The following is a 72089-nucleotide window of genomic DNA, read 5'->3' as shown; positions in this document are numbered from 1 at the left end:
CAGCTATTTGTTGTTCAGTTTCAGTTTCATCAATATAATTATTATAATCAATAAAATTCTTAATATTTTCTGGTCTTTTATAATGTGCAATAAATATATAAATATCACCATTATCAACAATACGATTACCTTGATCAGGATTAGTTGAAACATAACGAAAATCTACAGCTGATAAATCATTGACATTGATATTTTCCGTTAATTTTGCAAATGTTTTATCTTTTTCTTTTAATTCATTAAATTTGATTTTTAAACTATTTTTGTCATTATCATTATTATTATTATTATTATCATCATCATGATCATCATCACTATTTTCGTGGATCACTTTCTGATTATTAGGCTGTGATGATGTTGATGATACTTTTGTATAATCCACTATTTTCATATTTTCTATTGGTTCATCACATGGTTCAAATTCACATTTAATCATTTTAGATTCATCTAAATTTTGATGATTTTCATCATGATCATGTATAATCACATCATCTTTATCAATAGGTTGTTTTTGTACGGTATCATCTATATTTTGTTGAATCTCTAATGAATAATTATCATTCATTTGTAAATTATTAATACTAGCATTAGTTATATTGTCATTACTTGTTTGTTGTGAATTATCAATAGGTACTTCATTATTCTGATTTAGATTTATAGTTTCTTGCATAGAAATATTATTTTGTGAAAGTTGTTCATTGGATACATTCAAACTAGAATGTGATGAATATACACCTGGTGTTGGTAAAGTTGTATCATCTTCATTTAATATATAATCAGAATGACTTCTAGCTTTATTAATAAGTGTAGTAATATCTTTATAATGGGATTCAGGTAATTTAAAAAAATCATAATAACGACTATGTTGTTCATGATCAACACAGCCTAATATAAGTATTGTAGGATCATTATCAAATACATAATATCGTTCAATATCTTTATATGGATAAAATTTTCTTGGAGGTGGTGGACCAAATTTTGAAGCACGTTTTAATCGTATCCCATCTGGTTCACAGCGTAGTTTACTATGTGCTAATGATTTACGCGATTTAAGTGATAATAACAATGTATGTACTTGATTATGATTGAATTCTTCACCATAAGTGATTAATTTCCGTGCTATTAAATCTGTAGTGGATTCAAAATAACGTAGTCGTTTACGACGTCCGCATGATTTCATTTTATTTGTAGACGGCATTCCATAAAATAAATTATGCGTTAAATCAAATTAATTTTGTACAACAGAAATATTAATGCAAAAACCTATCAAAAAGACAGAGAGAATGAAGAGAGAACACACTTTGGTGATATTTTATCACTGTAGTTTCGTTTAAAACATGAATCTTTATTTGATGCAGACGAGATTTATCGGTGAAGAATTGTTTATTTTAGAGTTTCTATGTATTTAATAACTTTCTATAGATGATACATCAGCTGTGACCACATTTTTATTTTCAATGAATAGCTAATTATATACTATACTAACATTAGATTATTGAGAACGAATCAGGACAGATGAAATAAGACAATTGGTTGTTTTCAATGAAACAAACACCATCAACAAAAAAACGACTACACATTACACTTTGTGTTATCAAAGTATAAATAACCAATAGGAACAAATCTATTAAGTACTGATTCAGATAATGAATCAAATTACAACATTGAGTTTTGAACACCAAAAATCGTGAATTTTTAAACAGTTTCTCAATTTATCTTCCTTTTTTTTATTATTGAAGTAAAATCAATATGTTCTGTGTACTTTATTTTTATTTGCAACCACCGTAGAGTAAAACTTTAAAAAGTCCATTCAATTGAATAGATAAGTAGAGTGCAAACTCTTAACCAATAAAAGCGAAATCAATGAAATTATGTGAGAAATAGAAAATATCCGATCTGAACAACAACAAAAAAAACTTCTATCTTATAAACATCTTATAAAGTGAATGTTTCATTCTGTTTCGTATTTTAAGAGAGATTACATTATCATGAATGTATTTTGTTGTTATACAGATATATTGATAATGAGATAAACATGACTTCATGAATACTTTAACTGGTAGAAATCATTTATCTCATCTTACTAACCATTTGATTCAAAGGGAAACAGGTGTTATGAATAGACTTTATTATGAAATTACTTTATCTTGTTTCAACTTATATTAGACTTGTAATTGAAATATAAACTGTAAAGAATTACACTTTGAAGTTATATTGGATAGTAATTAATTGTGGAATTCAAAATGAGCATTTCATTTTATTTATGATTCGTCAGATGGATGTACCTAAACAGTCGTGTTAAGTTTTACGCAGAGATTCAAACCCAGTGCTTTTTGCCTAAAAACTTCAATATTTTGTTTTAATAGCCACTAGCTTGTGAAGCGTGTATAGAGGCTAGTATCCTCTATATATGACTCCAGTAAGTAGTATCCCGTTAACTGAGTATTTAACGCTGGCTAAATCTCCTAGTAGAATTATGGATTTACTCGAAATTATTCAAAAGCCTGAACATCAGTTATAGAGATAATTTATTGTTAAAGATTGGTAAAATCCGCAAGCGTACACGAAGCACGCACACAGTGAAACCAAGAGTGTGTGTGTGTTGGTGAGTGTTAAAATCCATATATATTTTTGAGTGTTAATCAAGTATGGATAAATTATTGATTGTCTATGTATTACAACCAATGGGAGAATAAATTAATAATTGATATGTGCTCAATCATACACAGAAAATTACATGGTGGATCAAGTGTTTAAATTACAGTGAGCAAATAAATATTACAATAGTTGAATGGGCCTACTACGCGTGAACGAGTCTTAAATTAGAAAATTAGCAATTATCTAATTTCTCTCTAAAATGCTCATGATTTAATGGCAATATCGAGTGTAAGAAGTTGAAGTCCTTGACGTTAAAAGTAGGAAACTGTTATTCCTGTATAGATGAATTAACTTATGGAGTGTTTTATGAATATTCAATTTTCACAGACCAGTGAAGTAATATATGAATCTGTATACTATTTAAGCTCTTTATGAAGAGAATGAATGATAATGAATCTGTTTATTACAGTACTTTTTCAGAGTTATACATGGTAATCATCTATGAGTTTAATGGTTAACTATTGTTTTATGATGATTTGACATAAGAAAAACTGAAAGTTACATAAATGGGACAAAATACATATTCAATGCCCTGTCGTTGTCACTAGTTCTCTTTATGATGGCAGCTTGATTTGAAAAGTGAATAAAAACTTTTCACTCAATAATTTTTTTATTGAAATGCTCATTTGCACACTTTACAAATCGGCTAATTTCGTTTGGTTAATATTTATTCCACGAAACTTAAGTGGATAGTATGTATTTGTCAATCTTTAGACAAATACACAGATGAACATTTATTGATATCTCGTTACTGTTGAGCTATATATAAATTTAAAGTAAAAACAAATTCATGAGAATTCAAGGTAGAACTGACACATCACAAAATACTTTACACAACGAGACGGTAGTCTTGAATTTCAAGTAACAGAATCCAATAGACAGTGAAACTAAAAAGGGAATATAAGTACTTGGGTATGTGGTTTCACAAAGTAGAACAAAATAAATCTATCTATTCTATATGACTTGTACGAAAATGAATACACGGAGGTGGTCGTCACAGGATACTCACATTCAGATAAAGGCCGGTTAAAATTTATTGCCAAATATCGACAACTAGATGTTTAAACTCTTACCAATAATGAGTATGGCTTATGGTTTTTGTCGCCGGTCGGTTGATGTCACTCCAATAATAATATTGATAATAATAATAATATTGACATAATACTGTTAAAAAGAATGTAGATTTCTATCCTCTTTAATTTTTGATAAGAATTTAATTTTATAAATAATTTACATAACCTTTAATATTGACCTTTCTCATGTATGTTGCTCACATAGTACCACTAAAGTCAACGTTATAAAAACATTTGAAGCACATTTATATTTGACATTACATCACGTAGGAAATTATTTAATGAGTGATATTAAAAGGTATATGATCTTATATTACATTTAAAACGCTAAATTAATATTTTCACAGTACTAAACAAGCATCATTTGACCTTTACATAGTTCCTAAGTATCAAAATTTGTCAAAACTTTATTATGTACCAATCTGACTGATAAAGTAATTTAATATAAAGTAAATATGACCAGATGTATTGAAACTACAATATGATTTAAGTAAAGATAAGTAGCGGATAATAGTAGAATTCTGAACTAGTTTTTTGTTCTGTTCCAGATATTTTATCTGGATGTATCAGTACTCCGCTGTTGATGTTCACTCCGAGACTCGAACCTAGTGCCTTTCGCTTCAAATCTCTCGGTGAACATTAACACTGGAATTCCTTGTACATATAGCTGATGAGTTCCGCATAAGACGTAAGATTTGTTGTGATATCTACTGATAGCCACTATCAATCTTAGCTGAAATACGTGTGAATTCATAAAAATATTGTGGCAATCAACTCAAGATGCATGTATACTATCAAAGACTGGTTAAAAGTCATTTCTTAACATCAACAGTGTGGAGATTTAAACACTTACATGTAAGTAAAAATAATGTGGTCAGCAAAAAAATTCGAATATGCACTTGTAATAAATAAAAATACAATAGAAAAAAATATAGTTTTGAGTACAAAATGTATTGGACTTGAACACTTGGAAATGTAATTCCATTTCAGTGTTACCACGTTTAAACTACATCATATTATTGACAAAATGATACTACATTTTCAGTTCACAATTACAAAGTTCAGTTTGTAATGTATTTATTATAGCTTAGTTATGATATTTAATACTTGTATGGTTTATCTTGTGTAGGATGTATAAGATGTTCAGCTTTAAATAAATAGTGTCAAAATAGGTTACTTATGGAATGATGAATATGTTCTTGATTTTCCACGTGTATACTTACTTACTTACGCCTGTTACTCCTCGTGAATGAGCATAGGCCGCTCACCAGCATTCGTCATCCAACCCTGTCCTGAGCAACTCTTTCCAGCTCTTTCCAGTTGTTATTCATCCTTTCCATATCTGCTTCTATTTCCCGAAGTAATGTGTTCCTTGGCCTTCCTATTTTCCGCTTCCCTTCAGAATTCCAAGTTAGAGCTTGCCCCGTGATGCAGTTTGATGATTTGCGTAATGTATGTCCTATCCATTTCCATCGTCTTTTCCTAATTTTCTCTTCAGCTTGAAGCTGGTTTGTTCTCTCCCACAAAAGGCTGTTGCTGATGGTATCCGGCCAATGGATGTTGAGTATCTTGCGTAGACAGGTATTTATAAATACTTGTAACCTCTTGATTGTGGTTGTTGTGGTTCTCCAAGTTTCAGCTTCGTACAGTAGAAGTGCCTTGACATTCGTATTGAAGATTGTGACTTTGATATTTGTTGAAAGTTGTTTTGAGTTCCATATGTTCTTCAATTGAAGGAGTGCGGCCCTTCCTTTGCCAATCCTCGCCTTTACGTCTGCATCTGAACCTCCTTGTTCATCGATTTTGCTTTCCAGGTATGTGAAGGATTCTACATCTTCCAGAGTTTCACCATCAAGAGTGATTGGATTGCTGTTCTCCGTGTTGAATTTGAAGACCCTGGTTTTCCCCTTGTGTATACTGAGGCCTACTGATGCAGAGACTGCTGTTACACTGGCTGTCTTTATTTGCATTTGTCCATGTGTACGCGATAGGAGAGCTAGGTCATCTGCGAAATCCACGTGTATAACAAAATATATATACATATACATATATTTTCTTATTATGTTGAACAAACTGCGGTAATTATGGAAAACATTTAAATAACTTTTAAACATATAATACCTTTAATAATATATTGTACCACGCTGTCTTATTTCTAAAGAAATTGAATAAGAAGTTGAAGATCTTATACTGAAAGTATGTGGTAAAAACAATAAGAACTATAGGATTTACAGAATAAAATGAATTTTTTAAGTTCTGCTTTGAGGCTTTTCACTGATCCGTTGGCATTTTATAAAATGTATGGTCATTAAAAATGAAGGTTTTTGAAACTTTATTTAACGTATTGGATATGAAGTTTTGAAATCGAGTAAAGAATCTGGAAAGTATAATTCATAAATAGTGAGATTACACGATGAAACTGAGATTATTGCTTACATATATAAATATATACATGTGGAAAACCTAGTCATGCAACAAGAGGGAAACAGCCAGAGATAATAATTTTAATAATAATATCAGCAAGTTATCGCATAACTAACTAACTCAGTAAAGGAAAATCAAGGAATCAAAAAGGCACAAGATTAACTAGAACAACTCTTTTCACCAGGAAGTAAGAAATTTCCTTCTCCATAAACAGGTTTGGTTTCTGTTATCTAATATTAACAAAATATGATTAGACAAGTAAACGTGGATGTCTTAGCTACTGTAATCACCATAAATTGGAATGAATTAATTATGTTGCTTTCGTTATTTTTATTCAGCTCAGAATTTTCAGAACCATCGTATTTATGATGGATATTTCTCAATAAGTTTAGAACGAAACGCATTTCTTTTAAAAACAAATCTGATCAGCTATTTTTGAAACAATAAAAAAAATCTCATCATGAAAATACTATTTTCTGTGAACATCATTAGTTACCATATTTAGTCAAAGAAACGAAACCCAATCAATCAGAATTATTGATTATCAATAATTAATCTACTGATTATAGATAAATCCTGTTTAGTGATTCATTTTCTCAAATTAAATGAAAATATTGTCTAATCAATTTGTGAAATAACAATCTTGCTAAACTATTATCTCAATCTATTTTTTTATCAATAAAAACTTGAGAAATTCACCCTAATCCAGTTGGACAATAGTAGGTAGAAACGATGTATTATTTAAATATCTCGGAACTTATCTCTTTATCTTAGTTTTTAAAGAAAAACACTCTGATAAAAGTAATCTGTTCAGCAATGTATTAACAATTTATCAACGATCCTTATTGTTTGTAATAACATCAGATTTGAAATAACAACTTTGAGCAGTTCTATTGAAATGTAATTCTAAATCCTATTTATTTACTAAGTGATTTTGTAAAAGAGTTCTTTGAAAAGATCATCATAATAATGTCCATTTGACCACTAATGAATTCATCAATCTATTCTTTGAAGAGATGAGAAATGAATACATTGAAAATCAAGTACTTGAGGAAAAAAGTATTTAACATTTGAACTTTATTGATTGAATAAAAATGGCAGATACCGACTGTCACTACTTAGTTAAAAAACAAGTTTTGAATATTTACAACTTGGATAAGCGTTAAAAAGATATATTTATTGCAATAACCTTTTACTGTTGTTGAGAATTCTGTAATGCAATAAAATGGTACTATTAGAACGAATACTACTATATTATACTAAACTATACTGTACTATACTATAGTGTATAAGTCATATTCTTAGCTTGATATTTTTCAACCCTTTTAGACAGTTATATTTTCAATAAAATCAAATTCGATCTTTATTTTTGATAGAAATTTTGGATTGATATTTCTTCTTCTTTTTTCACAGTGTTATCTAACAACAACAAACTTCATTTCATTATTTGTAATGTTTTAAGGTTTCAATGTGAATAGGTAAAATATGAGAAAACAAAACAAGTTGACTAGTTTACTAAATAATGGAGAATGCTCTTTTTAATAAAGTAAATAGTACACACAACACGTAGATACACACACGTGCACTACTTTGCACTTTATTATGTCCAGATAAATCAGTATCCATTTGCAGTACTATCTATGTTGATAAAAGTAAAAGTAACTTTAGTACAACAAACTCAGATGATGAAAAAAAATTTTTAACAAAAAAATCTTTTAATAAATTTTAGTTCATTCAATTAGGACAAAGTGATTCACGTGTTACTTAAATTGTAATAGTTTACGTGATTTTATAAGTTGACAGTTTGTGAAAACTGTAATGATAACGAAAACAAAAAACTAGAACTTATTGTTTTCAATTGTTTAATGAATAAATATTATCAATATAGGATTGTAAAGATTTCAATGGTTGAGATCATGTGTCAGTTGAAGCTAGACCATCATGGAAAACCTGGAAGCGCTGGACGGATGTTTCGTCTCTTTAGCAGTGCGGATCCACTATCCCGTCACGTGAGGTTCGAACCCAGGTCCTATCAATCTCACGCGCGAGCGCTTAATCACCAGACCACTGAGAGACATATCCACCATTGTCTTCAGTGAGTTACTATCTCACAACAGACACGGTTGAACTCCACTGGTCGTAATAAGGATAAACGAATGCAAAGTGAATGAACCATGTATAGGGGAGAATAATAATGATGTTTAACCAATAGTAATGATAATAATACAAAGATTTGTGAATTAAGATAACAGAGACAATTACATTTGACTACGAAAGGTCGTAAATACAATAGTTAATTTAGGTCATTTAATATTGAAGATTACTATTGATTAATTAGCCTTGAGGTTGGCCAGCGGAGGAGGAGGAGCTGTTGAATATATTTCTTTTGTACGCATAGCTCAGGTTTCTTCATCCGAATGGTTACTGCTTCAGATGAAACAGCTTCAACCCTTAACTTGGCCATATTTCGGATTATTAATTTAGATATATTATTATAGAACTTGAAGAGAATTGATCAAAAAGAATATTCTTTGTTCATATATTAGTCTTTTAATATGATGGGAACCTTTAGACGGTTAAAAAATGTTATTAATCCTCATAGCAACAATATAATTTATATTATTCAAAGTACTCATCGATTAAAACAAAAATTACTAAAGGTAATTGAAAATTGAATAAATAGTATTATATCGTATGGAAAAAATAATAACAATAAATTATATACATAAAATGAATATTTAACATCAGAAGGGGTTTTTGTGAATTTGATAGTAATTTTAAAAGTTGAGATCATAAGTCGATTGAAACTAGACCACCATGGAAAACCTGGAAGCACTGAAGTATAAAACGGTCATCCAATGCTTCAAAGTTTTCCATGGTGGTCTAGCTTCAATTGACTTATGATCTCAACTATTAGAATATTTAATTATTAAATAAAAGTGTTAAACTTTCCCTAAGATTTGTTTGTTTGTGTGCCTAATTATATTTATATGAGGACTTCTTTGTAAGTAATATAAACGAATAAATTGACATTTGAATATATATATATATATGCAAAATGATTCAACTGAATTTAATTTCTGTTTCTTTTTGTTTTGTTTTCTCTTTAAATAAAATCTAAATTTTAATTAATTCAAATGTAAATGAAATGCAATTTTAAATATAAATTTTACAGAAAGGTGAAGCTATTTACTAGACATTGTTCAAATATTAGATCAGATTGTGCTTGTAATTGTATGAATGTTTACTTAATTTTAATGTATAGTGAACATTTTCTTATACTAATAGCATTGGATGCCGGCTCAGTGGTCCAGTAGGTTGAGCGTTCGCTTGCGAGACTGAAGGCCCTGGGTTCGAATCCCGCGAGCGGGATCGTGGATGAGCACTGCTGAGGGGTCCCACGAAACGGCCGTCCAGTGCTTCAAGGTTTGAAACGGTGGTCTAACATCAATCGGTCCATGATCTCAATCAAAAACGTAATAATCTCCATAACCACTATACTGACATTTTGTTACATTAAAAAAACCAGTTTACTGTCTGAATGGAATCTTTCTTAAAAATAATTAATTTGAATAATGAGATAATAGTGTTTATACTGATGTGTAATACTTATGATTATTCAAGAAGATTAGGGCTAGTATAAAACATTTTTTACTACTTATATGAGATTTTGTTGTTAGAGTTTTGAAAAAGCCCAATGATAGATAATTTAACATGGTTTATCGGTAATTCATTCTTGTCATTTAAATGATTTTTTTATGGTCATAACTTGTAACAAAGATATTAATACTATATTTCCTTGGTAAAATACTCACTGCACTATCTGAAGATCATAGGTTCGACTTGAAGTGTGATCTTTAGGAAGTATTATTGAAAAGTTATAAACTAGAGAAATGTAACAGTTTAATGTTTCGGGTTTGTAAATGATATCTAAACTTAGTCGAATCTTATAAAAGATCATAGACGGTTTGTGAATTTTCTAAAAGATGTATAGTGTAGAGAAGATAAGTTTACTTTGTGAAGAAGAATCCTTTAAGAAAAAGACATTACTCTTTGTGAAATATTCTAAATAACTGAACTTTGAAAGGTTATAGAAGTAAACAGATCTTGTTATTCATTTGATGGGCAATTTTAAGTGCGATAGTTATTTACTGCCTAGCGGTTGGATGAATAAAAAAGCTATTCACGTATAATTATATCAACCAATGATATTTGATGGATCTATCAACGAACAGCTATCAACATTCTGTTCGTAACTAACGACAAGATAAAGCTAAACATGTTTGTTTTAACGTAATTAGTAATACTTAACGCACTACATGGCAGAAGCCCTTGTCTGGTTTATATGTCGAACCTTAATAGCATCTGAGGTACAAGGCTCTTCATTTTCTGAGAGAAGCTAGGTCAACATAATGAGCATGATAAAAATATCATTAAGTTTTGGGAGTTTATTAGGACTTGTTGCAAAATGTTTTAATTATTAACTGATTATTCAAAATCTTAATAAAAAATAACATCAGCAACAAGTTGTTTGTAAGTGGTGTTCTCCGTGGATAAAATTCAGGTGGAGTACAACTGAAAATTAAGGATCTATGAACAGTTATTTTGATATGTCACACCTTAGTACTCTATATGCATGACTCCATAAGAGTTTGTTCAAGTGTATAAGACTTTTAAGTTCCCAGGTAGAAGCCTAATCCCTTGAATATTCAATTAAATATTATTTTCAAATCTGCCGTGCTTTTATTCTGAGATATATAGTTTGGAGAAATACATTTCGTTGCATAATTAAAACAAAAACAAAACTACCCATTATAAGATCACTTGACAATAATAATTTTTTTTTCTATAGAATTATGGTTAGCAATCAATTTATGTTTTTGTTACCAAGCTATCGGTCAGTATTTATTTGTTTTCATATTAATTCATCTATCCCTATATATTATAGTAAACGAATTTGCAAATTCAATCACTCGAGAAAAGTATGGTAGACTAATGATAAAGTACTCTTTTATGTAATAAAATATTGTGATGTAATTTCATAAGTGAATAAACAAAGGTCATTGTAAATGAGGATAAAATTTAATTAAAGACGATAAACTAATAATAACAACGAATTAAATGGGATGAATGTATTATGATGTAAACTGTTAATAAATTGTATTGTTTGAAAGGATAATCTTTTCAAAGAGATAATAATTTAGAATGTTTATAGTTAGTGTTCCTAGGTTTATCCAAATGTACAGCTTCGTCGATATCGGTTGATTAAGATGAGTGAAGTTTAATTCACTTGTTTATTTTGACTGATTTGAATTGTTTGCTTTATTCTATATGATATTTGTTGCATAGTTCTTTGACAGTTCAATATTAGAAATTCTTTTGACAAAAAAGTAATTTTCAGCATCAATTATGTAATCACTCAACAAATTTTTCCTCGTAGTGTGTTCAAACTGTAACTATTTGAAAAAGAAAAAAAAATTTCATCGTTGATTTTGTTTTTATGCAGATTCAAAGTGACAACTGTAAATTATGTAGGTTAAATAAAGTCACTCAGTGATATAAAAAGATATCACCTCAGAGACCGATGAACAAAAATGTATTAACCGTATGTCAATTAACAAGTATCTTTGAGTCATAATTAAAAAAAACCATGATCAGTGATAAGTCACAAAATGATGTAAATTGAAATAATATTCTACACTACTCAGGACATATGGATAGTGAACTCAATATTTTATGGAGCTGCCTGTACTACTTGGTAAGCATTTTTAAGCTATGATAAACTAATTGTTCATTACTTACCATTTTTTATTGATTCTCTTTGCTGTTTTATGATGAAAGCACATTTATAATAATTTTTAGCTAAAAAACAAGATTTATAATGCGCATCAATCAATTTATTTTTCAAATACATGGCGTTTTTTCACTTATGTAAGTTTATTCATCACTGATTTAATTCTAAGCACTAGGAACTTTACCATACTAACAAATCAATATCACTTTGTATAATAACTACATTCAAGACGCATCGTTATCCAAGAATATACAGTAAGTAATTAAAATGCAAATTAATGTGGACATATATATATATATATATATATATACATATAAACAATTTCGATTTGATTTTGTTCTGATTTATTGATTATCGGTTTCTACTCCTACCTTCATTTTTGAAAGTTTTCTTGAATGAAATTTGACAGGATCTTAGTGAATGTATATTACTTTGCTTATTATTAGAAAATTTGATAATCTTGAATAAATCTATATTTGTAATATTCTCAAATCTTTGTGTTATGGATGCTGAGGAATAATGTGCCAATCATTATCATGTTAAGTTTAATGATGTCCTTGGACGTTAAATGAACATTTCCTATTGGCCGTTATTTATTTCACTCGTTAAATATTGTACAGATGTTGTTTTCTATTTTTATGGTACGATGTGGTCTGTTTGGTTAGTATATAGAGTATGTCTGAAATATAGTGATTCATAACTCAGAGGCTGTGACTTGCGTTCTAGACTCAACTGGCTGGGCTAGACAGGGTGTGCGGGACCAATCGGGACTCTAGGTCGTCCTTACGTGTTTTACGTGTCACTGTAATCAATCGATATAAACGCTGCTCTATCTAAACTGCAGTCCACCCGTTACAACAGTTTGATTACATATAATGAAATGACTTTCCAATATTTTCATATGTCAATAGTTGCTTTAAATAAACGAAATACACCCATTAAGACATCAAATAAGAAAGAAGAGAATTCGCTGAAAAGAGAACTCTTCGCTGAACTACTCTTTCTTATTTAATAGTTGTTTAATTAAAGTTTATTAATCATGTAACCTGTGTAATCTATCATTCATTCTTCTTATTTAAATTTTACTACTTACATTAAAAATTAAATCATACACTCCAGTGTATGACAACTGATGAAGTTCCCATATTGAAATACCATTGTAATTTTCCAATAACAAAGTATTAATCTATCTATATACTAATTTTTGTCATTTTCTGTCTCATATTCTAGAAAAAAAGAACAACACTTTTTCGTATGCATATACCCTCCTTTTTTGAAGATAAAGTTTGACTCAGTGAATACAGAATAAATTTTAATAAATCAATACAAAAAAAGGTTTTATCTTCTCCTACATCTAACTTGTTTTTCTTTTCGTATATTTTTCTTTATTTTTTTAAAAAAAACTTCAAGTTTGTAAATATCTGTTTGCATTAATCAACCTTTCTATCTAATATCCATGATATACATGTGTTGTATAGTAAAACAGAAGTACATTAGTATTTCCGTTAATTTAAGTTTGTATGTTTGTTTATTGTGTACACCATCACTCGAATGCTTGTGCATTTATATATTTACATATAAGTTATCTATAAATAAATTAACATAATTCACAAGTACACTCGTTTCTTGTGTGCTTATTACATCGATTAAAGTATATATTGGTTTATCAAATGAATGTATACTACTTCCCCTAGTATATGTGTGCTAATGTCTTCACAGAACACACAATTGTACATGTATATATTATAGTATACACAGAAATGGAGTTATTTAATTTACGTGAAATAATAATAATAAGAAAAAAAACCCACTTTGACCAAACAAAATAAAATGAATAAATTAAATGTTTTCAAAATTGAAGTTTCTCTTATGTATTTAAATTAGATTTCAATACATAGTTTATTATTATTTATTATTAGTAGTATTGTGACATGTATACATTTTTCTGCTTTTTTAAAAGATAAAATAGTAGGTTAAAAAAGGCGGTGAATTTAAGCTACATAAAAATGAATATTGACCAAATCTGGATGTAGCTAGAAGTTGAAAAAAACCAAAACAGAACATCACTGGAAGGATTGTGTGTGTGTGTATGTGTTTATTTAATACTCATATATGAATACAATGGATAATCAGTGATCTCATTCTTCGTAATGTAATCCAAACGAGAGAAGAAAAAACAATGTGTAAAATTCAAATTTTGAGCGAAAAAAATCATTGAATTTGTTTTAGTAGTTAATATCATGTTTCATTTTGTTTAAATAAATCAGACATACTTTTGTAATTTATTTAGTTTACTGGAATAAAAAAACTACATTGAATTAAATCGTGAATAATAAAATGAAATTAAATACCTAACAAGGAATTACAATGAAATAGATTGATATCAGTTAATCTGATTGTGACTTAATTGTTCAGTTTATTTTCACTTTTATTCAAGGTTATATTCATAATCATAAGTATGATCTACAAGGGGATAATTTTGAATTGGCTTTCAGGAGAAATAGATACCTTCTAGGCTCTCTGAAATCTGTGTTTGTGGCATGAGACCGGATAGAACATAAAACATTCGACGCTATCCAAAAGATCGTGTGCATATCGAAGGGACTGTTCAAAGTAATAGCAACTAAATGTACGCGGGGGGGGAGAAATTTATTAGATAATTTATATCAAATTTTTACTAGTGATTAACTTCAAAATGGATTTCATGTCACTGTGATGAGAAGTACGACATATAATGTCGTCCAAAAAACTAGCTGAGATTTACAAGTTGTGATAAATTGGTTGAATTTAAAAATTTTCAATTAGTGTGTTATGGAGCAGTGACCATCCAGCAAAACCTGAAGATTTAGTTGTATGTCAGCAATTTAATTCATGGTTGTTCACTGGTATGAAATAACTGTCTAACGTTATATTTGTTTCTTGAAAGTGTTGTAACTAATGTTGGTTTGTGTTATAAACTATCTTGAAAATCTGTTAAAGAATCAGAAGTATATGTGGTGATAGGATATAACTTTATATTACGTGAAAAGATTTTAAAAATCAAAGAAAATATAGAGTTCTTGTTTACTATATTTTATCAGCGTTTGACAATTCCCTTTTTCAATGGTGGTCTGACATCATTTGGTTTATGATCTTAATAATCTCTATTATCATGTGCTCACTAGTGACTAGCTTTGTGAGGGAATTCTCGAAGTTCTAGTCAGAAGCCGTGACCAGTGTAGCTAATCCATGTCGGGTAGAGATAGCTATCTAACACAGTACAATGGATGATGGTCGCGCAATTTCGTGGATTGGTTGAGGTTAGACATTAACAACATTAGACGCCAGTAAGTCCAGTAGGTTAAGCGTCCGCACGCGAGACTGAAGGTCCTGGGTTCGAATCCCGCCGGCGGGATCGTGGATGCGCACTGTTGAGTCCCATAACGGGACGAAACGGCAGTCCACTGCCTGTAGTCAGTCAGTAAGCTACAACGTAGGACCAGACACATATGCGCCTACAGGTTTTCCATGATGGTCTAGCTTTAATCGACTCATGAATTCAACTATTGAAAGTTGTCTTTTTGGTCGTAGATACAGTTTAGTGTTCTGGAATTTATGAGCTAATATTTTTAAATGTCTGCCTTACTAATGACAAGTAGTGATAAATCTTATTTGTCTTCACGATTGATTTATATAGTTTTATGACCTTTCAAAGTTGTAGTTTTATTGTCCGTAAAATGATTTGACCGTTACATTGTTGTAAAGCCAATTTACTGTCAGATAAAAGAAAATCTATGGAACGAAATTCATCGTCCATGTAGTCTTAAAAAATGACAATTTCAAGCTAACCATTACTGAGATATTCAAAGATTATCAAAGTGGTTACTAATGTGTTGGTTAAATAAACGAAGATATAGTCATATTAGCCAAATATATTAGTAAATAGCTTGTTAATTTTTGAAGAGATGATTACGAGTTTTATTTAAACTGAGGTATTTATTTTTCCTGATTATCAAAATCCAAAGTAATCAATATATGCAAAAAAAACGTTCAGATACAGTCGGTGTAGCCAAAACACAATGGATAAATTTGATTAAATTGTCACCAGTAAATATTGAGATGTCGGTTTATTGATTTCGGGAAAGACGATCATACTAATTACTATTCATGGATTAAGTTAGTTAATAAGTTAATGATTCCGATATCATATTAGACAATTAGCAATGAAATCATAAAGTTGGTTTGTTTACATACAAAATAGTTCACTCATGTAATTTTCACTTTCATTCACTTTTAAGTAAGATAGAAACCAACATTAATTACTATTTCTATTAAAAACAAAGTAGAAATAAATATGTAATCTTCATACTACTTATATGTATGTGATTATGATTAAAATAAAAAGATTGTCTTCTTTACTTTAATTATGCTATATTTATATGTAGAAGACCAGCTACAAATAATTTCGGGCTTAACATTGACCCATATTGTTACACTGAAGCGAGAGGTATGCTATTTTAATTCTTGACTACTTTTAATTCATATATTTTTGTTTACGGAGAGGATTAGTAGATAAACATGGTGATATTAAAGGAATAACTTTACTACCAACTCATTTCAGTAAAGTTAACAATACAACCTAATTCCATGACCTAAATCTGACTCAGTATGGTTTAACTGTTATGCACTAGTATATATGCACGACATATTAAACACTCAAAATAAATGTTATAGATCAGAGGCTGATCATGTGTGGTTGTGGTAAGGTTGCTCCCACGCTATATCAATGTAATAACTGATTTCAAAATACTTTATGCATATTGAAGGAAGATGATTTTCCCTTCATAAAGTAGATGATCAGAGTAGTATTGATACTGATATATATATATATATATATATATATATATATATATATATATATTCGAAAGCTTAATCAGGCAGTCATTAGTCATACAGTGTCGAAACCTAGTTTATGACTAATACTATTTGAGGGCAAATGAAATTCAAGCAATCCTTATCATACATGTTATTCACATTCAAAATCATCAATGAACACAATTTAATTTCTTACTGCTGTACTATTGCGACACAACTCAATAAGTATACTTTGTAGGAACTCACTGATTTTCGAGTAGAGACCAGTGGTATGTCTCTCAAGTTCTTTGACTCAGTGTGGCCAATAATCTAAGCGACTGGATGTTATGTGAACAATGCTAAGGTGTTTTAGGTTGTTGAGAGTCGTCGAGATGAGACTGTGGACCTGAGTTTCATACTATTTGACATTCATCAGTAAAGCACACCTGTAGTCTTGACACGGCTAATACTTTATGGTGGATTCCATTCCACGTTATCTGAGGCCCCAGTAACTCAGTGATAAAGTCCCATACTGTGAAGTGGGTTAACACGGGTTCTATTCCCGTTGGAAGCACCAGTTTCCTTGAGATAGGAGATACGTCTTATTGGTGAGTACCAGCTAGAACGAAACGTAGGTTAAGCAAGGTCTTCTGTCAACTACCAGCGACAATCTGTCATACTTTGTAACTATTAACAGTACGCAAATCGATAAAACATATAAATTACCTAATACATTATTATACTGTATTTCTTGAAATCTTTCAGAATGATTTCACTCAAAATTGATAAAGAGTTAGGAATAATCAACAAATTAAGAATTTCAACTTAGCATTTTATACGTATATGTAACTCAGTTCAACATTAAATCGATAAATAAGAAGGTCACTATATTTTTTATGCACATATTTCAAGCTTGAAAAGCTATGTGAATGCTAATTTTTTATGTGAAATCTATGCATGAATTATATTATTACATGGAAGTCAAGTTCAGTATTTTATAGATGAATGAATTTACAATTTTTATAAGCAGTGGATTCTATTTATTTGCTTGTTTAAAAATAAGTATGTACTAGTCTGTAAGTACATTTTTCAAAGTTATTTGCACTTTATTAATTTTCGATTTCATAATGTTATATGTCTGAATAGTTTCATTTCACCTTAAATTGAATAAACGTAGATTCTTTGTATAGTGAAAATTTAATGATTTGATTAATTTTAATCGAGTTCCGTTAATATCTTATATTTTAAATATAGAATTCATTGAATTAAACCAATATTCGCCGCTTTAACCGGATTCCAAACCAATGATGCACATGGGCTCCAGTATCTTGCGGGAACAAATGGCGTATGAACCAATTGTTTGTCACCGGCTTCCATGGGACTGTATCTCCTTAAGATGCTCCACTACCTTGTGGATCAGACATTTAGGTTGAAGGCTCCGAGAGTGGCCCCCTAAGAAAGCCACCTGCTTCGGTTTGGGCACCCGGGCAGTATCACAGCCCTTACACATATTGAATGAGATTTGTGTGGCGCATATGTATTTGGTACCTCATTGTACCAATATCTATGTGTTAAAATAAATGAATTAATTAATTAAAACAATATTTCAGTTTAGAAGCTGATTTTCATGACAACTTTATTTTATAGCAGTTCAGTATTACTATCTTATTGAATTTTAATAGAAGCTAAAATTCTTACATACATCTGGAACTATTTAAATAATATTTATACGAGTGGTTTTGTATAACTTAAAGAAAAGTCATTTCACAATACTTTATCAATTAAAAGGCATATGTATTGCTAGGTTTGAAGCTATCACGAGTTCACTTAATCTGCGAACGAGAACAAGACTCGGTGACCAAAGACCAGTAAGCTAGCTATTGATGCGTTCCAGCACCGCTAACTAGAGAGAAGTCCAAGCTTGGAATAGGGAAGTATATTCTGCAAACAGCCAGAAACAAGCGATAACAAGAAACACAATCCAAAACGTATATATACAGTGCAAAACTGTCCTTGAGGAGAGTTACCAAATAGCGTACTAAGGGACGCAATGGACCAGTGGGAAATACGACATGAAGGTGACAAGAGCGCCTTTGGCACGAAAACGAAGAAATTCAAATTTTCTAATTTAAATTACAAAATTAGGTCCTCTCTTAAGTGAGTTCTGGGGATCTAGCGTCTACGATAGTATTGAGACATATGTTCTTCTTAAAATTAATGAATGGTTTTTCTAGTTCCACTGAAATTGTATGTATTATACATCACGTAATGATAATAGCCGAGACATATTTTATGATAACATTAATAGAATAAATGTGTTTTGCTAACTTGATACTATACACATACTCTATATTGTAAGTTACGAGATAAAAATAATTGTTTGAATTTGACTGTTCTGTTAGTAAATGGAACTCATCCGGACTCTAAATAAAATGGGTGAGGATGAATTTCACTCTTGTTTACAATTTTGACTTTACACCTTACAACCAATCCAAATAAAGTGAAAATTATAACTCACACCATCGTAATCTATGATGAAGGGCGTGTTTCGTTTTCTGTTGTTTTTGACTTCTTGTGTGGAAATTGTAAAATTTTCTACGACTAAAATAACACTCCATCATACTATGAACATGTCAAGTGTAGTGCACTCAATCATGATGGAAGAATAATCACAACATAGCGAAAATCGTACCTTTAATTAGTTGTGTCATAGAAATCATTCCAAAATATCTTTAATTAAGTGACTAAACAAACGAAAATATGACCGTATTTACTAACTACGATACGCCTAGATGTCTTCACAACGTGAAGTTTATAATCAGCCGAGAATATTATAAAACATATGCTCAGAAGACGGGTTGAGAAATAAAGTTGTATCGTAATAACTATCTTTGAGTTATTGTTTGACTTCAGAATTAAATATGTCACAAACCACCGTGGTGCGTAAACTTTGAGGAACATTTTCCTCAAGGTCCGCAAAATATCGAAGAAACTACTCTAGATTCTATATGGATTCTTAATTTTTGCTTGAAAGGTTAGTTATTTTGTTAAATAGATCTAATTCCAATCATTAAAGCGTAAAAGATTTTCTTAATTAGTTATTATTCATATTCGATTGATGTGACTTCCTTTCTGTCGAGAAAATCAGACACTGCTGAGGCGTCTTACAATAAAACGAAACGGCCGTCCAGTGCGTACAAGTTTACAATGATGATCTAACAGCGATCAATTCATGATCTCAATGTAAAAATTATGTTTGAAATGAACAAAGTGTGTATAATCTAATTAGTCCCAACATTTTCCCAAGCAAACTGGTATGACTATTTCCATTAAGAAGCTCAAACTTGTTTGATATACAAAATATCAGAACTAATTAAACTCCAGTTACTTAGTTTATTTCAAATATATTTTTATGTATAATGTCAGATTTATTTTTTTATTCTTCCTTTGTGAATTCTGATTTTTCGGAGATTGTAAAATTTTACAATCTGATATACATACTACTGATCATTTCCTGATATGACTGTAATAAAAACATTAAAGAAAAAACCCATTAAATTTCATGATAATTAACTTGACTTTTTAAAACAAACCAAAAGAATCACTTAAGCATTTTCAAACTTTATTGATCAATAGTGATAATTTATACAAATATTTAATGTGATAACGTGATGGCGTTTGAAGCGAATGGTACTGGGCTCGGGTCCCAGAGTGAACATCAACTCTGAGATGCCGTTACATCCAGCCGACGCGTCCCGAATAGGACGAAACGCGCGTTCTGGATTCCACTACTAGCCACTACCCATCTTTGCTTATAATTTCATGTGATCTTTTTAAAAAATAATGGTAAGCGCTTCTTTGTTTGCTTTAATTGAATTTCATTAGTTCATTAGATTAGTCAACTCCACTTGGAGCTCCTTTGGGGATACTGTCGTTCCCAAGCCCGAATAAACGAGGAGGGTTGAGCAGGGGGGGTTAACAACTCCATCTCGTAGAAAACTAACTCGCTCAAAAAAACGCTAATTATTAGATTGGTCAAACATAAATTTATAATCAGTACTGATAAGATGACGAAAAATTACGAGATGAAAATATCGGATTACTGGTTACAATCTTTACTGTTATATTTCGTAAAACTAATTTAACAATATTATAGTTATTTAAATATTAGAGCTTACAAATTTTAAGATAATGGGATTGATATAATATCTAGTAGTGTTAATTGATTCATAGATTATAATCAGAAGTGGTGAAGTTTTAATCTCTTGTATGCATTTATTCATACAGAATCAACTATTCACGTAAATTTACAAATATTCGATTAAAACAGTTAAGAAAAATGTTTTGATCATTCAATGGTTTCATTTATAAATCAATTAATTGATTATTGTGATTTGATTATAGAGTAGGGACATTTAATTATGATCTTCTATTGTTTTGTTTCAAGTATATGAATCATGAAAATTTTTTAATTTCATAGAAGGAATGTGTGGTGTTTGAATGAACTAATGATTCCTTTGTACTTGTTAAATGCTTGATTTCGAATTTCAAAGACAGTACATTCGTTCGTGCTTATCTAGTACTTCTTGATCCGATTACGTTATTTCTGGGATTCTTAGTTCATACGATAATTCAAATACTTTTAATCATCATAGAATGTTTTTCTGATTAATTAAAACAAAACACATCATATAGTACAGTTTGAATAATTGTTAGCCAATGATTGTTTTAGCATTATCGAATATAATGAAGATGAGTGTCTTTTAAAACTTCTTTTTTATCTGTTAAAAAAACTTTGTTAGTTTGCAAGTAATTAATGTAACATAGTATTCTTGAATTTGTTTTCTTAATTATGGCTGAGTAATTCAAAAATAAATTGATATGATGGGATGAAAGCATAATAAAAAACGTTCAAATTAGGATATGATTTAATTCACCTGGTATTGTTTGCTTGTATCTTCCTATTGTTATTTAGGACTGCAATTGATCAATCTCTTGTTGGTATATGTGCATTCTGTGCGAACTGTCTCGATATTGCCCTATGTCACAAGAATTATAAGCAAAGATGGATAGTGGCTAGTAGTGGAATCAAGGACGTGTGTTTCGTACTATTTGGGACTCGTCAGTTGGATATACTTGCATCCCAGAGTTGATGTTTACTCTGAGACTCGAACCCAGTACCATTCGCTCCAAACACTATCGCGTCATCCACTCAGCTACTATTAGGTCCCGATAAGCACAATGAATGGTAATTTTTGGGGTCCATTGTGGATTGATACTATGGGTACGTTTTCATCGTATAATTATTAATTAATTAAACTATTCATATTCATGTCTCTCTTATCAGGAGCTTTATTTTAACCTATGACCTATTATTATACGATTTTCCGTTCTTGAAATATTCCCTGTCTATTAATTACTACCTCCCACATTCACAGCCACATTTGGCCAAATCTTGTACAAATTTTGTTTTCATATTTTATAGAACAATCTGGTCTGTTTGATTGGTATGTAAACCCCGTATGTTTGAAATAAATGATTCATACTGCAGAGGCTGAGATTGGTGTTCTGGACTTAACTGGCTGGGCTAGGCGGAAAGCAGGACCAATCAGAACTCTAGACTGCTCGCACGTGTTTTACGCGTCCTTGGTCCAATCGATAATCCACTGCTCCCTGATTGGCCGTATTGTTACGTTATACATTAACCGGGAACTCAGGCCACAAGATATAACATCTACTGAGTCGTGATAGCCATCTGCTTATGCAATGGGTGAAGCTTGATTCACTTGGTAGTGTTTGCGTGTATTGTCCCAAATAGAACGAAACGAGCGTCCTTGATTCCACTGCTAGCCACTATCTATCTTTGCTTATAAAGGATATAATTTATTTATTGTTACTCATTTGTTCCTTATTCAAATGTATATTTTTTGGAAGTTATGCTTTCGTTGCAACTTGAAGTTAGTTTAAAAAATATTAGAAACGTGAAAATGTTGAACAATGGTTTCATCTTACTTTATGTTGGCTTTTTAGTGTACACATACAATTTCATGGACAGTAGAAGCTAGTACATACATATCTACTAGAAACTAAGGAACTCTTAGTCCATGAAATGATAATGTATGAGTTCAGCTCCAGTTAGCTTGCAAAATAAGAAATTGTCATTTTGTATCATCAGTGATCATTGCATTACTTTTAACATGCCTGACCTTTATATCATGACGTTACTACACAAGAATTTGAGAGCAATCTTCCCAAACAAACCATTTTATCTATTCGCTAGTGAATAAATAGTAGAATTTCACGTAGACTGTCATTCTGCTAAATTAGCAAACAGTAAATCGTCAAAGACTTCATTAAAGTGATAAGTCAAGGTTAGTAGTTATAAAAGTACATCTGATCGGTTACTGATTTTTATTGAAATGTTTAGAAAAATAACTGTTGTACCTAATAACTTCACAGAAAAATAAAGAGGCTGGTTTCCATATGTAGATTCTTTGCGTTGATTGACTACGCTTGTTTGGGGCGTCGTAGAATTGAGCCGTTATTCTCAAAATAGATCCTTTTCATGTTTTAATACATATAATTATACCAATACTTATATAAAAAACACTAAACACTTCGAAATATTTATTGAATAACATTGGTGTGTCATTTACTTGTATCTCAATAGTATAAGCATGGATGTGGTAATGTGGTGAACAAACGCTTAGGTGGGGAAAAGTAATTAGTTGTTTATCACAAAATTACAGAGTTCTTTCGTAAAATTTGAAAACTATGCATTAAAAACTTCATTTGAAAATCGTCCATCAATTATCCTTCACATCCATCATGATTCTTCCAATTTTCAATTTCTTTGTGTTCTCCTACTTGTTTTCTTTACTCCATTTTTCTCGACCTTCTTTTAACAAGAATTCCGCTTCTTATCGGTGTAGCATACTACTTATATCTGTCGAAATAAATAGGATACACCTCAATAGTAGAAAATATAATAATTATAATAACAATAAAGATTAACTTAGAGTCCTGGATTCTGCTGCCAGTCATATTCAATCTATCCCATAGAAACACAGGATATAATGGCTATATTGAAGTTATTCACTAAGTATATATATATGCTAACTAACACTAATTTAAACTAATTCAAAATATCATCAGTGTAATAATTCAGAACATTACAATTTGAATCAAAACAAGTGAAAATGGGTAAAATCGTCTACTGAATCCACTTTAACAAATCATTGGTTTGAATATTGATGAACTTAGTTCAGTGCAGTAAACAAGTTTGAACCACTATAGAAAAATGTCATGAAACACAATAAAATTCTCTTTAATGTATTGTTCAGAAACATGGTTACTATCGACCAGATTTAGTGAAAAAAGTGTTGTCTATTACCTTTTGTTATGATTGTACCTTTGTCAGTTTTAATAAATTAGCTTTACCAATAAAAATCTTTGTTATAATTCTCTACATCGAGTATGTTGTCTTATCTATAAACTAACATCCTGTACTTTGATCATTGATATACTTTGAATGATAGCGATTAGCCTTAAGCTTCAGTCAAGATGATATACATATGTTCTTCTTCTATTTCCTTATTGAATGGGATAAGAGAATATAGCAAGCAGAAAAGCTTTTATGTATCGTAAGCTTTAAATACTCATACATTCATGCACAATAATTAATAAACTATTAAACATCCAATTTAGGAATAGTACTTTACACAGTCAAGCTATAAATAGTAGATAATGGAACAAAGGCTTAATAATTTTGCAGCAACAATCCAAAGAAATGTAAAACGTGTAGTATGAGTTAATGAATTTCAAGAAAATTGATAATACATGGAATGTAGAAACATAATAATCCAGTTACCTAATAATTATACAATATAAATACAGATGAAAAATCTCGTAGAATAGTTCCAAAGGTTACAGATCTTCCTGGATTCGCTCCAGTATGACACTATTTTTCATTCTTTCTGAACAATAAAGAAAGATTCTAAGTCCTATTGTGATACTTCTGGTATTGTCATAGCATCATGAGCAGTTGAACTAATAAACTCTCATTTCGAGAGAAAAACATGCCCTACTTGAACTTTATTATATATTAGATGTCAAATTCTCAGCAATATTTTGAAACATAAAACTTTTGCGCAATTTTATTTTCATGATAAATAAATCTAATCTTTCATAGAAAAAGTTCACATTAAATTCTCCTAACTTATTTAAATTCAGAGAGAGGTTTTGTGGAGACTGTAATAATTTTACAGTTGAATTGATGAGTCAGTTGAAGCTAGACCACCATGGAAAACCTGGAAGCACTGGACGGCCATTCCATCCTAGTATGGAACTCCTCAGCAGTACGCATCCATGATCGCGCTCCACAAGATTCGAACCCAGGACCTATCAACTGATCACAATAGATGTAATCATTAAACTATCGTTCTATATCATCGAAATCAATAATCACAAATTCAGTTAATTACCTAGTTTCCACGTTATCTAATTTCTAGATAACTTTTAACCTTTTTCCAATAAGTAAAGAATAAGAAATTATACAAATTGATTTATGATTGTTTCCTAATTCATTGATAATTTAAAATATAGTCATTCAGTTTCTTCTACTAATCTAATAAATAGTTACTAGGTATTTGAAATATGTATATTGCCAAATTAACATAAATGCCAAAGAACGAATTGACCTTTCAAATGTATATATATACATTAACAACAAATGTTGACTTATTCTATGATAACAGATTACTGTGCATAATCACTAATATACTATATGCTAATTTATTCTATAAACAAGATCTAAATATTCACAAAGAAGGTTCCAGTTCATGATTATCCATAAAATAATCGATTATTTGTGAAATAAAAAACAACAATTTTTTTTTATTAAGATTTTTTGATTGATTTCACAAATAAAACTCAATAGTTTTTTTATTCAAAAATTGATTATTTATCCATGAATTTTAAGAAAATATAAACAAAAGAGTATAATAGTGCTACAGATAGTAATTTATTAATTTATAGTAACCATTGTCATGTTGTCAAGTTCTAGTTGCTAATGAACACTGAACATGACACTAGGTGATAATATTTTAAATCCAATGTGTTGTCAAGTATCAAATTGCTTTAAGTCTAAGTTCAAGAAGTTTTATCTACTACTTTTAATCACTTGAAATCAAAATGTTAGCGTTTTTCGAACGGAGTTGTTACTTATGAAATATACGAGAGGTAACATAAACATCCTGAGATTAAACTAGTTAAAATGTCTAGTTAGATTTAGCAATATGTTTATTATACTTTTAAATATTTCAAAGAGACTAGATGATGTTTTAACGGTTTACATTTTATTCCAACTAACATCATTTGTTTCATTGAATCATAATAAATGTAAATGTAAGTGAAGGATTATTATTTGCTCTTCTGGATCCCTAAATTTATATTGATTCCCTTTCCTTAAATAATGTACAAAATGTATAAATGTAGTCGTACAGCTACTTATTATAATTATCTAGGTGGTACAAATAATCTTATGAATTAAACACGTAGTATTTAAATAATTAAACCCGTCAACCATCATGGAGGAGCATGTGCCGACCACAAGCATTCTTAATCCATCCCTCTCCTGGTCAATACTTTCCAGTTATTTCAATTCGTAATTCATCCTTTGTATGTATGCTTCCGATTCCCGGCGCAATGTTCCTCTTTACCGTTTCCCTTCATGATTCAAGTCAGAGATTGCCCCGTGATATTGTTTGATGATTTCCGCAATCCATGTCTTATCCATCACTTTTAACGTGTTTTCCTAATTTGCTCTTCACATGGAAGTTGGTTTGTTCTCTCCTATAGTAGGTTATTACTAATGGTATTCGGTCAACGAACATTGAGTATTTTGTGTAACCAATTGTTCATAAATATTCGTACCTTCTTGATGATGGTTGTGGTAGTTTTCCACGTTTCAGCTCCATACAGTAGAACTGTGTTGACGTTCGTATTGAAGATTGTGACTTTGATGTTGGTTAGCAGACAGTCGTATTGAGTTCCATATTTTGTTTAACTGTATGGATGGTATGCTTGCTTTTCCATTTCTTGTCTTCACATCTGCATCATATTTTCCTTGTTTATCGACGATGCTATCCAGATAAGTGAAACTCTCCACATCTTCCAGAGTTTCTCCATCAAGTATGATTGGGTTGGCGTTCTCCGTGTTGTATTTGAGTATCTTGCCTTTTCTTCTATGTATGTTGAGACTTACTAATGCTGAGGCTGCTGCTACACTATTTGTCGTAACCTGTATTTGTTGATGTGTTTGGGATAGAAAAGCCAAATCATTTGCGAAGTCCCAATCATCTAGTCTCATGAAAGCTTTCTTTTATATCCAATCCAATCAAGCACTAGAAGAAAGAGAAAAAGAAAGAGTAAGCAGCCTTGTCTTACTCCAGGGCGAGAGTAAGAAGCCTAAACACGTTTTAATTTTATACAATATACTAAAAACATTATTCTCAACGTTCAGTAATGCAATCCATTTTGTTGAACACTTATTTGTAACTTACAGTTACAGGTGTAATATATTCATTTTACATTCACTATCTATTCGAATAGCTGAAAAAATTATGGGACAATTTACGCGATCATCTGGAGAAACGCTTAATTGTTGTTGTATATACGATCTACCAAAACGTTTCTTTCTTTTGTCACTGCCTTATAAATAATTTAAGCAATAATCATAGCATAGTTTGATTATGTGTCTATAAAAATATAAAATGTTTAAACGCCCCTAAATAAGACTGCTTAAAAAATGCCCATAATGATAGTTTATACTTTTACGCTAGTATAAACATGTGTAACGAATTGGTCGGGTTATATTTGAAATATGCCAATTATTGTTTGTTTGTTTTTTTCATAATGTTACATAGACTGACTAACTATTTAAAGAAAAATTACATTAAATCAGTGCATTAAGAACAATAAAAAAAGATATTTGGAACTTATTACATCGATCTTTTGGCTGACTGATCTCTATTTTCATTTTTTTAAAAGTGTTATAAATGTTATTATGAAAATTATAACTAGATCTGAATTGCATAATGATAGTGTTTTTCAAGAAAGTCGTACAATTTTGACGCACGACAACCTTAGTAACAAAAACAGTTACTATTGAGTAAAGAACATAAAATTGATGAGAAAAACCAAGCTGAATTTATTCATGGTTAGACTGTTTAATTTGGCCAAAATGTAATATCTGACATTTCAATAAGCTCATGGCTTTACAATTAATTATTCCACTTTCCTTGTGTATTTGATTATGATAATCACATATTACCATTTTGCTCAGTGAAGAAAACTCTATCGATATAATAACAGTTATTAATGTCGTATATGTTCTGTCACTGATGTCATACTCTAAAACGATGTCACCTCTGATAATAACTTTTGTATTTATTTCATACTTAACTATTATTAACAATTTCACCCTAAATTATAGGTCATGGAAAAGTTTTGAATTATATCTATTCAGTTAATGTACTTTCTCTTTGTACTATTACCGTGATTCATTGTATCAACCCGATAATGCTTATAGACCGGTGTATATTCTGTTTTAATTTCCAGAACTTATTGATATTGTTATTATTATGGATGTGTGGTATGTGCTACTGAAGTCTACATATATAAGTTGTATGTATCACGAATCGAAAGAGGAATGCCTGGCGGCCGAAGCTTGAGGAGATCGAAGAGAAAACAACAGGAACTGAGAGTGATTGGTATGGAAACGAAGGAAGAACAAAGTGTGATACAACTGATGGTTATTTTGCAAATAAAGTATTTAATGTATGGTTCTCAGATTTTGAGGAAATAGGTTCCAGGCCTTTCACGATCTACTCAATAGGGAGGAAACTACTATGGAGAGCATTTGGAAAGAGATAAAAGAGACAATCACTTCGACGTGTCATGAGGTTCTGGGCCACAAGAAGCACCATCACATAGAATGGATCACTGTTGATTCACTGGATATGATCCAAGAAAGAAGGAACAAGAATGCAGCAATCAATACCATCCGAACAAGAGCAGAAAAAGCCAAGGCACAGGCTGAGTACATAGAAGTAAACAAGCAAGTGAAGAGGAGCATCAGAACTGACAAATGGAAATATGCGGAATATCTAGCAATGACGGCGGAAAAGGCTACAAGAGAAGGAAACATGAGACAATTGTATGACACAACAAAGAAACTGTCCGGAAATCACCGTAAACGAGAACGACTAGTGAAAATCAAGGAAAGCAATGTAATCACCAACATTGCAGAACAACGAAACAGGTGGGTAGAACACTTCAAAGAACTCTTGAATCGACCAGCTTCACTGAACCCACCCAACAACGAAGCAGCACCCACAGACCTCCCAATCGATGTTGGCCCACCAACAATTGAAGAGATTAGCATGGCTACCAGACAAATCAAGAGTGGCAAAGCAGCATGACCAGACAACATTCCAGCACAGGCACTGAAAGCAGATGTAGCAGTAACTGCAAAGATATTCAACATTCTCTTCAGCAAGATTTGGGATGAATAACAAGTACCAACAGACTGGAAAGAAGAACTTCTGATCAAAATACCGAAGAAAGGCGATCTCAGCAACTGTGATAACTATTGGGGCATCACTCATCTCTCAATAAAAGGAAGAGTCTTCAACAGGGTATTGTCAAACAGAATGAAGGTATCCGTAGACGTCAGAATTCAAGACCAACAGGCTGGATTCCGTAAAAATCGGCCGTGTACAGACCAAATCGCAACTCTACGGATCATTGTGGAACAATCGATTGAATGGAATTCATCGCTCTACATCAACTTCATTGACTACGCGAAAGCGTTTATGTGGGAATATAGTGCCACTTATGACCAGTTTAGTGAAGACACATAGGTTTGCAAATCTCTCACCATTTTCGTTCCTTTCTCACAGTCCGTGTCTCCCATGGTGTCTTCATATCCGGTGTTGTCCATTCCAACCTTGGCATTTAGGTCTTCCATCGGAATGGTCAACTCCGCCTATAGCTCTTCCAGAGTTACTGCCGGTCCTGAGCCCGGGTAATGGAGGAGGGTTGGGCATGAGGTTAGCGTCCCCATCCACCAGAGCAAAATTTTTTATAGGTACATGGAACGTCCGAACAATGTGGGAGACCGGGAAGACCAGTCAAATAGCAACGGAAATGAGGAGATACAATTCGGCAGTACTGGGAATCAGCGAAACCCGTTGGACCCAAGCTGGACAACAAAGGCTAAATACGGGTGAAATGTTAATATATTCCGGTCACGAAGAGGAAAGTGCTTCACACACTCAGGGAGTTGCTCTAATGCTGTCCAAAGTAGCACGAAATGCACTTGTGGGATGAGAATCTCACGGATCCAGAATCATCAAAGCATCATTCAAAACAAAGAAGGAGGGGATCACAATGAATATTATCCAATGTTATGCACCCACCAATGATAGCAATGACGACATCAAAGATCAATTCTACAAGCGGCTGCAGTCAATCATAGAGAAGTGCCCAAGAAAGGACCTCACCATTCTGATGGGTGATCTAAATGGCAAAGTTGGAATAGACAACACCGGATATGAAGATATCATAGGACGACATGGACTGGGAGAGAGAAACGAAAATGGAGAAAGATTTGCAAATCTGTGTGCATTCAACAAATTGGTCATAGGAGGCACAATATTTCCACACAAGCGTATACACAAGGCTACATGGATCTCACCGGACCACACTACAGAGAACCAAATAGATCATATTTGCATCAACAAAAAATTCCGAAGGACAATGGAAGATGTGAGAACCAGGAGAGGTGCTGACGTAGCTTCAGATCACCACCTAGTTGTAGCCAATTTAAAACTGAAGCTAAAGAAAAACTGGATAACTTGACAAACAGCACTACAAAGGTTCAATACAGCCTTCCTTCGAGATACTGACAAACTCAATGAATTCAAGATAGCTCTCAACAATAGTTTCCAAGCCTTACAAGATCTACTGAAAGGAGAAGAAACTACTATGGAGGACAACTGGAAGGGCATCAAAGAAGCATTGACTTCAATGTGTCAAGAGGTTCTGGGCCTAAAGAAGAAGCACCATCATAAGGAATGGATCTCTATAGAAACACTGGACAAGATCGAAGAAAGGAAGAACAAGAAGGCAGTAATTAACAACAGCCGAACACGAGCAGAGAAAGTCCAAGCACAAGCTGAATACATATAAGCAAACAAGCAAGTGAAGAAAAGCATTAGAGCCGACAAGAGGAAATACGTGGAACAACTAGCAACGACGGCGAAAAAAGCTGCAAGGGAAGGAAATACGAAACAACTTTACGATACAACGAAGAAACTAGCAGGGAAATATAGTAAACCAGAGACAAAGAAGGCAGGCCAATCACTGAGATTCAACAACAGCGGAACAGATGGATAGAATACTTCGAGGAACTCCTGAATAGGCCGGCTCCAATGAATCCACCGGACATCGAAGCAGCGCATACAGATCTCCCTACAGACGTCAATCCACCAACGACGGAAGAAATCAGAATGGCCATCAGACAAATCAAGAGCGGGAAAACAGTAAGACCTAGAAGTATGACAGCTAAAGCAATGAAGTCAGATATAGGAATAACGGCAACCATGCTTCACGTTCTATTACGGAAGATTTAGGAGGAAGAACAAATGCCGATGGACTGGAAAGAAGGACACCTCATAAAGATTCCAAAGAAAGGAGATCTGAGCAAATGTGAAAATTACAGAGGCATTACACTACTGTCAATACCAGGAAAAGTCTTTAACATATTTTTGCTGAATCGGATGAAAGATGCAGTAGACGCCCAACTTCGAGATCAACAAGCTGGATTCCGTAAGGATCGGTCGTGCGCAGACCAAATTACAACACTACGGATCATCGTCGAACAGTAAGTTGAGTGGAACTCATCACTACACATCAAATTCATTGATTATGAAAAGGCATTTGACAGTGTAGATAGGAGAACGTTATGGAAACTTCTTCGACACTACGGAGTTCCTGAGAAGATTGTCAATATTATCCAGAACTCATACGACGGACTACAGTGCAACGTCGTGCATGGAGGACAGCTGACAAATGTATTCCAAGTAAGGACCGGAGTCAGACAAGGCTGTCTACTCTCTCCCTTCCTCTTTCTTTTGGTGGTCGACTGGATTATGGAGACCTCGGCATCTGAGGGAAAACACAGGATACAATGGACAGCTCAGAATCAATTAGACGATTTGGACTTCGCAGATGACCTAGCTCTCCTATCGCGTACACACGAACAAATGCAGATGAAGACAGCCAGTGTAGCAGCAGTCTCTGCATCAGTAGGCCTCAGCATACACAAGGGGAAAACCAAGGTCCTCAAATTCAACACGGAGAACAGCAATCCAATCACTCTTGATGGTGAAACTCTGGAAGATGTAGAATCCTTCACATACCTGGGAAGCATAATCGATGAACAAGGAGGTTCAGATGCAGACGTAAAGGCGAGGATTGGCAAAGCAAGGACAGCATTCCCACAGTTGAAGAACATATGGAACTCAAAACAACTTTCAAGCAATATCCAAGTCACAATCTTCAATACGAACGTCACGACAGTTTTGCTGTACGGAGCTGAAACTTGGAGAACTACGACAACCATCATCAAGAGGTTACAAGTATTTATAAATATCTGTCTACGCAAGATACTCAACATCCATTGGCCGGATACCATCAGCAACAGCCCTTTGTGGGAGAGAACAAACCAGCTTCAAGCTGAAGAAGAAATTAGGAAAAGACGATGGAAATGGATAGGACATACATTACGCAAATCATCAAACTGCATCACAAGGCAAGCCATAACTTGGAATCCTGAAGGGAAGCGGAAAAGCGGAAGGCCTAAGAACACATTACTTCGGGAAATAGAAGCAGATATGGAAAAGATGAATAACAACTGGAAGAAGCTGGAAAGGATTGCCCGGGACAGGGTTGGATGACGAATGCTGGTGAGCGGCCTATGCTCATTCACGAGGAGTAACAGGCGTAAGTAAGTAAGTAAGTATCAGAATGGTCAGGTCCTTTGTTGGGCACTTCTCTATGATTGACTGCAGCCTATTGTAGAATTAATCTTTAGCGTCTTCATTTTAGTCGTTGGTAGGCGCATAGCATTGGATGATGTTCATTGAAATGCCCTCTTTCTTTGTTTTAAAGGAGGCTTTGATGTTCCTTGGTCCATGAGATTCCCATCCTATAAGTGTATTTTGTTCTTGTTTGGACAGCGTCACTGCAACTCCTTGTGTATGTGGGGCATTTTCTTCTTCATTGCCGGAGTATAACAGAAGCTCTTTTGAAGCTAGTCGTTGTTGTCCAACCTGCGTTCAATGTGTTTCACTGACCGCAAGCAACTCCAGGCTGCATTTCCTCATTTCGGTAGAAATTTGCGACTCCTTTCGTGTGGCAGGGATTTTTTTATTCACAACCAGAGTACAAGTGACTCACCTGAAATTATTTTTTTCTATCCAGCTTATGTCTAATAAATTCCACATATTCCGAACACTGTCAGGTTATATCTCCTCAATTCGGCAGCTGTTTGGCTGGTCCTCGCAATCTCTCACATTGTACAGTCATTACATGTAACAATGTTAATTATCGCGTTAGTTGTTAGAAGAGACATTAAACCTGGTGATTTTAACATGATGCATCATAATTCTTCTAAATAAAAATCCTACAAGTCTCAGACCAGAGTTTAAATGTTTTAAATGAATTTTTCTGTTAAGCGTTTTCTTAGCAGAGTTATTTTCAGCAGGGTGCGTTGCTAACCACATCTGCAGTCGTACTCCTTTATCCGAGTATGGGACTGGTTGTAACTCTAAAAGGGCTACAGGAGGAATTAATTAAAAACACTTAGGCCTTCTACTCATTTATCATGTGATAAAGTATGGTTTAAACTTCGGAATAAAACTAATCAACTACATATTTTATATTCTTAAACAAAGTAAGACTGTGATTCAAAAAAAACTTGAATGGATCTAGTCGAGGAGCACTCATTCACTAATAGTTAAAAATACTATAGTCATTGCTTTGAAATTAATTTAAACTTTCCATTTTCTTTATTTCATTCGTTAATTGATCATTACTGCCAAAATATTATAAACATTTAATTATAGATGAAGAACTCATTCGGTTTGAATATATTTCTTCTCGATTAACATTTTCAGAGACCATATAATATTATAAACCAACATGAGAATTATCATCAAATATTAAAACTTGTCAATGAAATATTCATTAATTTTATGATGCCGTGGTGCGTGCTACTTATTTCGACATAAGTAATATATAACGCGAGTCAGAATTGTAATGTCTGGCAGCAGAAGATTGGGAAGATCAAGGAAAAAAGAACGCGAATAGAAAGCAACTAGTATAGAAATGCAAGAACAATGAAGTCCGAGACAATTAATGACCATTTTGCAGATTGGGTATTACAGTATGGTTTTTCTATTTTATCAAATAACTCCATAGTGTCTTGCTAAATATGATTCGGTTGTCCTCATCTGTGTTCTCCCTCACTACAATACAACCGGGGTAAAGTATTTCATCTAATGATAGAAATCTATTGAATAACAAAAGAAAAATGACTATTGTCTCATTACAGAGATGACATATATCGTGTAGTATGATTCGTTATTATGGTCCAAGGATAATAAGAGTGTTTTTTTAAAAAAAGAAATGACATCTTCTTAACATAAGACCAAGTGTTCAATAGTCGATCAGATTATGCAAACACATTCTATATTTCATTATATAAAATGAAAAATTAATATGAAGTGAAATTGCCATCAAGTGTCAAAAACCTGACTTATGTGTTCAAAAGGAGATGGTTAATAACTTTTCCTTGACTTGGTGACAAATATTCCTTCGTTGCATCTTGAAAATGGTTTTTTTTTATTTTTCTTTAAACTGTTTCCTGCATTTATTACATCATTGAGTTTTATTTCAACTATCTTTCAAATTAATAATCTTTCAGAATGGGTTTTGTGGAGATTTTAGAAATTTCACAGATTGAAATCATGAGTCAGTTGAAGCTAGACCACCATTGAAAACCTGGAAGCACTGGACGGCCGTTTCGTCCTAGTATGGGACTCCCCAGCAGTGCGCATCCGCGATCCCGCACCACGCGGATCTTTCAACTGAGCTCTACTCACTATAGCCCTATCTACGTTTACTCATTACGTAATCACTTGTTTCTGGCCGTTTGAACTGTTGTCACAATCAGTGTTGTAGAGTGTTCTTTCATATAAGGTATATATTTACAGTATTCAGTCTATTGCCCCTTCGCCCCTTCCAGCCAAACAAGTTGGTAAAGCCTAGTAGGCCGTTTGGAGGAAAACAGTCCACATCAAAGCATGGCACAACTACCTGGGCTAGAATAGCTGTTTTTGCAACCAGTTTGAGTTTGCCCTTTGAGGAGCAACCCCGTAAATTACATACACCACTTTTGTCAATTTTTGGTCGTTTTTCCATCCAGTAGTAATTGTGCTGTGTTTCTTTGTGAAGTTCGTAGTCAATTTGAGGGTGTCGGTCGAGTAGGTGATTAGACCGTCAGTTTATCGGTCATCCGTCCCACTATCCAGAAGACATGACGCGAACGTTTGAGTTGGATTTTGCTTCCCATTCAGTCTATTAATTTTACTTACACCCTTGCTACACTATACGATTATGTCTTCAATATGACATTCAACCAAACCTCTCATGTAATTTAAACCCATTATGTCATTACGATTTTAAATGTCACAGGTTTTAAGCAGCTGACGAGAATCTATGAAATAAAAGTGAATTCATACTATTTTGTTCGAATCTTTGTTCTTACTCTTTTCAAAATGACAAAAGTGAACTATGTGTATAAAATTTTAAAATTCATAGAAAACTTTCTATAACTGAACTAATCCGTAGTTAGTGAAATTAAAACTTATTATCAATCTTAGGAAACTTTCTTGTTTTTTTTTCTTGTTTTTTCTTGGTTTTTTTTTAATTTCAAATATAATTTTAATTTTAATTTTTAATGATTAATATAACACAATTACGTATGTTTTATGTAAAACTCGATGGAGATTATGAAATTTGAGACAATGATTGTTATATACGTTGTATTATAGAATATAAATATAAATCAAATTGAAAATGATTATAATACTGTCATGTATATATATAAGTAAACGCACACATATACACAAACACACCTTAAATGGACATAAATTAATGAAATTACTGATTAGGCTAATGAATGAAATTAGTTTCATATTACGAAACAATTCGTTAAATAATAAATTTTGATTCTAATGAGAGATTATGTAATAAGATTCTAATAAAAATGGATTACAAAATGGGTTAAGTTATTTCAACATATTAATAGAATATTTATAAGCTTGATAAAATCACTAACAAGCATATTTGATAATTATCAGAAGGGGTTTGTGGAGATTTGGTTGAGGTTAGACATTAACACCAATGGGTGCCGGCTTAGTGATCTAATGGTTAAGTGCTCGCGCGCGAAACCAATAGGTCCTGGGTTTGTGGATGTGCACTGCTTCCAGGTTTTCAGTGGCGGTCTAGCTTCGACTGACTCATGATTTCAATCTGTGATATTTGACTGTGTTAAGATTTCTTTTTGACGGAAGGGGTTTTGTGGAGATTTTAGTAACTTCAATAGTTGAAATCATGAGTCAATTGAAGCTAGGTCACTATGGAAAACCTGGAATCATTGAAGAAAATGATGCACGGTGGCTTAATTTCGTGGATTGGTTGAAGTCAAACATTACCATTAACCTTTGTCTAACGGTTAGACGCTCACGCGCAAGACTGACAGGTCTTGGGTTCAAATCTCGCGAGGGGCGGGATCGTGAATGCGCACTGCTGAGGAGTACCGTACAAGAACGAAGCGGCCGTCAAGCGCTTCCAGGTTTTTCATGGTGGTCTAGCTTCAATTGACTCATGATTTCTTTTTGAGTTTTTTAAGAAATCTATCTGATATCATTTCTCATGTTGAATATATTAACTGTTTCATTCTGAGATATACCAGACAGAATTTACGTAATTATACCGTGTGCAGTCTAATATTAGTTGATCATAAATAGTTACCTTCGAGAAACCACTTTTTAATGGATTGATCGAATAGGAATCATTCTGATTATATTATAATTAACGATTATTACCAACAAGTTATTTTGTTTTTCGTTTTTAACCTTACTACTAAAAGTAGTCAAATATTTAAATTGAATTGAAATTTCACATCATTGACTGTTAGGAATCATAAATTTGTGATACGTAATGAAATATACTTGTCAATGTAACTTATAGATTAAAAAAACCATGAATCTATTCATTAGTTATCTTCTGAATTGATTACTTACCTTTTCATGATTAAAGCCACAATAGAATATGGAAAAATGAAAATTCACTCTGATAATCTCTTTATAATTTATATATACTCGTTGACACTTGTAAAACATTAACAAATCTAAAGTCTCTTTAAAGGTATCTCGTAAAGTAGACCAAAGATACCATCGGTAACATAAACATATCAAATGGGTTACAACAAATTTAAGAGCAATGACGAAAAATATGCTTGAAAAGAGAATGCGATTAATTTCAAGAACATCCATCATTGTTTTCAAAAATAAAAGATGATTTAACAATCAGAAAATGAATTAATCAGCATATATTAAATTTGCACTGGTTTTTTTTATACCGGCTGCATATTGAAGAAGTAGTTTTATACGTTTTTAGCGCGTACAACATGTTATTGTGTGAATTTTGGCATGGGTATTTTCAGCTTTGTGTTAAAGTTTTGCTATTTCGTTAATATTCGTGGACACTTTTCGTTTGTACTTTATGGTAAATAGTTATATCCTATCATAGAATTTGTGTTCTACTTGTGAGATTGTTAAATTAATCCTAATCTTGTTATTCAGTTCAACCAAACATGGGACAATTACAATCTTGATGTTAAACAATTCCACGCTGACGTATTGTTGAACTTCTTACTGAATTATTCCAATTGGGCACTAAGCAACTACAAAATTTGATTTTCCACAAGAGATAAGATTACTTTTCTTTAATAACTTCTAAAATATGGTGTGATGCAAATTATCACAAAAGTGTAATATCTCACCAGCAGTTATGAAATTTTATTGACTTTACACGTCCGTCGTCTTATGAAACGTAGAAAAATAAAGTATCTGTAAATATCTATACATATAAGCAAAGACGGATAGTGGCTAGTAGTGAAATCCAAGATGCGCGTTTCGTCCTATTTGATACTCATCAGCTGGATGTGCCTGCATCCTAGAGTTAATGTTCACTTCGGGACTCGAACCTAGTACCGTTCGTTTCGAACGCTATCTCAGTCCTAAACAACAATGGGAAGGTACAAGCAAACAATACCAAGTGAATCTGAACTTTACCCCATTACACAAGAGAATGACCATCTGGACTCTAACTAAGTGGATAACGCGATAGCGTTTACAACAAACGGTACCGAGTTCGAGTTACGAAGTAAACATCAACTCTGGAATACAAGTACACTTAACTGACGAGTCACAAATAGGACAAAACGCGTGTTCTGGATACCACCACTAACCACTATCCATCTTTGCTTATAAAGCTTGTGACATAAAGCAATATCGAGGCATTTCGCTCAGGTTACACATATGCCAACAAGAGATTGATCAATTACAGTCCTAAATAACAATAAGAAGATATAAGCAAACAACACCAAATGAATGTATATCTATACATAATTTTACTTTTTTCAATCCATGTTGATCAAATGATTTTAAGAAATGATTTATGATTTCAAACTGACTTTTTAGTCGTTCTACAGATTAAAACAGCATCAATGTCATATTGAATGACTCAAATGATTCAATAAATAAATAAATAGAGTTTTATAGAATATGTCATGATTATAATTCTCATTAAAGATTTAATTTTTTTAACTAAACATAGTAATTAAATGATGAATAAGCAGTTGTATTACAATAATGAAAATGAATTAGATTATTGACTTATTTAATTAAATATATAAAAGTTCTATTTTCTTCTTCATTCTTAACTATTAGAATTAGAATTACATGGTAATGAAAATAACCAGAACAAGTGAATCATTCAACTTAGAACATACGTAAAGTCTCCTAGTTACCAATTGATTTGCATAACTAGAGTTATAGACAAAAGTCTAGAAGATAATATCGTTTAGTTTGAATATTAAGATTTAAATGGTTTATAGATTGTCTTACACATTATAACTGCTTTAATAGATATCTATTTTAAAGACCCAGTTTTAGCTCGAACAGGAAATAGTTTTAAAAATACTGAGAGTATTTTAAAAAGAGTGAATAATGAATAGATGAATAGTAGAAAATGTTATTATATAGCTTGGTCGAAAGCACCCATTAACTGGGAATACACTAGAGACGAAAGAGATGATATTATTTTAGTAGTGAAGTCATAAATTTCTATTTTACGTATAATATTTTCCAACTGAAGATAGTATGAGTTGTTTAGTCCATTTTGAACCTGATGTAGAATCTGAAACAAATTATCAGGATCTAACCTTGAACACTCGAAGAAGTTTTTTCAATATATAAGATAGAAAAATTAAGAAAAGGATGATAGATAACTGATAGATGTATTCTAGCCTTTTCCTACTTTGTTATTAATTAGGTCTTATCATTGTTCTTAATAAACACTGGAATCCATCGGTCGCTTTTAGCATTTTGGTATCCTGAGCCGATTGTGTTGATATTACTATTCAGTTACAAGTAGTTTTAGTAGAGGCTAGTAACAGAATTCAGGAGGAATGTTTGGTTCTACTAGATACTCATTAACTAAACGTGACTTAAATATTTAGAAGAATAAGGATTGCATTTATGAGATGGTGGAAAAGATTTGTAGCTCAGGTGCATGATTTTGATGGAGTTTTGTTCTCCGAGCTGGATGGTTTGGTCGTGGAGCTTTCATCGTTCTTCTGAACGACATCATCAGCACAAACTTCAGATAGAAGTAAAGTGGACAACTGCGGACACTCATTCGATTGGGAAAATGTGGAAATCTTGGACAGAGAAAATTTCAAAAACAGAGAATTTTTAGAAGCCTAGCACTCAGGTCAATCAGCGATCGACAAGAACATTGAAATCGATCCAATTTGTCAACCAATCAGGAAAATTCTGCACAAACATAGGAACAAAAATCAAACCAATGGAAGACACAACCGAAACAAAGAAGTAAACAATGACAAATTTAAGGTTAATAAGAACCAATCAACGTCGAGGTGTACAAAACAAGCTGTGAAACGCATATGGAGAAATCCGAACACTTTACTTCTATCTGAAGTTCGTGCTGCTGATGTCGTTCAGAAGAACGATGAAAGCTCCAAGACCAAACCATCCAACTGAGAGAACGAAACGCCATAAAAAAGATTGCACTTATAATCCACTTTTCGGAAGTTGTATAGAATATTTTAATCAATGAACATACTTTTACTAAATAATTGAGAAATATTAATGAGCCCGCATAATTTTATGAACTGCTTATTTTGAAAGTGCTATAGATGAATAATAAGAATGGTGTATAAGTACTTATGTTACCTAGTAAGTCAATTTAGTTCCCATGTTAATATTCTCGAGATTGAATTAATTTTCTCAAAAGGATTTATATATTGCATAACCTATTGAGAATAGTGATTCGTTATCAACATCAACTTATTACAACCTATCCGAGTTTAATTAATTTAGGCTGATTTAGCCTAATGTAGTTGAATGAGTAGTCTGTAGTCTGCATTAAACTGATTTTATGCTTGAATACGTTTGTTTTACTTTTATAATAATTTTCTAACTAACTAGAAAACGTGTTCAATTAATTTGCTTCGGAAATCAACTAAGCATACCTGATCAAAACTGATAAGTTTTGAGAATTGAATCTAAACATTTGGATGATTTTATAGGGTTAGTATAAAGTTAATATGACGTTATAATAATTGGTATATTCAGATGAAAATAATGAAACATAAAGTATGTTCTGATAAATGTTTCTTTTAAAAAAATATTGTTCTGTAATATCTAGGCTTAATAATACTCATGATTATGTAAGATTTCATCATGTTTGTTATAACTAGATAGTGATAAAATCTATAAATCTGGATTAGCAACAAAAATAAATTTGAAAATCATGAATCTACTGTATCCAAACAATCAATGAAAATTAAGTATCAAATAATAGGTATTCCTTTCTAGTGTGGAATATCTGAGTAACATATACCTACGTATTCATTAGTATGTGACTTTAAAAGGAATATCTGATTTTTCATTAAAAAGGTTGCATTAAGCTAAGTTCAACTTGGTTAGTGATAAAGAAAATATCACTGACTGCATTGGTTAACGGTCAAGTAATATATTCAGTTTATTGAAATTTGAAATGTTAACCATCAAAAGCTGACTTGATGGTCTAAATACATTATACTCACGATGTGCACTATAGGTTCTGAGATAAATCTTTTATGTGATTATGCGTTTCCAATATTGTAGAATTATCTACTGTTACCTATTTTGTAGTAGTATGTAGCTAAATTAAATCAATTGATTCAGATTATCTGAAAACTTGATAATTTCCAGAATAGTATTACTTAGTTGATAATCAATTAGTCGACAATAATCCATTAAATTTATCACCTAATAGAATCTGTAATTGCGGACACCTCATTTATTGAGTAGATGACAAACTAAAAATAGTTTAAACTGATTGAATAACAATTCTAGTTAAATGTGATATAGATTTATCAGCTTGCATTCTGATTGAAATTAGTTCTCAGATTAACATTCCCAATGTAAGAGGTTGGAGCAAGGAATCACCCCTTAAAATAATCCACACAGTCAAAAAGATTTGATCAAACGGAGGCCGTATCAAAAACTCTTAAACTGCTGAAGTATTGTAAATTCACCAATTCAGGTTTGAACTTCGCATGCAGAAGCAATACGTTCGTTCTCTCATCTTTCAGTGACTGTAATTCTTTTTCCCGGTATGTCCAAAACCACTTCTTAGTGCATATAAACTAACAAGCAGATAGTTATCAATGATTTTTTAATTGTCAAGTAAGCTTATTAGTAACAAATTATTATATTGTGTTGCTCAATAGGTTGATTTCTCCGTGAATTAAACGCCTAAACCATTGCTTATCAATAAGTGTTTACAAATTTTCGTCGATCATTTTTTACTTATGCATTTTATCAATTGTAAGTTTTATTTCAATGAATGGATACATGGTGACATGGCCTAAGGTAAATGGTTTATGTAAATTATTTTAGAATCTACATACAGAAAGGCCAACAATTAAAGTTTTATTCGTGATCACAATTCACTCTCAAGGTTACCGGTCAAATCAAAAACAGTTTACACCAAACTGATTAAATTTATGTTATTTTTAGCAACGTGAAACTTCCCAATACTGTTACCATCACCGAAATGTTTGTGGAAAGGCAATACTTTTCTGTGAATAGAAAGTTGTGGAGATTGCTGAATTTCATTGAAGTCACAAAGCAATCTGAGTTTGGTTATGATTGTAAACCTGATAATAGTTAACGTTCATTTCATTCTGGTATGAGACTCCTCAGCAGTGCACACCTACCACATTGCATATGGGGATCGGACCCAGGACCTTTAGTACCACACGCAAGCCGTTAACCTCCAGACTGCCGAGCCGGCATCCAACGGTGTTAATATCTAACTTGAATCGATCAGTGATACGGCGTGCCCATCTCCAATTGTCTTTAATGGGAACTACCTCACATCCGACACGGTCTAGTTTCACTGGTCACAGGTTCTCACTAGAGATCTGTAAATGTCATCTGGAATCTAGTCATTAGTCTGTACATGATAATTGTCATGGGTTCACCCAAGTTGGATGCTAAGCCAATGGTCTAAAGACTGGGTGTTTGCGATTCAGGTCGAATGTTTTGGGTCCGATATTTATTTGTAGTGTGGTGGATGTGCATATCAAAATGCAACGGCCGTTCCAGGCTCAAAGTTTTTACTGGTGGTCCATCTTAGATTGGTTTATCATTTAAATGAAACTTTTTAATTGTTAGTAGCATATTTCACGATATATTTTTATCTAAGACTAAATGAAAGATCATTATTAATAAGCTGAGATTATAGTTGTGGTTTGAAAACTTCCGATTGTTAGTTTAAGTGAACATCAAAATAATGTTATTATTTTTATTTAATCATAAGGTGTGCTTATTAGTGTGAATTTAAGCATATATAGTGAATATCTGAGCTAACCACATGAGTTTTGTACGAGTGACCTACATTTTTTAAAATCATAAACTTATTTTCATTATTTGTAGAAGTTTATGTTCACTGCTTCCCTAGTTATCACAGTTATAATTTGTGTGAGGGAAATGGTACAGTTTGAGAAGCAGAAACAATATCAGATTTCCCATTTGGTGATTGTTCTGACCATCGGCCTCAACGATGTTAATGATACATCAACTAGACAACGTCGGAAGAAATAGTATCCTACCATGAAGTCAACAAAGATATATGCACATTTAATTACGTTAGTATTATGCAGACCGTATATACTAGTGATATGTCGTAGTGAAGGTAAACACAGGTGAGGACAAAATGACAGAATATCTCACTAAAATCTGAGAACCATACAGTAAATAGTTAATTTACAAAATATCAATCAATTGTCTCAAACTTGACTGTTCCTTTTGTAAATATCAGTCTATCATCTCAGATTTCAATGTTCATTCATTTTCATACCAATTGTTCTTCGTTCCCGTTCTTTCCCTGTCGATCTTCTATGTCTGACCATCGTTATATACTACTTATGTAGATCTAAGTAGCTCACACCACAATGTAACCAAATGTTTTCCAAATTTATTTATCTCTATTTTAATGAAATTAATTACAATCTATGTAGATTAAGCACGTAAAATATACTATGAACCTAAATGTTTACAATATTTTTAGTTTATATCAAGAAAATTAGTTAGAAAGTCTTACTCTTATGAACAAATGAATGACCAAGAACAAAAAGTTATATTATAAAACTGTCTCAATCCTTCAAATTTATTTATTCAATAAGAAGACCCTATCTAAGAAACTGTATTCTTGAACAATAAAATTATGTAGTCGTTAAATGAGTCCATAGAAATGTACTTTACATTATCTAATCAAATGAGTAAAATAATCAATTATTTATTTTTAAAACAAAATACTGGAAACCTAGTTGGAAGATATAAGGTAATTAATAGATATTAACCATTATTATAACCTGATATGAACTAATCATCTGTTTTCAATATGTGTATTGTAATGTCCTTTATTTACTATAAACAATGAATTATTACATTACATATTTGCGTACTGAGTAATTTGTAATAGACATAAGATTTCAATCGCTCACTGTATTTATACATTTTACATTATGAATTCACTGATAATACAAATTTGACTCGGCCAAAAAAATTATTTTGAAAAATGTAATTACCATCAGTTGGAAATGAAATATAGCACTTCAAAATGACAATCAACATAATATTCTTTCATTCAGTATTTGTTACTTAGTAACAGGTAATTTACTGTAGTTAATACAATAATCTTTTAGTGATGTGTTCTACTTTTGTTGACATAAGTAGCATGGAACGCTAGTTAGGAATAAAATGTTTGGCAGCAGAAGGTTGAAAACATCGAAGAGGGAAGAACGGGAAAAGAAACCAATTTGTATGGAAATGCAGGAACAACCAAGTCTGAGACAATTACTGAACATTATGCAAATGAAGTATTGAAGTACGGTTTTTCTATCTTACCAAGTAACTCTGTAATTTTGTGCTATATATAATCGGTTGTTCTCAACTGTGTTCTCCTTCACTACATTTTGCTGTCAGGATTTCACTCTCGATGGAGGGACTGAACATACTGCTTTTGTACACAAGGGTTAGACTTGAACTGATGAATAGCGAAAGCCTCTTCTGTACATAAGTTTTTTTCATTTATATTGCTATTGAGTCGAATCTTTAGACCATATGTATAAATTTAAAGAAGGCTTTTCATGATGCGGTGACACCAACACTAACCACTTCTTTTGCGTTTCTTAAGTCATTTTAACAGCTGAATTCTGACATTTTCATTTCATTTCTGACATTCTCAAAGTTTGCAAGGAGCAACTTCTCGAGTTAAGTCACTAATAAACCGACCGCTATAATTCGGTGGAGAGGCTTTCCTGGAAGTTGGTTTCATTTCTAAGAAGTATTCATCACAAGTTTTTACAATATCTAAGATCAATAGATGACGAATACCATCCATGAACTAAACAATTAATCACAAAACCGCTTCGATTGAATTCAAATTTCTTAATTAAAATCTGACTTGAATTAGTTTATATATTATAAACAAGTCACTTCATTTTAAGTATTTAATAGGTTTCGTTGGGTGAATTTTGATGGATAATTCATTTTCATAAAAGTCTTCATCACATGCTGACAATCGAAACATGTAGGCACTAAACAGTCAGTTTCATTCTGCTTGAAGCTCCAAGATGGTTTCATCATGAAGAATAGATTCCATGTCTTACTTCTCATGTGGTGAACACAACACCTAATCCATTTGACCGAGATTTACTGGTCCCTTTTAAATCTCACTCACCACGTAGTACACAGGTAAAAGCGCAAAGTGCCATAATTCAGCAAAAAAGCACTGACTGGAAATCATAAAGTCAAACAAAGCGACTATAACGTGTTCCCTGATTTCTTAAATGTTTTTTTATACTTAACACTGATTCGTGACAAAATCCGTTTTTTTCGAAATCGATATTTTCAATAACAATCATAAAAGAAAATAATAATCGATTAGAACGCAAACGATATAAAAATATGCTGATGACATTTTCTTTCCTGATTCATGATATTTGAGAATTTTATATTATGATTTCATAGTTTTCAAAAGTAATGATTCAATTTGTTTTTCTATTAAGTCAATTATATTTGACTGAAGTGTTTCGCAATCTCTAAAAGAATGATGATCTTGTTGATATTTTGCATAAAATACATTTATCAGTTAGCATGAAAGTGATAGAATTATCGATGTGATTTGATGTTAAACACCTGCAGATTAACATTTTAATCGATCATTATAGGGTTTCAGGGATTGTTAACCTTTGATTGAGACCATAAATCAATCAATATTAGACCATTATTGAAAACCTGGAAGCACTGGATGGCCGTTTCGTCATAGCATGGGACTGCTCAACAGTGCGCATTCAGTGCTTTTATGTTTTTAATGGTGGTCTAACATTGACTGATTAATGATCCCAATCAAAACTCAACAATCTCTAAAACCCAATACTGATAATTATCATGTGCCCACTAGTGACTAGCTTCGAGAGGTAATTCTCACAGTTCTAGTGAGACGCCCTGATAATTGGAGTTAGTCGGTGTCGAGTGTGAGACAGTTACAAACCAGTGGCCATGGAAGATGATCACGTAATATCATGTAGTGGTTGAAGTTAGACACTAACACAGTTAGATGTCACCTCTAGAGGTTGAATGTTCATGCGCGATACTAAAGGTCTTGGGTCCCGATCCTGCGTGCGGGGTCGCGGATGAGCACTGCCGAGGAGCCCCATACTAGGACGAAACGGCCATCTAATGCTTTCAGGCTTTCATTGATGGCCCAACATTGATCGAACTATAACTTCAATTTTGAAGTATATAGACCTTTAACTTAATTCATTTCAAAGTTTATAAACATTGTTCAGATGAAGTAACCCAATAGTCAAACACCATGAAATAGATTTATTTTTTTTACTACAAGACAAAACGGCTTTTATAACTACCTACTTTTACTTTTTTTAATTTCTATGCGAAAATTTGCATTAGGTAATCAACGGTTTTATATTGTAATCTAAATTATCGATTTATCGATCCACTACTTAATGTTATTTAAATAAATGAGAGATAAATATCTGTGATTAATACAAAGAAAAACATTTGTTTTCTTACTTTATTCTGAGAATTTATTATTCACCAACGCAAAAGTGGTTATGAAATTTACTGCTCAATAAATGCACTTTGAAATTGGCTGTTGTTTGAAAATTCAACATGAATATGCTTTGTTAGTTCATGATTTCCTTTGATGCGGGATGTGTGGCGGTAAAGTATCTCCAGTTTATCACTTATTTGTTTTTATAAATAACTGAAAATGAACGCTTACTTTGTACAATTCTGACTACATTTCGTTCGAAAAATTAGACGCGGCACTTGATAAACCAAGTCTGATTTACAAAGAAATGACAAAATTTGGTTAAAATAATGTCAATGGCATTTTGAAATAATTGGATGATGTTCAAGATGTATGATCAAAATATTAGCTACAAATTCAGTGGATATGGATGATCTCCTTCTCTACCTGATACACTTATGTCAATAACAGGAATCACTATTTTCATTTCATGTTGTTCCCAGTATTTAAATTTCTGTTCTTCGCTGAATGAACACGAACTTGTAGGTTATATCAAATTTGAAATATTTGTTGTTGACGAGATCAATGCAATAAAAGTCGTGGATCAAGTGGTTATTAATTTACGTATGACCAATATTTCAAATGAATTTTCTGCTTCTATCAAAAATCACACAATGTGTAATATGTTTCTGTTAACTGTCAATCAGTTGTAAGCTTTAATGAGGAAACATACTGGGTGGTGGAGGTCAAGGAATCGGGAATAGATTTCTTGATTTGATATTCTTACGATTCTTATTTATTAATACTTATATAACAGTTTTGTGGATCTACTGACTGTGGTAGCTTGTTCATCTGGGGTGCAAATATATTTGTTTTTTGAAATTTGAGATGTTTCCTGAGTAAGTAACTATGACGAGAGTTGAGGTTTAATGAACACTTTCATTTTAGATGATTGACAAGTTAAAATTTGATAAATGAATCATAATCACTACCCATTGTTTTATATATTGCACTTAGATATCAATAAAACTATCTAGATCATACAGCACAGGAATAACTCTAAAAATCTTCAGTATTTTTGTTTAAAAATTCGTCAGATCAATTCTTCAAGTTTTAATCTCCTCTACCTAAAGAGACCATCTGGTATAGTTTCAGTAATAAACAAATGTAACTGGAATGTAACTGTTTCAACCATAAGACCATGAAACATCTATATAACTTCAGCATCAATCCTAGAAATGTTTGATACTGCTCATAGCTGCAGACATCTTAAATAAAGTAATGTAATTAAGTTGACCAATATTACTCATCTTTTAATGATTTTTAATTCATTTAAGTATAAAAAGCCTAAATACCCATCGGTTTGTTTATATTATTAATAAATGTACTAGTTTTGTTGTGTTTTTAAATTTCCTTGTAGATAAGTATTCACCATGAACTTTCATGCTATATATAGTTCTTATGAATTCGCTATTTTTCTAATTCATTAATCTTTAGCATTGTGGAAATCTTACCTTGAACATGATGTAATCGTTTATCTGAATGTTTCTTAACAAACACAATGCTTTCAGACTACTTAGTCAAAATCCATTGGTCTATATTTTTAGATGTAAGTAATTGGTGAAATCACTAGATAATCGATAAAATATCTCTTACTACAAATATGGTTAGGTAAATCACTGAAGTTCAGCTGAGTGACCTGAACTGAATACATCATACAAATTGGAAGATCTAAACATTATGAGCATTTATTATTCACAAGTTTCAAAGTAGAATAAAACGTACTGTTCAATACTCTTTAGATTTCATCAGTATTTTTATCTTAATTTGGTTTAGTGCTTTTGGTAACACAAAATATTAAATTAAAATACTTGTGAACTATTAGTAAAGGGTTTTGGAGATTGTTGAGTATAAATTGACATCATGAATAGATCAATGTTAGACTTCCATTGATTCATTTACGATATCAATCTATACTTACGAATTATTGATTAATTAACTATCACTATATATACATCAATAAATACACAACAATCTGAAAGACAGCTCAACTACCCAATATTCACTTGTGGTTTTATTCAGTTTATATATAGAATAGAATACATTCCATGAAATCAATGGCAATCTATTATTACTATTATTATTTCATGTTTATAACCATTTTGATAATTTAAATATTAGACTTAAGAAATATCTTTTATTAAATATCAAATGAAAGATATGTCAACTATGATTTATAATACATACTGATATAACTAGATTTCTATGATTATAATTAATAGAACAAAGAGAGTCACCTTAAAGTTATATTAGAATTTTCAATAAAATTAATTAACAATAATGAATCAAGTATCTCTATTACACATATGTATAATGAACATAAGAAAGTAAAACGTGAATTTACTTTCATTTCTGTTTTTCTAAATTAAAGAAAAAATATTTATGTATTTACTTTGAAAGGAAACAGTCGAATACTTTGTGGCAAAGGTTATTAAACACTACATGCAAAGATGGATAGTGGCTAGCAGTGGAATTCAGGACGCGGATTTCGTCCTGTTTGAGGCTCGTCAGCTGAATGTACTGGCATCTCTGAATTGATGTTCATTCCAGCACTCGAACCCGGTGCCGTTCACTTCAAACGCCATCACGTTATGCAATCAGCTACTGAGTCCCGGTAGCAAACTGTCTGTGCAGTGGGGTAAAGTTCAAATTCACTTGGTATTGTTTGTTTGAATCTTCCCATTGATATTTAGGAATGTAATACGCACAGTAAGCACATATATCAATAAGAGACTTATCACTTGTAGTCCTAAACATTCATGGGAAGATTCAAACGAACAATACCAAGCGAATTTTAATATCAAACACTGGGTTTTTTTAGTCAGCCAGTCAGTCATATGTAATGTAAAGCTTAATTTCAATGTATATTGTTTCATGTTGTCATATCACAGTATCACAGAGAAATAAAATTATCATTACAAAGGCAAAAATAACAGAATTATTAACGATATTATTAGTAGTAAAATAGAATAAATACAAATAGTGTGAATCGAGAAGAAATAATGAATTCGTGGAATTAGAAACAGAATATATAACTCAAAACTTAAAGGAAGATACAGAGCGTATACAACTTTTATAATGCCAAAGTGTTATTTTATTTTTCCCTAAACATGCAATAAAACATTAGTTACTATTCACTGATGATCAATGTTAGTTTTAGATGAATATCAGCAAAAATAGGTTACTTACTACTAATTACATCTTTAATAACGTTTTATTTTATCTATTAACGTTCATCTCAATAACATTGAATTGTTCGGTTCTTTTAAATGTTTTACAGTACATTATTAAACTGGTACTATACATATATATCATTGGGAGATTTATGATCATATTTCATAACCGTTTTAGCTTTATTACTACACCTTAGCTAAATAATCTTGAATGGTCACAAAATCTATAAATCAGTGAAAATAATCTACTTATATATATATATATATATATATATATATATATATATATATATATATATATATATATATATATATATATATATATATATATATATATGTTGCCAAGGTTACACTTGTTAATTTCAAATAAACTAAGTATTGAGTAAACATTTTTAGTATGATATTGATTATAAATTAGAAATCTTGTTTCGAATTACACATCTAACTACATTTACTTAATAAATTATTCACTTAATGTATGATAATCTCTATATACACTTTGTTTTTTTGATTCTATCAAATGTATATTTTTCTTTTAAAAATGAAATTATTCATTTTCTATCATATTGCATAGTATACTATGATTATTATATTCACATGATTAACATTAGTAGTTGATAGAGAATATCAATGATTATAAGTAGTAATGTTGTTGTTGTGGTTGTGGTTGAAATGAAAAATCTATTTTGATTTCAACTTGTATCCAATATAATAGTGATGTGTGCACATATATGTGTATCATTGTTACCGGTTATTAAAGAAAGAAAAAAAAACTGTCAAGAAGAACATGAAAGAACTTTATCGCTTATAAATAGTATAGAATTTTAATGTTATGAATTATTCAGAAAATATTTTTCATAGGAACATATCCATTTATGATGTACAAATTAGTAATTTATGTATTATTTTTGATGATAAATTGATAAATTTATTTGTTATTAAAAACGAGTTAACTAAGTAGAAGGTTGATATTATATAACTGTGATTGAACATTAGTAATTTTAACTTGTTAATCATCTAAGATGAAAGTATTCATTGAACCGCAACTCTTGTCATAGTTGCTTACTCATGAAACATCTCAAACTTCAAAAAACAAATATATTTGCACCCCAGACAAACAAGGTACATTACATAATAGCATTACATAGGTAGAACCACAGTCAGTAGATCCACAAAACTGTTATATAAGTATTAATAAATAAGAATCGTAAGAATATCAAATCAAGAAATCTATTCCCGATTCCTTGACCTCCACCACCCAGTATGTTTCCTCATTAAAGCTTACAACTGATTGACAGTTAACAGAAACATATTACACATTGTGTGATTTTTGATAGAAGCAGAAAATTCATTTGAAATATTGGTCATACGTAAATTAATAACCACTTGATCCACGACTTTTATTGCATTGATCTCGTCAACAACAAATATTTCAAATTTGATATAACCTACAAGTTCGTGTTCATTCAGCGAAGAACAGAAATTTAAATACTGGGAACAACATGAAATGAAAATAGTGATTCCTGTTATTGACATAAGTGTATCAGGTAGAGAAGGAGATCATCCATATCCACTGAATTTGTAGCTAATATTTTGATCATACATCTTGAACATCATCCAATTATTTCAAAATGCCATTGACATTATTTTAACCAAATTTTGTCATTTCTTTGTAAATCAGACTTGGTTTATCAAGTGCCGCGTCTAATTTTTCGAACGAAATGTAGTCAGAATTGTACAAAGTAAGCGTTCATTTTCAGTTATTTATAAAAACAAATAAGTGATAAACTGGAGATATTTTACAACCAGATTCATTCGTTTCATTTTTATTTAGTTGTTCAAAACTAGCTAACTAGCGAGAAGGTTGATATTGTATAACTGTGATTGAACATAAGTTGTAATGTGGATAAAAAGTAATGTTAGATATTATTTGAACATATGTATTATTTATAGCTATGTTAGTATGAAAATGAATCACATTAAGTATCTAGCGTTTATTGAATTTAAAAATGGTTACCAATATAATCTCCCCTAAATCTATGTTGAATAGTTTTTTATCAAGTACACATTTATTTCGAATCATACACTGTGAATAATCAACTGTCTTACCGCGTCCCATGATTTGAAATTGTTGACCGTTTTACTCTAACATAATAACCAAAATTCCAGTATGCCTAAAATACTCACTTATGAAGCACAGTTCAATGACATTTATGTATAAGCACATATGTCAACTATGAATATAATAGGATGCTACTCAATGACATTATATTTGTTAACAATATTTTTGGCTGATTCTTATTATGCAATTTTTAATTTTACTATTACATCATCATGGTTATCACTGGTTCCTATGTCCTCACGGAACTAATACTTTAACAAAAGTATATATATATATATATATATATATATATATATATATATATATATATTTACAGAGTACAGAAAGGCATATTCTGATAAGTTATCAAAAACTAATGTTTACTAGCAACCTTGTTACATAGGTAACACGAGATTGGTCTATATTATTACAATTATAAGATATGCAGTCTTATCCTATTTCAAACATTTCCATATGGCATGGTTTTTGAATGGTAGCAAGCTTTAATCGACTGGGAACAGTAAACTTTAGATGGTTAAAGATAATTAATAAGAAAATGTAGGCTTGTTTTTTGCGGTGGATGCTGCTGCTCACTTTAAAGTGTATGAAACATGTTTTTTATTACATCTGCATTTAGGTTACTCACTGTCGTTACCTCCTAATCTAAACTTATTACTAACCGATATCATAATGTTTGTATATCGGATAGAATTAGATCAGTCGCAACACTGTAACTGTTATAACTGTGAAAATAATGCTGATTAAGGGTAGCGAATTATTGATCGGACCAAAGACGCGCAAACACGTAGAACGACCTAGGGTTCTGATTGGTCTCGCTTCCCTGTCTAGCCCAGTCAATTGAGTCCAGAACGCAAGTCACAGCCTCGGATATATGAATCATTATATTTCAAACATACTTTGTTTATATACCAGTCAATCAGTCCACAACGTACCATAAAATAGAAGATAACATTGTACAATAATGGCCAACAGGAAAATAACACGTTAAATAAATATTGACCAATAAGATGATACCATTTCATGTCCAAGGATAGCATTAGGCTTAACAGGATAATTTTTGGGATATTTTCCTGAATATCCCAACAGTAACATAGGTCCGAATCCTATGTAGAACCTCAACTCACTTATAGACTAGCGTAAACTATTAACTTGTCTAGTAATGCCACTGAAACGTGGTTGATGTAATTTGTTGAAAGTCAGGTGCTAGAACTAATCATACCATTCAGAATAAACTGATCAGTTCGTGATTTAAACAAGTATATGTAAACCGAACTTGTAGTATACGATTCTGTATTTCTCTGACAAAATGAAACTAAAAAAGTCTCTAAATAACTTTATCAACCTAATTTTGTTGCTGATGTCTTCCATTATTTAATGAATATGTTAGAAAATAATAACATTAACATCTCAACGAAATCCTAATGACTAACAAATACTATTTTATTAACTGTCGACATATTTTTATATTCATCAAAATAATCTCTTTATACTCAATACAAATCACTTAGAATATATTTGATCTAATTAGTAAACAAACAGTAATCTGGGTCGTTACGGAATTCAATGATAAATAAACCATTAACTTCTGACTTTTATTTACATATTCATTTAAGTATATTAATACTATTAGATAGCCTAAAATCATGAAATTATATATTTAATACTAAAATTTCGATCGCCTTCATTCAATTTATCTAAACCTTACTTTCGGTTTCTAGTTTTGATTACCATATTGGCGGAAGTTAATACTTTGGAATTTCTCATTTTGATCGATTACTTTCATCATCAAACATAAATGGATAGTGTGTGTTTACACAGTTGTCCATTTCCTTGTCGTTATTCATCCTCTTTTTTTTTAAAGATTTTCAAAATCGTACTTTCCACTCTACTTTATTAAGAATGACATACATTCATGGTTGAAATAAACCTATTAAAAATATACGTTTCAGTCACTATAGCTACTAGAAATACAGAAGTATTTTTTAGGCTGCTTTTAAGTCAAGTAAATTCCTGTTTTTTAATAGCGTGATATAGAATTACTATTTAAATTATTTTACTTTTAACAAATATATGCCCTTTATTTTTGTAGATTTTTATCTTTGAAATTAAAGGATTCAATAATTTTGATAAAGCATTTTCTGAAAGTAAGTCAAGTTCTAAAATGCTTTTTGTAACAGAACGGGACCAAATAAAATAGTGGTGAACCTATAGAGCACTTGACAACCTTTTCTTCCTACAATAGAACCTTTCAGCTATGTGCGCTAACGACCTCATTATGGACAGGACTCAGGACCTTCAAGTATTTTGGTGGAGGCGTAACTCTCATATCATCAAGTTAAAATCAAATGATTAATATTTACGACTTCAGTCAGTTTCTGATATAAAGCGTCAAACGTCCCATTCAAGAAGGAAGCAAATGATTGATTCTCTTTGGTTATAGAAATAGCCTCATCTATTGTTAGTACGAGATGAAAGCCACAACTTGAAAACTGATATTCATAAACTTTTGTTTATTCACTTGAAAATAAACTCAAGCTTTATTAATTACATATCACTTTAACAAACTGATATGTCCTGATCAATGAGAAATAAGGCGATTCAAGCCTAACTTTCATTTCGTAAGCCTGTGTAAAGAAATGATTAAGGCCATCCTAACAGGAAAACATATTCTTATACAAACAAATATATTAATAAAATAATCAATAATTAGGTTAAATATTGCTCTAAACCTTTACACTTTTTAGTTTTATGTACAACGTTTAAATTCTATGTCAATGATAGTAAAAATAATCACAAAACGATATCTGATTTGTTTTCTTTCAATTATGAATAATGGATAGATTGCTGCGTAAACACATATCATTCTTCTTAATCTACAACAAATAACAAAGATTTTAGATAATTTGTTTAATGTATTAAACTATAACATAAACAATAGAAAAGCAGAAGTGAATTTCAGTCATAACCATTATGATAAGAGTAAAGTATATTAGGAAGGTTAGAAGAAATATATTCGCTTTACAATGTAAATATAGCATTCGGCTCAATTATTAAGGCCTTTTTTCCATTAAACCCAACCTCTTGTTATCCACTCTTTACCTTTTTTCTTCGATGTAAACTCGTGTGCAATGTACTCATTTGTTATATCAATAATACAAAATTGTAAATTTTTGGCTTCATTAATCAATGAGTTTTTTTAATTGTATGACGTTTATTTGTGAGTTAATCTTTTTCTCGTGCTGTTTTTTCCTCTTGGCAAATATGCGTGAACAATTTTAACTAGATTTTTTTAATACTGGCACTGAAAATGAAATAAATACTACATGAACCATATAGCCTAAATGAGAAAAGGATGCAAATATAATTTTATTGGAGTTAATGTTAACGCACTTTCTGTAGCCTTTACTTAGTGAAGTTTTGCGAGTACGAAAAAACCCTACATAATGCAAAAGTTGAAATATTACTTTGCGTTATGTCGAAATGGTGGTAGAAAGCTTAAATAGCGAAAGTCAGAGAAAACTAAATTAAGACACTAAAAGTAATAGAAAGCTCAATATAAAAAATATGGTCTAAATGAAATAGAAGGACAAAACTATAAAATCATATTATATTCACCAATTATGGAACGATAAAGACTTATCAAACCTTAGATGGTGGTTGGAGGTAGTTAACAGGAAACCCTGGACCCGGGTTTCATGCTACTCGGCACTTGTCAGCAAGATGTACCTGTAATCTTGAGGGAACTGGTGCTCCCTGACTTGGTCGATAGCATTCGATCTGCACTAAGAAGGACTTGACACACTTGACACCCAATGACCAATCATTTGTGACTTATCAAACCTGTTCAGTTAAGCTCTGCTTTGAATTGTAACATTTGTACTCTTAGATTTTAGTAAAAATTGGTTGTGTATAATAAACGATAGAAAGCTGATAATATATCATAATTGAGAGAATGATCAAAGAGAGGAAAAGTATTAATATAAGCCAGATAAATAATCGCTCCTGAGTACGCATTTACTTTTAGTTTGATAGTAAAGAGTCGTTACTATTTGAAAGTTAATACTTGCACTGTAAATTCGAAAAGCAATGAAGTTTAACGCTTCCAGGGTGAAAATTTCCCAAATTTTACTTCTGTCTTTGGGAAGACAACATTACTGTACATGTAGATCACCCAAGGAAAACGCTTCATTTCATATGGATTTCAGTTAATAGGAACCTAATAAATGTTCATTTATTTTGTTTTATTTGTACCAAAAAATGGTGCTAAGGGGTTCTAAAAATGAGACGTACGAGAGAGATCGATAATTTTATCGGGAAATATAAAACAACAGGTCAGTATATTTTAATAGCAGATTAGAAATTATAATTAATAAGTATAGTATGACTAAAGATGTAACCAAGATAATTTTTTTATCTAATAAGATTAATTTTACATTAATTAAGTGTATAACATAAAAATATACCAGGATAGTCTCTGGATAAATCAAGCTCTATGAAATTCAAAACTTCGATCACAGTTCAGTAATGAACCAATATATGTTATTCATATGCGGATTTTTTGTCTCACGACGTCGTACAATAAAATAACTAACTTTTTGATTGTCCTATCGACAGCAAACTAAGAGAAGTGTAGAAGCCACTGAGTTGATATTCCTAAAACCCATCTAAATAATCAAAGTCATTTTTTTTTGGAAATGACAGTCGAATTGGTAGTCTCTATTACTTACACTGTGTTGTCATCGTATTTTTCTTCGAAACCAGGCTTGCTACTAACGGAGGTTTAGGTTAGTCTTATAAACCTCTAGTAGTTACCAGGTTTATAGTTATTTTCACCAAGTTATTGAGTTTTGACTGGCATGGTTTACATTGCTTAAACAACCTGTATACACAAAGTACCATTTTAGTAATTAACTGGAACTCTGCCAGGAATCGAAACTGGTCGGACGTATTTTATCTTATGAACAAAACTGTGGAAGGTAGCCCCTATAATCTGATCTGCAAAGGATGAATTCATGTTATTCACAAAAGCCGCTCTATTAACTACTTAAGTACGCGTTCAAGTCCTCATCTAGTACTATAGTATTCGGTTAGAACTCCCTATTGAGAAGATTAGTCGTTCGACGAAGAAATTTATCCTTCATTCAATGTCGACTGCACTGTATTGAAACAGAGAGGGAAATTACAAAAATGTACAGCTTCCCACTACTGTTTACTCTTACTTGGTTGGACTTTATAACCCACTGCATATAAACGACTATAACCGAAGATAATATTGATTAGCCGGTGATCTGTTTTTAAGTGATGGGGAGTGGTGATACCAGAAACACTAAAACTTGATTAGATGGGCTTCCTCGAGTAAGTAGCTGTGTAAACACTGACAAACCAACAGCTGGAGAAAACGTTAGCGCCATACACTTATACATGGGTAACTAGCAACATATTCCAAAGTCATAGCAAGAACTGACCGTTTTTCAACCTGAATCAAAGTATGCGGGTGGGCTATGGCAAGGTAAAACGGTACAAGCAATTTTGAAATAGTTGTATCAGATGTTTTGTTCTGTAATAAAATTTATAATCACAGACGAATAACAAAGGGAACTTAACTGAGCTGAATCATCGATTACATAACACGGTGGGGTTTCAAGGAACAAGTTAGTTACTTACTTAATCTTCACAAAGCAACAAGCAAATGTAACTAAGCTATTAAAGTAACAATTAGTGCCGAGTAAGAATATAAAAATAATGTGGTTAGCATTTTCGACAGCAAATGGGCAAAACTTAGCAGAACTGGCAAGTGGAAATCGGTAGTAAAAATTAAAAATATTTCGTTAAAATTAAAAGTATGATAATGCACACGTTGGTTTGCTCCAACGTTGGATTATTTTTTTAAAATTTAGGTCTTTAGGGAAACTCACTTCTTTCAAATTGAGTTAAATCAGTTGAATCATTCATTAAACCAAAAAACATTTATCTTAGTTTGGAACATTTCTGCTTCAAAAAGGGGAACAACTCTAATATTTCAAACAAACAGTCTTTACCTTGGGAATAGATCAAATAGTCTTACATTTTGCAAGCTTTATTTTATCTAACATGGATAAAATTTAGTCAACAGGAAATAAAAACTTGTGTGTCCACATATTTATTTATCTAAACACAAAAATATTGGAAAAAAACAGTGCCAAATACATATGCGTCACATAAATCACTTGATTCATGTAAGAGTTGTGGTACTGCCCGGGTGCCCAAACCGAAGCAGGTGGTTTTCTTAGGGGGCGACACCCGGAGCCTTCGACTGGAAAAACTGATCCACAAGGCAGTGGAGCAACGTCAGGAGATGTGGGCCTATGGTAGACCGTGACTAACAATAGTTTCATTCGCCATTTGTTTCCTTAGGATCCTGGAGCCCATATGCACCATTGATTTGGAATCAGGGTTTTCAGATGCCCATAGGTGTACCGTCTGTGTCCTCCAATCCGGTTAAAGCGCCGGACATTCGCTTTCCGTCCTCTCAATTTCGTAAGCAACATATCCACCACGAGAAGGCAATGACTAGGACTTCCCTGGCAGTGGTTGTATGCACACGGCCATGAGAAAACATTTCAAGAGGAGAAACTGACTTTCCCCACTGTTGGCCGTACCAGGGGGGGCGGCTTTATGGCTACATACAATAAGTTACAACACTTACTGAACCCATAGCAAAGAGACGTGAAGTAATGTCTTTGCAGATGGTTTGCATCCAAAGTGCGAATAAATACTCACATTCAAAACTACTTTAAAATACTTAGCCCTACTTTCTTAACTCAGAAAGCATGAAAACACTAAAAGTAAACAAACTTATTCCTATCTATCTTAGTAAAGTTAAAGTACTAAGTTTTCAAAAAACTATTTCTTTTGAAAACAGTAACACATAAACTGTATATCATTTTCTGTTTTTAAGTAATCAAGTTGAGATTTAAAGACATATTTAGTCAATAAGATATTTTTCATTAAGATTTTATAAAGTTTTGCATCTACGAAAAAGTCGCATTTAAAAAGTTTGTTATGACAGACTTCCTTTGAAAGTTTACAACGTATATGCTTTTCCACGGGTAACATTTAGCACAAACTTCATTAAGAAAAATTACTTAAAGTAGTAAGTAACGTATAAACTTAATGTTTGTTCCAAATGAAGTACTGAAATATTTTGTATGTCAAATCAACTTATAATACGTTGCCTGTCTTAAGGATGATAATACCCCCTAGATTTGAACTCATAAATATACATAGACAAGGCCTGGCCAGAACTTACCTGTCACTTCAAATCTCGGATTAACTTGCTGTGCGACATATAAATATACAGACCCATTAGAAGTAACTGTTGCTCTACCATTCTTATTGTTGCTTATGTAAGTTATGTTTTCAACCCAAGGGTTTTCCTGAGGATCGTTTGTGTCCATTTGTTTTTCATCTTTCATATGAAGTATATCACGATCGTCTATACCAAAACCTTCTTCGATATTATAATATCCAATAGAAAATTCTTCAATATTTTCATTCGGATCATAAGGGAATGGAGTATCGAATCCGCTTTCCTCAGATGCTCCTTCGAGATTAATTATCGAGCGAGTACTATGATGTAACATCTTATCGTTATAACCAGCAGCAGACTGTCGAAAACGAACATGATGTTTTGCACTTACTGGATAAAAACTGCTATATTTTGATACATTTGGTCCATTGTGTGAGTGATTATTATTCATCCCACCGCGACTGTCCACTAGATGAGTACTATCTACCTGGGTGGTTCTCTGCCCACCAAACTTGAGCTGATTGTTTTCGTGTAGTAAAGAGCCATTAACATGAACAGTTGTACTACTCGGTGAGTATTTTTCTTTGTTATGTTGACCCGGAATTTTATTCCATGTAACTTCTGAACGAAATGTATTTCCCGGTGGCGGGAGTGTATTTAACGTTTCACGAGTTTTTAATAAACCGTTGACCTCCTTGTAGCAACTGTCGGGTGATTTACGTATCTTTGGACCTATTGTAACAGATTTTACTTTTGGACCGGATGGTTCTCCTTTCACGCTCAATTGAGGATTGGATTCTGCAAGAAATCCTGCAACTTTTTGAGCCTTAGACGAAGAACTAAAAACCATGCCGTATAAGGTTACATCGTCCAACTGCGATCGCTGAAAAAGAACCACCAAAGCTTTTGGATGCCTAGCAGAAACAAAAAATCCAGGTATCTCTTGACGCGAAATTCGACCCTCCAGCCTGATACCAGTAATTAATATTTCGGGGTAAAATGATATGTAGGTTTCGTAACACTTCAAGTGGCTTGAAAGTTCGGTTTTTGAGTTAAGTTTTGTCAATATCAGCTTTGCTGCAGCTTCTTTCAATTTATCTCCATGATTCTCACAGATAAAGGACCCAGTAAATCTTACAACATCTTCAAATAGAAGTCTCTCACTGTTGGTCTTCTTTGAATTCTTAGACATTGTAACGGCTGTGCTTAAAACATGAAATTGGAAAAGAACACGATAATATGCCCAATTTGTGAATACTGCGGTTTTATTAACAAAGCTGAAGGTCAATGGGTTAACATCCAATATACAATTGCTGTATGCTTTTCTATTCCTGTCTTTATATGATCACAGGCGATTTCGAGAAAAAAACACTAGATTACTTTCTGAAGTAGTTAGTTTATTCGGGATGACGTAAAATATCAAAAATATTTATTGTAACGTTTTTCCATTAACCCTGAGACTCGCTTCCTTGTTCACTTCTGGAGTAACTGCGTCTTTTAAGCCATACAGGCACAGCAATACAGAGTTTTTCTTAATTTATTGCGTTTTTTTAGGAATGTGATCTACGGCGAAGAAATTGGTAGTCTTAGATAAAGGTTATTCTTGTTTCTAACTAAAAAATATTGGGAATAACACCATACATAATTTTGTTTCATAGGTCTTTCAAAGAAACACATTCTATTGATTCTGATCTCACCACGCTCAGCTTCTAAAGTCTAAAGTCTTTAATAGCATGAAAGTAGGACAAAATTTGACAGACATAATTTACATTTGTTTACGACCATTTTTGGTAAAACAATTGGTGTAAACACATCCAAGTGCATGTCAAACCTCTGGCCATGGCAAGGTCCAGTAGGCACTTTTCGTGCCAGTGGGTACCTCTTGTATTGTTGATAGAAGAAACTAGACAAGTAGTGAATAGGTCTCTACTTAGATCGTGGGACAGCACATACTAGAGCAATAGGTTACCTTTTTCAGACACAAAGATTTTCAACGTCCAATATAGAATAATCTATATTCAAAGCAAGAGACTGAATGTGAATTTTAATGTTCTGACACTTACTTATGCGTTTTTGGCCAACTCTCAACCATTCAACATTTTTGTCATATTAACTTACTCGCAGAATCTACTTCCATTGGAATGTCGGTTCCATCAACTTGCCCGACAGGAACGCGTCATTTTTGTATCCACAGACTAAAGGAATATTACTTACCCGTTAAACGTCTGACTTTCAATCACTGACAACCAACTTTATGGATTTCATATACTTAGCTAGCCTGTTTACTTTTACCATTTGATTTCTTCCACAAGTTAAAGCACATGATTTGCTGAACTTGCCCTCTGTATGAAGATTAGGACTTGGAAGAGAATGAAGGGTGATAAATTGAAACTAGAATATCTGATGAAGTGTTGTGAGCGGACTAACGAGCATCATGTTGATGTGATATGATTTCGCCGTACGTGTGAAGTAGGTTTTTGTTATACTACAAAAATATATGAATTGTTATCTATATGAAATGCAGGTTTGTTACGTGACAATAATGTGAATTTCCAGGGTTTTGTATCGACAACGGCTCATACAGTACTATTAAAGATGATGTACTTTACGATGTCTTCAGTTAATTGTATGCTCATAAGTCGGTAAAGTGAGTGCAAGCCATGTGATTAACGGAGATTGCATAGGTTTTGACTTACCTTTTATACGACAATGGTATGAACTTTTAGTCAGTTTTCGTTCATACGACGACAATGCTTTCACTTTGCAGGATATTTGATCGACAGCTCACATTGATGATTCGCGCATATATCTGTCTTCAAACATTTACCAAACTGATAATGATCCATGTAAGACTTGAGAACCAAGAGAGAAGTTGATATAACTTAGGATAATCAACTTGTTATGCTCGAGTTAAAAATGGGGCTGAAGAAGCACAGGAAAACTGAAGAAACAGCATAAAAAAGGTTTAGTGCTAATAAACTTAACCAATTGAAGATAGATCTAGGCAACAAGTTTGAAGCTTTACAATATTTGCTCAAAGAAGAGAAAACTATTATAAAGGACAACAGGGAAGGGATCAAAGAAGCATTAACTTCAACGTGCCAGGATGTTCAAGGCCTTAAGAAGTATCACAATCAGAAATGGATCTCTATATTAACCATGAACAAAACTCAAGAAAGGAAGAAAGGAAGACAACAATGAAGAACAGCCAAATAGGAGCTGAGGAAGCCAAGTCACAGAATGAATACACAAAAACAAACAAGCAAGTGAAGAAGAGCCGACATACAGAAATACGTTGAAGAACAATAACTGTAAAAAAAATCTGAAAGAGAAGAAAATATCAGAAGACCATATGATTGAATGAAGAAATTGGCAGGCATATGTAGTAGACCAGAAGGTCCAGTCAAGGGCAAGCAAGCTCATCACTGAGATTAAAGAACTGAGGAATATAGGGGTTATATATTTCGAGGACTTCGTGAATAAGTTAGATCCACTGACTTCACCGGACATCGAAGCAGCGCCTACCGACCTACCTATAGATGTCACTCCATCAACGGTAGAGGAAATCCGCGTGATCAAATAGAGGGTGGAAAAGTACCAGGGCCTGACAATATACCGGCTGAAACACTGAAGTCAGACTTAGAAGTAACAGAAAAAGCGCTACACGTTCTATTCAGGAACTTTGGGGAGGAACAATACCGAAGAGACTGAAAGAAGGATACCTCAACAAGATATAAAAGAATGAAGATTGGAGCACACGGGATAAATATAGATGCATCCCACAGTTGTCAGCACAAGGGAGAGTCCACAACAGTGGGTTGCTGAACCGGATGAAAGATTCAATGGACGTTTAGCTTCAAGAACAACAGGTCGGATTCCATAGGGATCAGTCGTGCACATAATAAATCGTGACACTACGGAACACTGTTATGTAATCAACTGAATGGAACTCATCACTATACATCAATTTCCTTCACTATAGGAAGACGTTTGACAATGTAGTGGCTGTGCTTCGTTGACCAATCACCCTCGTAACCGTTAACATATAATCCTCAACGGTGTTTGAAATCAGAAGGCAAAGAGAAGCAGCAACTACAGTTTTATTGGCAGCTAACTCAGACCACAAAGCAGAGAGGGGAATGAATGCGTCAGCGAACCAAGAGTGTAGAGTGTGTATGCTTGAACATTGCTTACCGCCTATGCAGATATTCATTCTGGTAGCTTTATTATATATATATAGGGAAATGGATGGATCATTGAATGAATTAGGCAGCTAATAATAAAGCTACCAGAATGAATATCTGCATAGGCGGTAAGCAGTGTTCAAGCATACATATTCCATACAAGCACAACAATAATAAAGCTACGAAGATATAGATAAGTTGTTATAGTACGGATGACTCTGTCCGTTAAATAAATTAACAAAAGGGCTTAATTGAATTAAATGTGAACAAACTCAATCGCACGTGAGTTCCTATAACAGTATGGATAGGTGAACCTCATGAAGCTCTCTTCGATCATATTGTATGACTGAGGAATCACTCGTTATTCACACGAACATTTTTCAATTAATGTATTACATTCACCCTTCACTTGAGGAAGCCAATTGAGGTTTCACTTTGAACATTCATTCGGAAAGAGAAGAAAATCAGAAGTCTCCGGATTCATCTGCAAATAACCGTCTGAACTAGTAAATCGACCTGATGTTTGATAGCAAGAGCTGTAGGAAACTTCAAAGAACGTTTTCACTCCCAGTCAGTTAACAGAATTCATCTCATTAGTTATGTTGGTAATACAAATATCTGTCAGAAGTGTCTCATGGTATTCGGCAACAGAACTAGTCTTCAACACGACTCTAAAACTACTGAATGTACGTATTAATCCTCCTACTGACAGTAAAGCTTCATTTGGAAACTTATGTAGACCAGTCACGGAACTATATGTTCAAACTTGAATCAATTAGTACTCGTGAACAATCGCAATCGGCATATGTACCGAAGGACCTAAGAACTTGCATGCATGTCTGAATAAGGTCTAACAAAGTAAAGCAGCAGCTTGTTCTCCATTCGACGATTCACACGAACTTATCTTAATGAAACCTACATATTTCATGATACGTAAACGAGGAAACACCAACTCAATAAGTATTGATAGTCTAAAATAGGCTTATCTAGATAATGAACCACCATTCGCGCTATTAGATCGCTTACCTAACAAAACAATTACAGAATTGGCAAGTAAGAATGAGAATTTTCTGCAGATGACCAACAAAGTTAGATGGGCACAACCGATCATTCAAATAAGGATATCTACAGTTTTGACTTAAGGCTAAATTAAATCACGTATTCACTAAAGTTCTGGTCCATTAAATTTTATGGGCTTATTCAAACAATAAAAACAAAAGGCGGAGGTATTTTAGCATCGTTTAACCGATTTTTACAAAAACAGTACCTAAATAGTAGTTGTCTTAAATAACATTTTGATTTCTCCCACTCATATCTTTTACTTCTGATGTGTGAGCGTTATGTTTGTTCTTTTATACTGAGTGCATAAGTGATTTGCCTTGAACAATCAACTGGGAGATGTAAATCATAAATACTATATCAGCAGGGCTAAGCCACAGAGGATTTAAGAACCTTCGAATGAGTTGAGTGGTGTTAGCGGGCTTAGCCTGTTGAATTATTCATTATTCTGGATTTTTCCTTTGATGGAAGATGAGAGAGTTGGATGTAGGTACTGAATGAAAGCTTTGCGAATACCTACTATAAACCCAAACAATGAACCTTCCTAATATCGATGACTTCTGAAAACAGTCCTAGCGATCTTCACTAGTTCGCTAAATGACCTATAATGTTCACAGTACTTCGTAACATGCGACATCTCATGTTCGTTTAGATTAGTCATATATATATATATATACATATATATATATATATATATATATATATATATATATATGTATATATATATATATATATATATAATCATTAAAACCACTCACATAGTATAAGATATATTCACTGATTTCATATAACATATTACTATGAAAAAGTTATTTTCAGGTGAAGCATTTTAGGCCCAACAATAGTTCACTACTTGTTAGTGATTCTCATTATCATTTTTACATGCTAAAAAAGGTTATGCACTAAGCTAACAAATATTTCCTCAACATGATTTGCAATATGAACAGGTAACTCCGATTAATTGGCGTTATTCAAATCATAGAAAAAATGAATTAAATGTCATATTTTCGCAAATGATAGTGGCTATCTGCATTCACTAGCTAAGTGGATAACACGATGGCGTTTGGAGCGAACAGTACTGTGTTCAAGTATCGGAGTGAACATTGACCCTGGGATGCATGCATATTCAGCTGAAGACCTTGAGAATTAAACGAAATATGCGACCTGGTTTTCATTGTTAGCCACCATCCATATCTTACTACTATTTTTTTCTTAAATTTTTCATTGCTGACATTTCTGAATCGATAAATGTGAACGTAATCTGAAACGTCAAAAGTCTTTGGCATCTAAAACAGCAGTATCTATTTTTTCACAGCTGAATTACCTGTTTGCTTACTTATGCTTGTAACCCTTCATGGAGGGGCAAAGCATGTTCACTAACATTCTCTATCAAAATCTGGCCTGCGCAATCCTTTCAATTTTTCTTCGGATGCTATTCGTTTTGTTGTGTTCTGCTCCCAACTCTCCATACAATGTGTTTTTTGCATTCTTGTTTTCCATTTTCCTTCACGATTCCAAGTAAGCGCTTGTCTCGTGATGTAGTTTGGTGATGTCTTCAATGTGCGCCCAATCCAATTCCATCGTCTTTTCCTAATTTCCTCGTCAGGTGGAAACTGATCTGGTCGAAGGACATTGAGTATCTTTTATAGATAACTGTTTATAAATACCTCTACCGTTTGCTTGATGGCTATAGTAGTTTTCCAAGTTTCAGCTCCGTATAGTAGAACTGTTTTAATGTTCGTAAGGAAGATTCTGATTTTGATGTCTGATGACATTTGTTTTCAGTTCTATATGTTCTTCAATTTTAGAAATGCTATCCTTGCTTTGCCAATCCCTGCCTTCATATCTGCATCAGATCCTCCTTGTTCATCGATGATGCTACCCAGATAAGTGAAACTTTCCCCTTTTCTCAAAGCTTCTCCATCAAATGTGATTGTTTGGCATGAGTTGGTTGATGCACCTCTAGGGGTCACTGGCGATCTGAAACCGAGGTAATGGAGTTAGATTGGTTAGGCGGTCAGCAACCCAAACCTGTAGAAAACGATCTGGCTAAAAAACCGCTAACCGGAATAAATAATTTACCTAATGGAACAAACTATATATTGTGCTTTAAAATTTGTCGTCTGATAAGCCTTGTTAATTTGAATGCTTTATTCGGTTCCTAAGCTATTCTTGTAACCCACAAGCTAGAACTACCCAGCGACTTGAACTCGAGAGAAAAGGCGCAAAATAAGCAAAAAACACTTTACTCCAAAGGTTTATTTTTGTACAGAAAATACGGGTATTTATGGATGTTAACATCCGTTAAATCAACATCATATTTTGGTCAATCCACTAAAAGACATATTATTCTACTGACCAATAGTAGCACGCCACGTTGACATTCTAGAGAGCTCCATCATGCTCTAATTGGCTAGGACTCTTCGGCTCCTTTAGGGCCTCTGGAGGCTCTGTTGCAGTTCTCGGAAAACCGACTCAACATCGTCAACTTATAAATATTTCTCTATTAAAAAAAGGAATCAAACACTATTTTTCTGTACCTTCTATAATAAGTGAATTCTATATAAAGTAGAAATGAAATAAATCTCATATCAAATAAAAATCACTTGTTTAATTAGGCGAATTAAACAAATTTAAATAATCGTTAAATAAAAATGGAATAAATTAAATTTCATATTGAAAAATAGATTTTCCAACTAAATGAATTTCTCAAAATATGAATCCTGATTGTACAAAAATAAAGAATTCCCATGTGTATCCGTGTTCAACGACATGGGCTAATGTTTTGTCATACAAAAATGATGTCGTTCTTAATGTCATTTGATCTCATTCATAAAGAATCATCCATTAAAGATTCATATGAACTAGTTGTTATTCAAACAAGAGTACATAAAATAGTTGTCTACTTTGTTAAACCGCTAAGATTATATTTAATTTTGAAAGTATTTTGTAAATAGAACCGGAGATTTCTAATTTTCACCTTTCTAGATGATAGTTCAAAGTGAAATTTCAGTCTGTTTATTCAAGTGAAGGATGAACTGGATACATTAAGTGAAAAAAATCTTTAGTCAGATACAATACTGTGTTTGGTTATAATTTAGACTTTTCAGGAAAAAAAATGATATCGAATTTAATCTATGTGTCATATGAGTGTTGAAATAGTAAAGATTATTGCATTAACTGATGTACTGAATATTCTGGTTCTTGGTATACAGATTAAAGGAAATTATTTTACTCAAACATACAATAGTTCAAAATGACCAAGTGAATTTGTACTAAATTAGTTAATAGAATATACACACTAACTTACAATAATCATATATTGTACTAGTCTTCTGTTACATCTGTTTAACGAAATTTATCAACTGTATATTCAAGTAGGTTTCAAGTGACCAGTGGAGCTAATCCATGTCGGGTAGAGACAGGTATCTACCCCAGTACAACGAAAGTTGGTCGTGCAATTTCTTGGATTGGTTGATGTTAGACATTATCACCCTTGAGTGCCGGCTCAGTGGTCCAGTTGGTTAAGCGTTCGCGCGCAATACCGAAGGCCCTGGGTTCGAATCCCGCATGCGGGTTTGTGGATGCGCACTGCTGAGGAGTCCCACAGTAAGACGAAACGGCCGTCCAGTGCTTCCAGGTTTCCAGAGGTGGTCTAACATCGATCGGTTCATGATCTCAATCAAAAACTTGAAAAAAATGTATTATTATTGATGACCTAAAGTCCTGATTTCATTTATTCAAGTTTTGGATAAATGTTTTGATTGTCTTATAATCCTATGTATTTTAATCTAAAGAAAATGTAAAATACAATTGTGATAAATCTCATAAAATTCAATCCCATTTCCACCAATCAGTTATTCTGATTTCAAGTATGTACTTATTCGGAGATTTACACATAAACATCTTAACTATGGACATTTACTGTAGTTAATTTGTTATAACAATTGTTTAAAGGATTGTTGAAGCAAATGAATTTATTCAGGTCATTTAGCATATGATAAAATATATATAATGTAAGGAGATTTTAAATTTTGATCTCGATACGTATAAAACTTTGATTCATACATAAGTTATTAAACAACAGTTATTTTGGAAAAATAACTGATTAAGAAACACTTATATGAGAATGTGAGAAACAAAGCCACTGTAAAATACCTATAAGCTTATATCGCATGATAGCATATAGATAATTGAAATCTCAACGTTTCTGTACACAATATTTTTTTCACAAGTGAATTTCTATTGTTACAGATTGTAGTAAATAGATTGTAGGCAGTATCGGATAGATTGAGTAGACTTGTCGACGTCCCTATTCTTGTTTTCGTTGCACGTCCTTGTTTGTCTACTCGTTTTATGACTGTCTTTTTTCAAGTTTGCTGACAAGTTATTCCGTAGAACTGTCAATAGGACAATGATGTTACTCAGCAAAACTACAGCATCCGAGTTGCACGTGACACATAGCCACTTATGATCCGACTTTCTGAGTATGTTGTAAGCAGTTGCTGTGAGATCTGTGCACGCTTCGTGGAACCAACCTTTACAGTTATCGCACTGCATGCCAGATATAACAGCGAAATGATATCCAGGCCGTTTGCATGAATTTTTCATGACTATATTGACGTAAACTGTATTATAGATGCTAGCAATGTATTTTTAAAGAATATGCAATATAATTGGATTTGTTTCTTTAACCATTTCATCCACCGTAAATTCTATATGTGCCATGGGAAACCACAACATCTACATACCTTTGAAATTAAGTGGCTGATTGCGTGTAAAACTAATTAACTGTTTGAGAACCAGGTGTATTTAGAATAAATGTAATGTATCTGTCAGCTGAAACCATAACGCAGATACATTGTTAGGACAAAGAAAAAATTCTATTTAAGATTAAATATGTTTCGAAAAGACCGGTCATTGAAAATAAAGGTATCGAATTGTGGGGATTTTTTTAGTGCCGATTTGACATTGATCACCAGATAGGCATCATATTACCTTTCTTGGTAATCACTAAGCAGTCATGCTTTCGTTCTTAAAAGTCTCCTAAAGCTTTTGCTACCAAACATCAGATCGATTTATTAGTTCAGAAGGAAATAGTTTCTGAAATTCTTTTTTTAAGGTAACATCTTTTTTTACTCAATAACACATCTTTTTCTAACTCTCTCTCTCTCATTTGATAACTATGGTAACGTACGTTCTGGACTCGCTTCCAGTTCACTAATAACATTTTTCAAATAACGGAGCTTCACCCGCACTTTTATATGTATCATTAACATTCATTTGATTGTTATTTCAATTTTGACAAACTACAGGCTGCAGGCAACTTAAGATAGCTAAATACTTCTCTTGATTAGTAATTCTAAAGTTTTTAATGATTGCTTATTTTCTAAAAGTTATGACATATACTATAGCAAGACATGCATTATACATATATATAAACTTTCAGAGGCATAAATAATTCATTTATTGTATAGGTAGGAAGATAAACTAGATTCATTTTATTCAGTAGATCATATTTTATGTTCCATGTAATGATTTTTAAACCAACTTAGGATATGGATTCATTATCAGTCTTATTATATATTATTATATTTATAATACAAATTAAGTATGAATTCTATTGTATAATATAATGAATGAGATTCATTTATTTAATGAATTAATTATATGCCTTAATTAATGTTTTATTTATTCATTATAGAACTGTCATTATCTGTTTTCTATGGGTACAGAACTAGCTGAACATTCTGAAAGCTTTTAAAACTGTTCATATCTGTTCATTGATAATAAAATACATTTTTCGAAATACTACAATTTTACAAATACACAAGTATACATGTTATATGGTATAGGAAACAAGAATCAATTTAACCCTTCCATTTTATAGAAATATAACTTTAAATGTTTATGCTTCTTTCCATTATGATTATTTATAATAATATTTAGGATTAATAATAATTTGTTGAATATATATTAACTAAACACTAACAAATAATAGAATTGTAGTGAATGAAAACATGGGCGGGAATAATCAAATATGTTTCAATATAACATTACAGAATATCTCGGTAAAATCTGAGAACCATACAGTGAATACTCCATTTGCTAAATGTCAATCAATTGTCTCGAACTTTGTTGTTTCTTCATTACCATACTACTCAATCTCTGTTCTCATTCTCTTCTCTTCTTTTCGGTTTTCTCAATCTTCTATCGCCAATCATTCCACTTTCAATTGGTGAAACATACTACTTATATCTATCGACATCTGTATCATACACCACAAAACGATACCGTTATTAATAGGTAGGTTAAAAAAAAACTATCATTTGAAGTGAAATTAGACAATAAATACTAAAATGATGGAAGTGATTGTTGAATGTACTCTATAATGTGTGTAGTCTAAAAGTATAGTGAAATATTTATTCAGAACAACATATATAAACGAATAATATTGTTTCCCATTAGATGCTCATCAGGCTTTACTCTCATATATAGTAATATTTATATGCCTGATGAGGATTTAGTCGAAAACAATATTGTTCGCTTAGATATGTTGTTCTAAATCACAATATGAGAATTTTTCAAACATTTATTTGTTACTACTCAATTGTTAATGGATATCTAACTGTCTTCATTATAAATAATATCCACATAAATAATTACTATGTTTAGATAAATTCAATCTACTTAGATATGGTATGCGAAACAACATTGTCTGTATTTACTGTTAAGTAGAATTCATTGTAAATATACAATGGTTAATATATCACTTTTATAATTTAAGAGTCTAGTTAGTTCATATATATATTTAGAAATATAAATACCAAATCAGTAATAAGGTTTACTTAAGCTAAATGATTATCATGGATTATTGAAATGTTCATATGTATAGAGACATGTCTTGATGAACAAAATTCTTCCTTAATCATCATGATGTCAATCAATGCATTAATTATAACTTCAACTCTTTAACTGTATTCTGAAATGATGAATGTTTCTTTTTTCTTCATCAATTTGTAATGGTTTACGTTATGTCATAATACTTTGTTTTGTTTCTTATAAAAAAACTAACCATCTAACAGTAACAGTATCCAATGGAATATATATATATATATATATATATATATATATATATATATATATATATATTCATCAGTGGTTATAATGTACTTTAGTATTTGTAGTTGTGTTTTAAATGGATGCGATTAGTTATAATAGTTCTAATAATAATATGATGTAATAATGATGACGGTAATTCATTAACATAATTGTTCACTTGTAAGTATTTATGTTAATTTTGTCATTATTCTAACCAAATAGTATACTGATAATATCTTACTTATTTGTGATGAATTCATTGATGGGGCTTTAAA

General features: G+C 32.2%; 4 protein-coding genes across 4 annotated transcripts in view; 1 reads left to right on the top strand and 3 right to left on the bottom strand.

Annotated features, from left to right (window-relative positions):
- Positions 1–1195, bottom strand: part of MS3_00007447 (uncharacterized protein) — a gene marked incomplete at its 5' end in the record, with an annotated part of 2270 nt that extends 1075 nt beyond the window's left edge. Inside the window, one exon of the mRNA XM_012943244.2 lies at positions 1–1195. This exon is cut by the window's left edge and continues 1075 nt beyond it. Within this exon, the coding sequence (XP_012798698.1) occupies positions 1–1195 (1195 nt within the window).
- Positions 1196–23176: 21981 nt separating this feature from the next.
- LAMC1_32 (Laminin subunit gamma-1) lies at positions 23177–50286 on the bottom strand. Its single transcript, XM_051215721.1, has 4 exons — positions 50077–50286; positions 46869–47140; positions 26713–27182; positions 23177–23725 (listed from the first exon to the last, which is right to left on the bottom strand). The coding sequence occupies exon 3, from the start codon at positions 27146–27148 to the stop codon at positions 26747–26749; it is 402 nt and encodes a 133-aa protein (XP_051066252.1). The 5' UTR covers positions 27149–27182; positions 46869–47140; positions 50077–50286; the 3' UTR covers positions 23177–23725; positions 26713–26746.
- On the top strand, positions 28689–29261 carry MS3_00007446 (uncharacterized protein; the record flags this gene model as incomplete). The annotated part of the gene is made up of 1 exon (XM_012943245.3): positions 28689–29261. One exon carries the CDS (start codon positions 28689–28691, stop codon positions 29259–29261), a length of 573 nt encoding a protein of 190 aa, XP_012798699.2.
- A 7297-nt stretch (positions 50287–57583) lies between the features above and the next one.
- On the bottom strand, positions 57584–60662 carry MS3_00007444 (uncharacterized protein; the record flags this gene model as incomplete). The annotated part of the gene is made up of 2 exons (XM_012943246.1): positions 57584–57681; positions 59471–60662. The coding sequence occupies 2 exons, from the start codon at positions 60660–60662 to the stop codon at positions 57584–57586; spliced, it is 1290 nt and encodes a 429-aa protein (XP_012798700.1).
- Positions 60663–72089: the final 11427 nt, after the last annotated feature.

The sequence above is a fragment of the Schistosoma haematobium genome, chromosome 4, assembly GCF_000699445.3.
Source record: "Schistosoma haematobium chromosome 4, whole genome shotgun sequence".
NCBI classification, from domain to species: Eukaryota; Metazoa; Platyhelminthes; class Trematoda; order Strigeidida; family Schistosomatidae; genus Schistosoma; species Schistosoma haematobium.
The sequence above is the reverse complement of the archived record's forward strand: the minus strand, read 5'-3'. Positions and strand labels throughout refer to the sequence as shown.

Bases quoted from the DNA above. Each gene is read 5' to 3' on its own strand.
- LAMC1_32 (XM_051215721.1), bottom strand. From the start codon at position 27,148: ATGAGACTAGATGATTGGGACTTCGCAAATGATTTGGCTTTTCTATCC.